The following is a 72089-nucleotide window of genomic DNA, read 5'->3' as shown; positions in this document are numbered from 1 at the left end:
ACTTGGCAAGTTCCCCTGCCATCACAGGTCAGTGTCACTATGACTGATAGGTAATATTTTTCCTCCGGATCCTCTGACAGTGATCCAACCTATGGAAACATCACATGGAGCAGAAACATGGTGTGTTTGATACATCCCTGACATGTATACACTAATATAAGTCCCCAACGTGTACACACTGACACAAAGCACTTACATGTACATAAGAGCATAAGTCTCTGAGCTGTACACGCTGACATAAGTCCCTGACATGTGCACACTAGCATAAGTCCCTGATGTGTACATGCTGAAACTGCCAAGGCCATGGAAGACAGGGGAAGAGGGTGGATTGCCACAGTGAGAGGAGACTGAGGGGACACTGCAGCTTGATACAGTGAGATTCTGAATCTGATCTTTACAGAATGCTGGAGACTGGGAAGACTCCAGAAAGTATGCATGAGTAAGTGTACACAAGTGAGTGTGCCTGAGTGAGTGTGTCTGAGTGAGTGTGCATGAGTGAGTGTGCCTGAGTAAGTATGCATGAATGTGCGTGAGTAGGTGTGCCAGAGTAAGTGTGCATGCAAATATGTGAGTGTGTGTGTGTGTGCATGAGTAAGTGTGCTTTAGTGAGTGTGCATGAGCAAGTGCATGAATGAGTGTGCATGAGTAAGTGTGCATGAGTGAGTGTGCCCGAGTAAGTATGCATGAATGTGCATGAGTAGGTGTGCCAGAGTAAATGTGCATGCAAATATATGAGTGTGCATGTGTGTGCGTGAGTAAGTGTGCTTTAGTGAGTGTGCATGAGCAAGTGCATGAATGAGTGTGCATGAGTGAATGCACAAATGAGTGTGCATGAGTAACTGTATATGAGTGATTGTGCATAAGTGTGCATGAGTGAGTGCACCAGAATAAGTGTGCATACATATATGACTGTGTGTGTGCATGAGTGTGTGTTAGTGAGTGTGCATGAGTGAGTGCACAAATGAGTGTGCATGACGATTCATGAATGAGTGTGCATGAGTGAGTGTGTATGTATGCATGAGTCCACATGAGTAGGAGTGCCTAGTAAGTGTGCATGAGTGTGCATAAGTAAGTGGACATACAGTCACCAAAACATCCACCCAGGATAGAGAGCGACAGCTCAGGGGAGAACACGAAATGCGATGTGGGCCTCTCCATGCTCCACCCCACCTGCTCTGTAGACACGTTGTAAACACACATGGGCTTGATCTGATTCTCAATTCTCACACACAACTGTCCCAGGGAGAAGTTAGAGCATGACTGTCTATGGCTAGCTCTGAAACACTTGCAAGTAGCTGTCTCCATCAGGGTGAGGTTCAAAAATAACACAGTTGTTCTTCCAACAGGAAGTGCGTGATTCAGGTCATCTGACAGTGAGAGGGTAACTGAGAACCTGAGGAGCCACTAGCTGCCTTCTCCCCAGTCCACCTTCCACCTCCCTGAACCTTCCATTTCCCTAAAGGGGGAGCGCCCCCTCAAAGTCCTCACATGCTCCCCGTTCTGTGTGAAAAACACTGCCCCGGCACCCACTCTCTGCTTTTCACATTGTTCCCATGAAGTGTGCTGTTAGGAGCTCAGAATAGTAAAGATTGCTGTCATAATTAAGCTCTGGGACGTATTTCAAAGACTCTCAGACATTAGAGATGAGAAGCCCAGCAGGTCATCCAAGCTTGTCTCTCTGCCAGTGCAGGAGGCTGTGCGCAATTTGGTGGATCTGTTATCAGACTATAAAAATTCTAAACTATTCAAAAAATTACCACATTGTATAAATTATAATAAAAAGTTTACCTTATTCCTGGGCCACTCTTGGGGAGGGCGGGTCACTGAATGGCTTTCTAAAAACAATTACTGCTCTATTTAGAATAGATTTTCCAAGGTGAAAACGTGGTTATTTTCCTTTCAATGTGACAGCCAGTGCTTATTGTTATGCAAGAGCTGCCTCTCTGCATCTGATGGTTTAAAGTTTAGCACTGACCCCAGCTGTCCCTCAGATGATATCATAAACACGGCTCATAGTGCCTCCAGCTTCCTCTGCCTTTTCTAAAGGGCTGGGCTTGGACACACTTGATATTTTACTGCCTTTGGGTGGGGCATCCTAGATGCAGAACCATCATTTCCTCCTCCTCCTCCTCCTCCTCCTCCTCCTCCCCCCTCCCTCCTCCTCCCCCCTCCCTCCTCCTCCCCCCTCCCTCCTTCTCTTCCTCCTCCTCCTTCTCCTCCTCCTCTTCCTTTCTACCTCCTCCTCTTCCTTCTCCTTTTCTTCTTCCTCCTCCTTTGCCTTCTCCACTTCCTTCTTTTCACCCTCCTCCTCCTTTTCCTTTCCTTCATCCTCCTTTTCTTCCCCCTCCCTTTCCTCCTCCTTTTCCTGCTCCTTTCCTTCCCTCCCTCCTCTTTTTCCTCCTTTTCTTCTTTCTCCTCTTCCTTTTCCTTCTCCACCTCCTTCTCCCCTCCCTTTCCTTTTCCTGCCCTTCCTCATGCTTTTCTTCCTCCTCCTCTTCTTCCTTTTTGCTTCTTCTTCCTCCTGCTCTTTCCTTTTCCTCTTCTTCCTCCTCCTTTTCCTTCTCCACCTCCTTCTCCTCTCTCTTCTTCCTTTCACTCCCCCTCCTCTTCCTCCTTCTCCTTTTCTTTTTCCTCCTCCTCTTCCTTTTCCCAACAAGTGATTTCAGCACAATAAGCCAAAGACACTAAAGTTAGATGTCTTTGGGGGCATAGAGTTTGGGAGAATACCATGAGAGTCTTTCAGATGAAAGTTATTTATGGTCTTAGCCCCCTACATGTTTGGCATAAGTTTGGTTTGTGGGCAAAGTGCAAACAGAGCTAAGGGCACAGAGAAAGTGCACTGAAACGTGCGGTCACTTCATCAGACTGGAAGCTCATCTGTCACTGTCACACTGGGCACAGGGCACAGGACAGTGGTGACAGGAGATAGGTCAAACCATTCAGTTATGTTCATTATTGTGGTTTGTGTTTCTGTGTTTGCTTTTAGAGCAATGAGATCTGAATCCCAGACAGTGCACTCTACCCATGAGCTTCTCCTCACCCTAGTATGTCTTAGTTTTTTTTGTAGAGGATCCTCTATTTAACACATACAATTAATCTTTGTATAATACTTCAGAAAACATATGTCCTGTTTTATGAGAAAGCAGCATTGTGGCAAGAGCTAACTCCAGCCTTTCTTAGCAGAACATATTATGCTTACAAAAGGTCACGTTGGGAACCCCCACAGAGCAGCAGGTCCTGAGAAATCGGTTTTACACTGGGTTTCATTGCTCTTTACACAACTACATGCAAAATGTGCATGGCCTGAACCCTGCTTTTAAATGGAAATTTCATCTTCCAGCTGGAAAAGCTCAGCATATGCTTTCCCAAAGCCTCCGTGTTGTTAGCAAAGCTTACCTGCGTGTTAGCTCTCAAATCCAGGATTGGCTCCGATGCCACGGTTTGACCACAGCTATATATGAATGCTTAATACCCATATACTAAAATAATACCCCTGTGATTGCACACACTTTTGAATACGGAGGTATGACTTCCATTGAGCAAAAATGGCCCATTGAATGAAATGTTTGTCCAAGATTGATTGGTCATTAAGTCTGAGGATTACGGTATTGAGAGTAATAGGTAAGGTTTACGAGAAACGAGCAGCCGGGTTAAGGCATCTCGAGGGCCATGATGAGGAACAAGAAAAGATTAGAAGGCAAATCTACCTCAAGACACATAAGCCTTTAGATAGAACACAGCGAATCCCGAGTTTCTGGGTTACCTCAGAGGAGTGCTGCACTGTGATCATCTATGCTCACGGCTATTCAGCCTTCACTGTAGCCCCCTGACCCTAACTCCTGCTGTACCTCATCCCTCTCTGTTTGAATTGCCAAGTACAGGGGCAGGGTCCATGCGGTTGGATGGGGACCCATAGTCCATCAGACACAATTTACGAATTGAAGTTGGAGTCATGCAAAAAGACAAGAGTGAGAAAAGTAACTGTGTAGGGTGCCTGGAACCTGGAGGTTGGAACCGTAGAACTCACAGGGAAAGACACCCATGGACTGAGGGCCATACTGGTGTTCACAGGACTCCTCTGTGCTCTTGATGGGTCTCTCTCTCTCTCTCTCTCTCTCTCTCTCTCTCTCTCTCTCACACACACACACACACTCCACACACACATACTACACACACACACACACCACACATACACATACCACATACCACACACACACACCACACACACCACACATCACACATACACACAACACACACACAACACACAACACACACATACACATACCACACCACACACACCACACCACACACACACACATACCACACACACACACCACATACACACATACCACATACACACAAACACACCATTACACACACACACATACCACACACGACACCACACACACACCACATACATAACACACACACACCACATACACACACACCACATACACACACAAACACACCATTACACACACACACACATACCACACACGACACCACACACACACCACATACACACACAAACACACCATTACACACACACACACATACCACACACGACACCACACACACACCACATACATAATACACACACCACATACACACACAAACACACCATTACACATACACATACACACACACACACACACACACACACACAGCAAGGCTTCTGGTATTTTCTAAGCTCTGCCTGTGCAAGCATGCACTGTATCCCTTCTGTGGCTGCTGTGTGCACATCTTTCTGGCTTTTGTCACTACTTCTAACACCTTTGGATGTGTCTCCAGTTGATAGTGGTGCCAAGGAAGAAGATGAAGAAGAAAAACAGCCAAGAGAGGAAAAGAACCTGTGTGACACTTCTTTGTTCTCATTGTCCTTGGATGGGGAAGCCTGGTGCAATTAGTGCTTTGGCTCTGTAGCATCAGGATAGGAGGGAGTAGAGGGCAAGGTGGTAACAGCTAAAGGCAGGCAGTGTTCCCTAGAAAATGTTTCTGTCCAGCTCGGAGACATTATTAGTACAATCTCCTAGGAAGCACATTTCAAAAGAAGCTCCAACTAAATAAGGGGTACATCTTGATCCAGTAGTAGGCCCTACACACTGAGTAGTAAGTACCACAGGGTCGCAGCCCCAGTTCCTCCTCTGTTCAGCTTTCTGCCTGAGGCTCCTCATGCTGGAGCTGGGGGTCCAGAAGTGATTTATTTACCAGCATCTCTTAAAAGGACAGGAGCAACCTCTGTGGCCTCTGTGTGTGACTGGGGACTCTTAGGGAGGTACCACATACCTATCACTAAGATTTTCATTTGCTAAACCACATCTTCTGGGAGCCAAATGTTCACCAATGTAGGGTACTTCTGTTCAAACTACTTTTTAAAAGATTGTATTTTAAATCAATTTACAAATGAGTGTAGATTTATACAGCTTCTCTAAGTTCTTCATTTTGGTGAACCCCTTTCTACCTCTTCCTCCCCACCCCCACATCTTCCTTCCCATTCTAGTGAAGACCATTAGCTCTGAGTATTCTCTCCCTACTCTTCGTTCTGTCCCTCTTGTATTATCTACTTGGAACTCCAGAGATCATAGGCTCTCGAGTAGCATCTTCCTGCCCAAGGTCAAGCCAATTAATAAGAGCAGCATGGGGGTGGGTGGGGGCTTCCTAGGTTCTCTCCCAACTAAGGAGCGACTTAGGCTGCAGAGGGAGGGAGAGTCACTTTTCTTTAGGAATGTGGCCAATGGAAGACTGTTCGGGTGGATGACACACACACACTCCTCGCCTGCGTTCCACCTTTAATTGGATTCAGTGAATTAAATAAATAAATAATAAATGACCTGAAGTTGGGAGAAATCTGTGATTGGGGATAGAAGAGAGTAACAATGAGGGATGATATTTTTAAAGAATAAAAAATGTAAAGACTATGTTAAAAACAACCAAAATTTGATTAAAAAATTATTAAAGTAAAATTGGGGAGGGGGATAATCAGGTGTGTCCGAGGCAATGGGAGAGTGGATACTAAGAAAGCTCATGAAGATTACTCTGTGAAAGAAGCCAGTTTGCAGAGGGAAACCGGAAGCCCTTCCTTCCCATGGCATCATCTGATGAACAGGGCATGCTCAGTGTAATGAATATTCTGAGTGTCAACTTGAGAATATCTGTAATTAACTGAAGTCTGGGTACCCTGTAAGGTGTGTTTCTCAATCGTCTGAAGAAGGAAGATCCACCTTTAGTCTGGGCCACAGCTGCTAGTGATGCTCTTCGCTTACTTGTCCTCACTCTGGCTGGCAAATCCATCCCTTCACTGGCATTGGTCTAGTTCTGGGTTCCAGTGTACATATCTTTACAGTTTTGTCACTACTTCTGACACCTTTGGATTTGTCCCCAGTTTAGAGTGGTGCCAAGGAAAAAGATGAAGAAGGGAAGAAGCCATTGAACTAAACAACTACTGGATTCTTGGAATTTCCATTCATAGGCAGCCATTGCTGGACTAGCTGAACCATAACTGGTAAGCCACTCTAATAACCCCCTTCTGTGTGTAGTATGTGTGTGTGTATATGTGCATGTGCATGTGAGTGTGTACACATGTGTGAGTGTGTGCAGGCAAGTGTGCATGTGCGAGCATATACATGTGTGTATGTGTCCACACGTGTGTGAATGTGTGTGCACGTGTGCATGTGTGTACACGTATGTACCTGTGTATATATGCTTATGTGTGCATGCATGCACATGCCTGTGTGTGCATGTGTATGTCTGAGTATGTGTGCATGTGTGAGTGTATACATGTGTGTGCATGTGTGTACATGTGTGTGAATGTGTCTGCGTGTGTGTGTGTATGTGCCTGTGTATGTGTATGTGCATGTGTGTGCGCCTGTGTGTATACATGTGCGTGTGAGTGTGTATGCATGCCTGTGAGTATGTGTGCATGCAAGTGTGCATGTGTGAGTGTATACATGTGCGTGTATATGTGTATGTGTGTATGTATGTATGTGCCTGTGTGTGTGCACGCACGCGTGCACATGTGCCTGTGTCCATTCTATCAATTCTGTTCCTCTAGAGAATCCTGACTAGTATAGTGAGAAACAAAACAAAGTTCTGGAACTAGGAATGGAGTGTAGATAAGAAAGCCCATTCCCCACATAGCCTATACCTCTGGCTCTTTGCTCTGCTGAGCAGACCACTTCCATTCTGGAAAGTGCAATCCCTTTCCTAGTTAGTTTCCTGTTTCTAGTCCAAACCTAACTTGAAAGCTCTCACTTTTTCTCCATTCCTCCTGGCTACAGATGGTAGTTTCACTTAAACAGATCCGGTTTTCTCTTACACTCTAATAAACTGTCATCAAGATTCCTTTGGAGTCCACTCTTAAATGCCTCTATTAATGAGACTTAGAGGGCCAAAGGGAAGCTCAGTTATGCTGGTAGCACAGGCATAGTGGTGCACGCATTTAATAGTGGCACCTGGGAGGCAGCAGGTTAGAGTTTAGGAACAGCCAGAGCTACACAAGATCCTGTCTCACGGAGTGAGGGTAAATTCACACTGAAGAACATCTGATCTGCTTTGAACTTGTCAAAGACAGGTGTTCCTTCTCTACCCTGTTCTATGCTGTTTGTAGAGGGCTTTGCTCTGTATCAGACATTCACAGCAGCACAGTCTAATGTCCTCACAATGACATTCATTCCATCAGTGTTTATTGAGTACCCGCTCTGACACACAGCCAGAGGAAGTTTATAGAGAAGCCAGGTGGATGATCGATGCCCTAGAATGCCAGCAGCATTCCCATGGCCCTGATGATCACCACGGAGCATGGCCTACCACATTGTGACTGTCACCTGAATATCCACAACCTGACCATAACATGGAAGTAATAACTAAGCCTGGACCAGGTCCAGTGAGGATGGAAAATCATAAAGTATTTTCCTGGTGACTCTTGTAAAGAGAAGACCTGACCACCTGGGACATGAGCTGCTTACCATGTAGAATTAGAAACTCTGCAAACAACTCTTTCAACATCACCCAGAGAAGAATCAGACTGTCTTCTCCATGGCTAAGATCCACATTACCCTTGAGTGACAGCCAGGCCTATGGCCACATTTTTCAGTACAGAAAATCCTTGTGATATTTTTTCCAATGTGGGGTGGGAGTCTCTTGTTACATGTGGCCTGAGGGAAATTTGATTTATCTCCCTTAGTTAAGAACTAAATCACATGCTAAGCTAAAATTGTGTGTGTGGTGTTTCTTTTTATGTGTGTTGTATGTCTCTGGTGTGTGTGTGTGTGTGTGTGTGTGTGTGTGTGTGTGTGTATGTGTGTGTGTTTGTATATGGTGTGTCTATGTGTGTGTGATGTGTATTTATATGGTGTGTCTGTATATTTGTGTTGTGTGTATGTGTTTTGATGTGAAAGTGTGTGTGTGTGTGTGTTATGTCTCTGTGGTTTGTGTGTGTAGTGTATATGTGTCTGTATGGTGTGTGTGTATCTGTGTGTGTGCACATATGTATGTAATGTATGTTACATGTGGTTTATGTGTATCTGAATGTGTTATGTATGTTGCATGATGTTTGTGTCTGTGTGTGTTGTATATTATATGTATGTTGTATGTGGATTGTGTGGTGGGTGTGTGTTATATGTGGTTTGTGTGTGTGTCTATGTTGTTTGTGGTTTCTGTGTGTGTGTGGTGGTATGTCTGTTTGTATATGTTGTAAGTTTGTGTGTGTGATGTGTATTTATATGGTGTGTCTGTTTATGTGTGGTGTGTATGTGCTTTGATGTGAATGTGTATAGGCGTGGTGGTATATGTCTATGTGGTTTGTGTGTGTGATGTATATGTGGCTATATGGTGTGCGTGTGTGTATCTGTGTGCATATGCATATGTATGTGATGTGTGTTACATGTGGTTTGTGTGTGTCTGCGTGTGTGTTATATGTATGTTGTATGTGGATTGTGTGTGGTGAATGTGTTGTATGTGGTTTGTATGTGTCTATGTTGTATGTGGTTTGTGTGTGTGTTACATGTTGGGTGTGTGGTATATGTATGTTGTATGTGGATTGTGTGTGGTGTCTGTGTTGTATGTGGTTTGTATATGTGTCTATGTTGTATGTGGTTTGTGTGTATATTACATGTTGGGTGTGTGGTATATGTATGTTGTATGTGGATTGTGTGTGGTGTCTGTGTTGTATGTGGTTTGTATATGTGTCTATGTTGTATGTGGTTTGTGCGTGTGTTACATGTTGTATGTGTGTGTGGTGTATGTATGTTGTATGTGGATTGTGTGTGGTGTCTGTGTGTGTGTGTGTGTGTGTGTGTGTGTGTGTGTGTGTGTGGTATGCGCACAAGAGCACAGTACCCTTGGCATCCAGAAGAAGGAATCAGACCCTCTAGAACTGGCCATTGTGAGCTGTCCAGCACTAGTGCTGTGTACAGAACTTGGGTCCTCTAGGAAGGCTGTATTACTGAGCAGTGTCTCTGCCATGCTAGTACATCTTCATCTCTAACCTTCACAGCACTGTCCTATTTAGCATAGGACTTACCCGAATTTTGTGGAAGATCACTTCTTTCTTTTGAGTTGTTACTGATTTTGTTTGGTTGGGATTTTCTTCGGTTGTTTTTGAAACAAATTTTCTGTAGCCCAGTCTGGCCTGGAACTCAACTATATACCTAAAGATGACCTTGAACTCCTGAGTCTCCTACATGCTGGGGATACAGGTGTATGTCATGCCGTCTTTACTGGGCATTCTGAGGCATTCATTCCACCATAATGTGTGATAATGAAGGTGGCATTCAAATCCATTCTTTCTTTGCTCACCACTTGCTCCTACTTTCAAAGCTCTCATCTTCTGCTTCTTAAGCAGGGCCGATTGTGGTTTCTTTTTAAGAAATAATCTTCCAACATCAATGACATCCAAAGGCCTCTGGAAAGAAAGGGGGGACAGGGGAGGAATGCAGAGCTCAGCTTTGAGGCAGCACAGAAACTCAGCCTGAAGGGCCGTGAGGGTGAGGAAGCGTTTGAAGTCATTTGAGAGCACCCTGGCTCCCCTTGGCAGGTCACTCCATTCTTTCCATTCGATTTAGTACTTTGTGTTCACTACAATTTATAAGTTCTTAAGCAAATGTAGAGGGAGGAAAAGCTAATGTTCCTGATCATACAGTCCATCAGAATGACAGCCCAGCTACACTTACCCTGTGGTGAGAGCAAGAAAGAGTTGCTCCCAAAAGAAGTTCTGCATGAAGAAAGGAAATCACAGAGACCAGGACCCGGTGCTTTTTCTACAGAGATCAGTCACGAACCGGTTTGCAACATGGGTGCCTGGCACAGCCACAGTAACATGATCTGTGACTGAAATGGCTGCCAAATAGCCCTTGTAGGGGCTGTTGGCCTGCTAGAGAGGACAAGCTTCAGAGCGAAGCCACATAACGGGGCTGCAAGCATTGCCAATAGAAAGCAGAGCTGGTTTTCATTATCTCTCTGTTTCCCCATCAAACGGATTCACCCGTTTTTTAACGGTCATAATTCCATTTGGAATTGTGTTTGGCAAGCCTATCCAAACCATGCCTTGGTGATTTCTCATCTTTGGCGGTCTTCTTTTCAGGTTTAGGCACATCCCATGTGTATAGTCATCTAGTCTTGAGATCTAGAGGGTTCTCCTCTCTGTCCCAGGCAAAAGGAGTCAGCAGAGGCCATGGGGTATTTAGGCTCCATGTTTTCACAATGATGGGATCGAGACAGAGGATAGCCTGGGGGAAGGATGTAGGTGCTGTCCTCTGAAGGGTAAGAACAAGACCTGCTATCACAGAAACATCATCATTTTAAGCAACAACTGTAATAGTTGATACCCTTTCTGAAAGACGTACTTGGTAGCGGGCACTGTGCCAGGTACCTGGAGAGAGTCGTTCACTGTCCAATTGCACGCACGGAGAGACAGGAGCACAGAGTCATCTGTTCAGCCCCACATTGGTAAACATGGAATTGTCGTTCCCCGGTGGGACCTCCCTTTCCTCAGAGGTTGCCTGTCTCTAGGGCCCACACACAGCTGTCCTAATCACCAGCAAGTAAGACTTGGTTAAAAATCACACAGGAAATGCCCCTTGGGGCTCTAAGGTAGCACTGCTCAAGATTGAGAGGCAGCTCAGTGCCTTGCTTGAAGGAGCGTGGGCCATCGAGGCTGAAAAGCCACACCCCCGAAAAGCCACGCCCCTATACACAACACTGTTTTCAGCTGATTTTGCTACAGAGTAACAGATGTTATTCAAGTGGCTTAGGACTCAAATCAGCCTCTCATTAATGACTTGGCAATTGGGGAAGCCACAGACAGACCAAGATGTCTCATTGTCCCTGTGTCATCCAGTGTTTCCTACACCAATGCTATCTCACCATGAATCAAGAATTTAAACAGGACTTGCTTTGTGCAGCTTCACTTTCCTTCATACAGCTAATGTAATGTGACCCGGAGGAGCATTTGTTTCACTTAGACATGCTCAAAGCAGCTTTTCTTTTGCAACTACAGAAAACACATAGCAACAGCATGGAGCCTCACACACCTAGAAGCTTACTTTCTATCCTTCCTCTGTGTGTGGCTCTGAGGAAGTTACATGGGTCTCTGTTCCTGTTTCTTCTCTCCAAGGAAAATGACCGTAGCAGACAGGTAAGCAATCTCACAGCCACTGAGACACTGCTCAAAATCTGATTGACAGTCAGTTTCAGCCATATTTTGGCTTCCATTCCATGGACACTTAGAAAGCACATTTTATGTTTCCTATAGGAACTCCCTGGTCCATGCCTATCTAACTTGCAGTCACCATAGGCAATGTCCTTTGTATTCGGTAGCACACAGGGGTCATAGTACTGAAACATGAGCTCTCTAGGGAACAAGGCTCAAACCCAGAGCAGGCCAGCATGCACTCAGGAGTATAGTTTGGTTGTGTATGGAAAACATAGACAAACTTTGAAATATATTTAATGGCACAAAAGTGGTAATACTAAGTTAAAAATAAGACTTAGGCCAGGGAGTTGGCTCAGAACTGTCAACTCTTCCAAGGGACCTGGGTTTTATCCCCAGCACTTAAAATATGACTCAAAACCATCTCTATCTCCAGTCCTAGAGGCTGTGGTGCCTTCTTTGGCCTCCGTGAATGCCAAGCACACAGGCATACATGCAGGCAAAACACCCATACATACACACATAATAATAGATTAACACCCACAATACACATGCCCATTAAACACATACATAACATAAAAACATACACATACACAACACATGCACATACACAAAATACATGTAAAATGCACCCATAACACACAAAGTGCATATACATAACACACAAGCATGCACACACACACATACACATCACACATGCACACCGAAAACACATAAAATACACACATAACACACATAATACACATGCACACATAACACAAAAACATACACATTCACATACACAATACATGCACACGCAAAACACACATAAAATACACACATAGCACACATAAAGCACACATGCGCACACATACAAACATGGCTAAGTCTACAAAACTTCACTCTGCAAAGCCTCCCAGTTGCCTATTTGAGCAGCTCCTGGCTTCTTGCGGTGGAGGGCAGCATCACTGGTGCTGTCTTGCCATTCCTTTCCACTGAATACCTATGAATATGTATTACTTTTGTAAAGCAAAACAGCTCAGAGGGTTAAAATATTTCATTAACATTTTTTCTCTCTATTGCATTAGGTGGAACAGGCAGTCACCTTGGAAACTGTGTGTGTGGGAAAGCTTGGTAAGCAGTGAAATCTGGGCTCTAAAATTGAATATTCCACGATGAGAACAACACTGGAATAAAGCGATCAGGCAATAACATTCACCCAGGATGTCTAGCTAGCTACCTGAGGCCTGGGAAGTGTTCGGGGACCGTAACTGCTGGACATGAGCCACAAGCTACAGCACAGCAGAGTGCAGCCCTCCACTGGCCATTAAGGACAGTCACACAGAGAGCAGAAGAACAGATCTCTCCTGCACTGCCTCTGAGGGGTAGACGTGGTTGGAGGCTAGAGTTGGGGGGTGTGGTAGAATGTGTCTGTCCCACTTGTGTAAGACACTGTCCCACCCCAGGATTGCTCAAAATGAGTAAGCTACAGATGAAGAGAATGAGAAGTCTTGTGAATCCAAAAAAAGTCTGTATTTAAGATCCTCAATGTTCTTTTTTTTCTTATTTATTATTTTACTTATATTCACTTTACATCCCGATCTCTCCCCCCTCCCACAATTCTTCCCCCTCCCCTCCGCCTCCCCTTCTCCTTTGAGAGGGTAGAGCCTCTCCATACCCCCCCACACCCTGGCACATCAAGTCTCTGCTGGGCTATATGCAACCTCTCCCACTGAGGCCAGACAAGACAGCCCAGCTATAACATATCCTACAGACAGCCAACAGCTTTGGGAATAGCCCCCACTCCAGTTGTTTGTGATCCACCTGAAGACCAAACTGCTACACATGTGCAGAGCGGAGGGCGGGAGGTGGGCTAGATCCAGCCCAAGTCTGCTCTTTGCTTGGTGGCTCAGTCTCGGAGAGCTCTAAGGGTCCAGGTTAGTTGACTCTGTTAACACGGGACCTTCAACCCTTCCCCCAGTTCTTCCATAAAAGTCCCCTACTATTTGGCTGTGGGGCTCTGCATCCATGAGTCAGCAGCTGCATGGAGCCTCTCAGAGGACAGCCATGCAAGACTCATGTCTGTAAGCATAACAGTATCATTAATAGGGCCAGGGATTGGTGCTTGCCCATGGGATGGGTCTCTAGTTGGGCTGGTTATTGGTTGGCCATTCTCTCAGTCTCTATTCCAATCCCTGTCCCCGCATATCTTGTAGGCAGGATAAGTTTTGGGTTGAAGGTTTTGTAGATGGGCTGGTGTCTCTATCACTTCACTGAGGTTCCTCCCTGGCTACAGGAGGTGGCCTCTTCAAGTTCTATATTCCCAATGCTGTGAGGCACAGCTAAGGTCACCCCATCGATTCTTGGGTGCCCCCTATTCCAGATCTCTGGCAGGTCCTCGAGATGATCCCCACCTCCCCACCCTGTCAGTTGCAGATTTCCATCCATTCTCATGACCGTCTAGCCTAACCCTCCCCACACTTGATCCTAAACCTCCCCTCATTCCCTTCCCCATCCCCTCTCCCACCCAGACCCCTCCCTCCATCAGCCTCTTATTTTATTTCTCCTTCTAAACGAGATGCAAGCATCCTTGCTTGGGCCTTTCTTTTTGTTTAGCTTCTATGGGTCTGTGGAGTGTAGCATGGGTATTCTGTATTTTATGGCTAATATCCACTTATAAGTGAGAGCATACCACGCATGTCCTTTTGGGTCTGGGTTACCTCACTTAGGCTGATATTCTCAAGTTCCATCCATTTGCCTTCAAAATTCATGATATCTTTGTTTTTAATAGCTGAACAGTATTCCATTGTATAGATGTACCATATTTTCTTTATCCACTCTTCAGTTAAGGACGTCTAGGTTGTTTCCAGCTGCTATGAGCATAGTTGAGCATGTGTCCTTGTGGATGGTGGAGCATCTTTTGGGTATATGCCCAGGAGTGGTATAGCTGGGTCTTGAGATAGAACTATTTCCAGTTTTCTGAGAAATGGACTTGTAGTGCATTTTCTTAATTGATGATCAATGGGGGAGGACCCAGCCCATTGGGAGTGGGGCCACACCTGGGATGGTGGTCCTGGATTCTATAAGAAAGCTGACTGAGCAAACCATGAAGAACAAGTCAGTAAGCAGCAGCCCTCCATGGGTGAACTGCTTTTGAGGTCAGCTGTTACATGGAACTGTAGGTGAATAAACCCTTTGCTGCCAGGTTGTTTCTGGTCGTGGTGCTTCACTGCAGTAGTAGCGCTGACTAAGGCATGATATTCAAGTCATCACCTAGTCTTCTAGTTAACACACCATTTTCTTATCCATTTGCTTTTGATCATATTGTCCTGCCACGGCTTCTCTCTCTCTCTCTCTCTCTCTCTCTCTCTCTCTCTCTCTCTCTCTCTCTCTCTCTCTCCCTCCTGTCTCCTCCTCAATGTTCTTTTACTTTATGACCCCCTTTTTAATAATTTATTTCCCTTATGTGTCAAGCATTTTTACAGATCAAAACTGGGCAACTTGCATATTACGGAATCTCAGGCTCAGGATCTAGTGCAATACTGAAGCAAGTCTTGGAATTTTCTTGCTTTTGCTTTCATTCTTCCTTTCCTTTTTTGAGGCAGGTGACCCAGGCTGACCTGGAATTTGAGATGCTCCCAGCCCAGCCCCTTGAGATTTACCTTCAGATTGTTCTCAATAGGAAACTGAGATCTCCCAGCACCAGTAGGAGACACCGATTTGTCTAGACAGACGTGAAACTTCAAACTTCCAAAGTAAACCACAATTTTCTTCTAAAACACTTCCAGAGAAAGCAAGTCAGGGAGCATCTACTGCCTAAGGAAGATGGAATATTCTGGTCACAGCAGCGTTCCCACGTTGGGAAAAGAGATATCATGCAGGCAGACAATGGTGCTGGAGGAGCCAAGAGTTCTACATCTTGATCTGAAGGCAGGAGGAGACTGTCTTCCACAGAGAGCCAGGAGAAGGTTCTGTTCTGCCTTTGGTTCTGCCTTGAGCAGAGCTTAAACAAAGGATCTCAAAGTTCACCACTACTTCCTCCAACAAGGCCACACCTCCTAATAGTGCCACTTCCCATGGGCCAAGCATATTCAAACCACCATATTCTACTCCCTGGCCCCCATAGGCTTGTTCAAATGCAGGAGTCTATGGGGGCCATACCTAAACATAACATAATGCAAAATACATTTAGTCCAACATCAGAAGTCCCCAAAATCTATAACAATTTCAGTAATGTTAAAAGTCTAAAGATCAATGTCTCTTCTGAGATTCATGCAATCTTAACTATAATCCCCTATAAAATCAAAATTAAAATAAACAATCACATACTTCCAATATCACAGGATACACATTGCCATTCCAAAACATCATAATGAGGAAATACTGGACCAAAGCAAGACCCCAAACCAGCTGGGTAAAAGCCAAACACCAAGTCTCCATGTCTGATCTGCAATTCCTTTTAGCTTTGATGACCACCACACAGTTCTTTCTCTTGGGCTGGTTTCACTCCCTGATAACTGCTTTCCTAAGCAGCCAGGAAGAGGGTCTTTTCTGCCCTGGGTGGAGCTTAAGCAAAGTAGCTTAAAACCCACTTTAGATGGGGCAAGCATATTTTTAAATATTTGCATTTGCAACTCAGCTTCATTTTTCTTAGTACCCCTAAACTTACTCATAAAGGCAGAAATGTAGCAAAGAAAAGGTGGCATTCACTCACCATACCTAAACTGAGAAGGGGAGTTTGAATCTTCTAAATTAATCAGCATGTTTTGTCTTGAATTATTATGAGGAAAACAACAAAAAAAAAAAGGTTTTGATTTGTCTTAGTTGGGGTTTTACTACTGTGAACAGACATCATGACCAAGGCACCTCTTAAAAGATCAACATTTAATTGAGGCTGACTCACAGGTTCAGAGGTTCAGTCCATTATCAAGGTGGGAACATGGCAGCATCCAGGCAGGCATGGTGCAGGAGGAGCAGAGACTTCTACATCTTTTTCAAAGGCAAACAGAAGACTGGCTTCCAGGCAGCTAGGAAGAGGGTCTTAAAGCTCATACCTACAGTCCTCCAACAAGGCCATACCTCCTAATAGTGCCACTTTCCATGGGCCAAGCATATTTAAATCACCACACCTAGTATTCACCACCCACACATGCTCCACACTGAACTTAATGCTGAAGAACAAACCAGAGCTCTGGCTTTTGTTGACCAGCGTGAAAACTCTGAACTCCATACGCCAGTTGAATAGGACTTTGGAACACACTAGGTAACAGCTCTACCTCTAAGATATATCCCAGCACCCCCTTTCCTTTTTTTACTTTAAAATGAGATATTGCTGTAATGCCCAGGCTAGATGTGAACTCACTGTGTGACGTAATGAGGCCATGAACACTGAGATGCAGTTGCCTCTGCTCTGAGAAGCTGGGGTGACTGCAGGTAACAGTGCTCTTATCTGTAGCTAGCCTTGACTACGTATTTCCTCTCTGTCTCACCCCCACCCCCGCCATCTGGTTTAAAGAATCTTTTTCCTTAGTTTGTGTGTGTGTGTGTGTGTGTGTGTGTGTGTGTGTGTGTCAGTTGTAATATGAAAGATGTAAATCTTCCTCTGCCCTCCATGATTTTGAATATATAAGATAATGTCTTCCCAAGTTCTTTCTGGAATTTTTCCCCTTACATTTAACCATTGCTGAAAAGTCTCCATATACTTAATTCCTCCAGACAATCATTGAGAATTCCTTTTTCTACTCATCTCTGTTTATGAACCTCCCATCCCCCTGGAGACACACCAAAAGCAAGTCTTGTTTTGACTTTCCTCATTACCATGTTTCCCAGCACTACTAGTATTTCCTGATGATCCCCACCCCCTGCCCCACATCAAGAGCCTTGGGCCCAGCTATAGACCAGTCCTCTGTGTTTTCTCTCACATTCTAAGTTCCTTTATAAAACTAGCTTGGTCACTGTCATGAAAAGACAGATCAAATTATGTCCACGTTGAAAAAAAATCATCATATATTGAGTGACACTATTCAGATGTCATCCTGACATGATGATGTCACCGTTCTCCACAGTAAACAACACTGTAAAGCTTGCTGAGCTCTAGTACAGCACTCTGTCTGTCTCTCTGTCTCTTTCTGTCTCTCTCTCTGTCTCTCTGTCTCTCTCTGTCTCTCTGTCTCTGTCTCTCTCTCTCTCACACACACACACACACACACACAACTTTAATGATAATTACCAAATGGAGTTATTTGCTCTACTCTACTCCCTCACAAATGAATTTAACCTTCAACTTCAATACTGTATTTCACAGATTCCTGGTAAAGAGGACCACAGAGAGCATACCACATAGTCTGTTATTTCAGACACCCCTTCCATCAAACCTCAGCCTAACCCTATCATTAAGTTGCTCTCTGTAGTCTCTCCAGCTGGCTTTAATTTGTGCGTCATCTGCCACTCTCTGACCTAAGCCCAGTGAGAAAGCCCAATACACAGGGACACCGCAGCTTTCAAAATGGCAAGCCATTCGTTGCTGCCTTTCTTCCTCACTCCTTTTAACTGTATCACTGAAGAGCTGTCCTATTTGTTAAAAGGAAAAGTTAGAGTCCAAAATCAATACTCAAAGAAATATTAACCTTCCCCTTGACTGCTTCCAAGATAAGCCTGTGTACCCCAAACAGAAATAAACACAGCCTGGACAACTGGAAGCCAGTACCCCTCAGACATGAAGCTCTGGCACTCACTTTCAAGCAACAGCTTTTTTATCAGTCCAGCAAACACAACTCGCCCTCGTTCATCCGCTTCATAGCAGTTGAGAACAGTACTTAGCATCAGTGTGAGTGTCATGTGACAGCTCAGAGAGACTTCGACCATGTGGCTCTGTATAAATTGTCACGCTTGTCAGCTATCTGGCCAATTGCCTTAGAGTAAACACACAGTAGCCATGTAAGGGAATGAAAAATACGGGCAACCATCTGAAATTTAAAAATATTCAAACTTTTACTAGAAACAGCTTGCATGAGAAATTTAAACAGCATAGAGTCCTGAAAGGGGTTCCAACCCAAAGTTCTACCAAAAAAAAAAAAAAAAAAGAAAGAAAGAAAAAAAAGAATCATATGTTCAGGTGACACAAACTAACCAAATACAGCTAAGGGACCTCTGGAAAATTTAATGGCATGCTGTAGCTTAATATCACAGGCTATATGCATAACAGAACCAAGACAAAGAAAGCCAAGAAGCAAATGAGCGGATATCAAAAGGAAACAAGATAACATCGTGAAAGTAACACAAACATGTATCGATGTCCTTGAAATGGCTTGCAGGGTGAGCTAAACCCTGGAGTGTTACAAATAGCTGTTACTATTTCAGGCAAGTCTGGTCACTAAAACACCCTCAAGGGTTAGTAGATAGCTTAGGCTCCTGCTAGCCTTCCAAGTCTCCCTCTGTGTATAAAGCAGGCTGTAGGGAAGGCTGAGACAGCAGCACTACTACACCCACAACAAATAAGACCTAACCTGACCTTTCCAGAGCACCTTTCAGGTGGTCATCCCCCTGCCTCAGTGTTGTTGCTACAGCTGCAGAACATATCATAGGGTCCCCAACAAAGCCTGAGTGCTGTGTGTTTCTCAGTGCCTCACCGACACCAAACACCTCCTTGATAGAAACTTCCAGAATACAAGTACCAGTAGAGGGAAGACTCTTGGGTATGGGCTTGATTTCAATCAACGATCCTGGCAAATGAACCTCTCTGATATTTCAAAATGCCTGTGCTAGTGAATAATAGAGAATTATATTTCCTTTCCTTGCAGGAGGTTAGGGGAGATTGTGGGTCTGGGAGAGTTCTGGCGTGTACACCAAAGAGGATGAAATTGAGGGATAATATGCGATCAAATGACCAGAAGAACTGGATCCTGTAAAACATGGAGGAAAGTTAATATGCCGTGGTCTTCATAAAGCAAGGCTATTATAATCCTCACATGCAAGTACCTGGAAACTTTATAGCTGGACACTGTTAAAAGCACGTTCTCTCAATAAATTTAAATGTGCTGAACATCTTGGCAATTTAAGTTTTAAATGGGAAATTTAAAGTATTAGACGGAATTATGGGCTAAGCTGAGGCTCTTGGCTTTTACCAATTTTAAACCTTATTACAATCTGGGGTTCTCTCCCCTCCCCTTAACTTCACACAGTTCTAATCTGCATTGTATGCACTTTGCTGTGTGAGTTTGCTGCTTTCCAACAGTGTAAGGTTTCTGTAAGCATACACAATCAAGAAAAATCTCAGATGATGCAGTTGGTAATAAATTAGACTAGCCACGTTTGGTATTATTGTCGTGGCCCTTTTGAACTAGGGAGTTCAGAGCTCTGATAACAAGAACAACTGCTATCTATTTTTAAATAATGAATCATTGGCTCACAGAAGTCAGTGGGTAAGTATCAGGGCATGAAGGTGGAGAAGGAACGAAACAAGTTGTGAGGCATTTGTTTCCCATTAATTATTCTCCCTGTTTTAAAAAGTAGTAGAAACGAATGTCAAGGAGACATTCAACCTAGTTTGGTTTGCTGTGGGTGATCACATTACGCACCCTATGTTTACACCAAACCGTAGGATGGACCCACTACCTGCTCCCTGGAGAACTAGCTCCTTGCCAGCACAGACAACTTTGGGTTCTAGAGAAGTCAAAGGCTTTCCTCATGAGGAGAAATCACAAGTAAAATGACTCATTGAGGAATAACAACTCCAAATGTATATCCACTAATTTTCTGCAGCTACCATTGCTAACACAAAATGCACAGGGGGAGTGTGGTACTGTGAAATGTCTCCTGAAAACCGCAGTGGCAAAGGTTTAGTGATGCGTCTGGATATGCCACCCAACAACAAGAAAGAGTAGCCCAGCGAGCAGAGAGAAAAATACTCCAGCCGGGGCCAGAAAAAACGACCAGCCGTACAGAACAGAAGGCGTGAACTCCCAGCAGTCTTTCATTTTCGAGGCTCTGTAGCTTTCCATGTCAGACACTGCCTGGACCCAGATGACATACAGTATCACCACCAGGGAAAACAGGACACCTGAGGAGAGGAGAAGACCGTTAGCCTTTCTGGGGGTATCGTCCCTCCAAACCACTCTAAAGCATTCATTTGTTCAAGGGTAAACGCCTCATTTCTGACCTAAATCAAACACTGTCTGTGTCCTTCTCTGTCAGCTAAATCGGTGATTCTTAACCTGTGGGTCAAATGACCTTTTTGCAGGGTTCACCTAAGACCATAGGGGAAACAGGTATTTACATCACAATTCACAACCATGGCAAAATTACAGTTGTGAATTACAGTGATGAAATAATTTTATGGCAGAGGTCTGCCACAACTTGGGGGACTGTGTTAAAGGGTTGCAGCATTAGAAAGGGTGAGAACAAGGTAGACACGATGTTGGCTTTCATATTTTAAAGCATTCTGTGGACAGCTGAATCAGCATGAGGTACAACAACCATAGGTGATATGCACTTATTGAGTACTTACTGTTTGCCAGGTACTGTGACGACTCTATGAATATTTATATTGACATGTATACACCTTAACTGATGCTAGGTTTGAAGCAAGCAGTATAGCCCATTATTGCTTCTTTCAAAAAAATGCAATGGATCCATGGAAATAGCTCTCTCAGCCCCATGGCATTAAGTGTGTACAGTCACAACTAGTGGTTTTCAGCCCAGGCTCTTCAAACTCTTGCTACACCATGGAAATCCACCTAACTCTATGGAGCTGCAACCAAACATGGCTGTGAAAACAAATCTATGTGAGCACCATACAAGAACAGGCATGACCACTTGCATGTACAAACTGGGCAATGGGGCAAACAAATGTTGTGTGTTTTAATCTCCATTTTTATTTTATTTGTGTAAGTGTTCGGCCTGTGTGTATATCTATGCACCATACGCATACATTCTGTGCTAGAAGAGGTCAGAAGAGGGTGTTCAATCCCCTAGGACTGGGGTTACAGACAGGACAGGTGTGAGCCACCATGTGGGTGGGTTCTGAGACTCAGAGAAGCAACCAGTGCTCTGAAGCCCTGAGACATCTCTCCATCAACCCCTCACCTGTCCACTCATGATGATGTACATTAAATGATAAATATTAGATGTATGTTGAATAATGTGCATCTACATGCATTAAAGACACACATTAGATAGAATCCTTGTCTTGGAAGAACAAAGAAAGAATATTGATGACAGAAAAGTCTGAGAAACATAAACCAATAGATTTGAGATCACAGGCTTTGTTTAAATGAAAGAAAGGGAGAAGAAGGGAAGCAAAAGGAAAAGGGAAAGAAGGAAAGAGGGAGGAAAGAAATACAAGGAAAAAGAGGACAGGCAAGTAATAAGAAAAGAAAATATGAAATAGGAGGGGGGGAAGAAGCAAGACAGAGAAGGAGGATAGAAGGAAAGAAGACAGGAAAGAAATGCAAGGAAAGGGTGGAAATAAAGAGAATGGAAGAAGAGAGGGGTTAAGAAAGAAGAAAGAAGGAACAGGCAGGAAAAGAAGACATGATGGGGTGAGAAGAAAAAAGTGGGAAAGGGAGGTAGAGGAAGAAGAGGGAGAAGGGTTAGAGGTGGAGAAGGAGAAGGAGAGAAAGGAGTTGAGTGAGAGAGGGACAGTGGACACAAAGATGTCGAAGGAAGAGGCAACATTACACAGTGTGTCAACACCTCCGCATAACCCATCAGTTCACAACTTCTTAGTATTCTGAGAATGGAGAACACATCGCCCTGATAAGGCCTTGACTGTAGCCATTGGGACAACAGAAACCTATGAACATTTATTTGAGCAACTCTGGGCACATACTCTTCAGATGTGGCTGCTACTGTAACTACCAGGTTCATTGTTGGCTCCTGATGCCATGATATCATTGGTTTTTGATGTGACAGTGAGTGACTGGCTCAGCCCGAAGGATTTGGATCAGTACTAGAACTTGTGGGCATTTGCTGTTGTGCAAATGGTCAAATCCAGAATGAAGGCTAGAGTTATGCTCATTGAACTATGGAGTAGAATACACAATTAACGTCGTATAAAGTCCACTGATATGCCAATCACTCTGAGGTAATCAATTTCTAATGAGAAAGTGCTTGTTTTCACTCACGGTTTCAGAGCCTTGTCCTGGTGGCATCTTGTACCTATTGCTCTAGGGCCCATTACAAGTTAAAACATCCCAGTGGACGCACTGGGCTGATGACTGTTTAAGAACAAGAAAGAGGAGGAGGCACTTTGCACAGCATCCTTTGGCTCCTGCACACTCCACAGCTCTTCATGTTCTTTGTTGCTATGGTTTTGATCTCCCTTCCATTACAAAACACCATCTTTTCAGATCTTCTTATTAAAAAATTAAATTGCTTTTGTGAAGAGTCAGTCACCTATATGCATCTTTTCAAAAGCCATGATTGTATTTAGAATTTAAAAAGTACATTCTGGGCTATAATGTAGGTGATTACTAATAAGAAATAACTTGTACTTAAGCTATGCTGTTATTGTGAGGAGAATTGCATTAGGAAAGCATTAAATACTTATTTATTTAATTTTTAATCTGTTCTTTAATTGACACAAATTAACACAGTCTCTTCAATATATATGAATCAGTTTGTGATTCTATCTTACCCATGGGGCAAAACAGTATCTCCCTAGCAATTAAATTATGAATGATGATCAGGGGTGGGAGATGGGGGTGAACTGCTTTAACTGCAAATGCTGTGAGATTTAATCAGGAGAACCTGTACAAGGTCTCTGATCAAGAGGGGAGGCAGGTAGCTAGCTGTTCCTTGCAGCTAGACTAATCAAACAAACCATCAATTCTAATTGGAGCTACACATCTTGAAAAGTAAAAAAAATAAAAATTAAAAAAAAAAAAAACCACCAAGGATGGTCTCCCTCATGTTAGAGAAAATTCACGGTAGCAGATAGTAGGTGATAGAAGTGAGAAACCTAGATGACGAGACAATGTAACAATGAGTACAGCGAAACAATGTACCAGTGAGTTGGAGGCAACAATGTAATTAGTGCAGAGAAACAGTATGGCAATGAATACAGAAAAACAATGTAACAACTGGCACAGTGAAACAATGCAACAATGAGTACAGCAAAACAATGTGGCAATGAGTGTGGTGAAACAATGTGGTGATGAGTACAGTGAAACAATGTAACAATGAGTGTAGTGAAACAATGTAAGTACCCCCCACAGGTTCAGCTCTTCCACAAACCTAACTATAAAGGAGCAGAGGATAACCTTTGCTGAAGAAACCTGTCAAATGGCAGGACTTTCAAAGTGATCACAGTTAACATCACTAGTGTTATCTTTGTTTGTGTGTGTGTGTGTGTTTTTGTTTTGTCTTGTTTTGTTTTGTTTCAGAGCTGAGGCCTTGAACTTGTTAGGCAAGCACTCTACCACCAAGCTAAATCCCCAACCCTCTAGTGTTATCTTTGTCAAAGTGATGGGGGAGGGGGTGTGATGTCACTGAATGGACTGGGTGCTACATCAAGAGGCAGAACCTCTGGTGTGCCACACATAAACAAAATCCATAGTCCAGGATTCATTCTCTCTCTCTCCCTCTCTCTCTCCCCCTCCCTCGCTCCCTCCCTCCCTCCCTCTCTCTTTCTGTCCTATGTGCATTTGAAGATATGGTCTCTCAGCTCCTGGCACCATATCTGTCACTTGCCCCTATGCCCCTCAAAACATGATAGACTTATATCCCTCTGGGCATGTAAGCAAAAAAATAACTATTTCTTCCATAAATTGAATTTGTCATGATGTTTTATTGTAGTAGCAGAAAGGTAACTGTTACAGTGCACATGACTTTTTAAAAAGAAATTTGGAGAGTGACTTGAAATGATCAACTTTATACTCATCTGTTTTTGTGAAACTCCATTTCTTGTGTCTTTGTTTAAACGAAAGGTAGTGGTGGCCTGCTTCAGAAGAATTAAGAATCCAAGGTAGTTCTTTGGTTACTGATAGACAAGTTTATGGGCAAATTGCATCAGTTTTTAATGGACTTAGGAAAGACTGGGCAATGTCATAATTTTAAAAGTCCCTTTCCAAGGAAGTTACGGTAAAAAGAAAATTAGAACCTTGGCAATTTTTTTCTCTACTTGGAGATTCATGGCAAAATCTAGCCGGGACCTCTAGAGATAACCAGGAGGTCAGCATAACAAAGCCTGGGGATGATTGGCCCAGGTTAGCTTTGACTCCTTTCAGAGGGTGGAAAGAGGTCTAAGAATGCAGGATGGCCCGTGCCTGACACCAGCACTAGATGCTGAGGCAGGAGGTTTGCTGCAAATTCAAGTTTAGTTATGCAGTGAGTCCTCAGACCAATCAGAGATATACAGCAATACCTACAACTCCCAAAAGAAAGAAAGAAGAGGCAGGACAGAAGGGAGAATGGAAGGGGAAAGGAGGGAAAGAGAATGGGAGGAAGAGAGAAGAAGAAAGGGAAAGAGAGAGGGAGGAAGGGAGGAATAGGGAGATCTACAGTAGCCAGACATCCGTCAAGCCCAAACTGGATCACTTGAGTCTGGAAAACATTCCCAGAAGCTCCAGAGAGTAGACTGACTCCGGAAGCAGAGCTATTTGGAAGGCTGGCAGAGAGTTCCGCTACAAAGGAACCAAACAAAAACCTGGCTCATGGCCTGTTAGAGAGATCAGCAATGGAGAAGCTTTCCTTAGCCAGGACCCCCAGAGAAACAGATGAAAGGTGAGTCACCTGCTGTCATTTTGTAGCAGAAACAGTGACTCATCATGAGATGAATTCACCATGAGGCTGTGTCACAAGTGCCTTCCTTAGGTCTGTAAAGGGACACTGGCTGAGTTGGTGCTTGGCAGGAGCTGAATGACCTTCTTTCCAACCCCAACACCGCAGCTGCTCTGTTCAGACCAACTGAGGACACAGTTCTTGAAAAGGAACAGAATACAACCTAAGTTCTACATTAACCCCGACCTCTAAGCAGAGCTCTTGATGCTCCTTCACAGGTGGTATTGAACGGTTATGTCATCTAAAGTCTGTAGAGTGGGGGGTGGGTTAATTTTGTGATCATTTGTTTGGGAATTCAACATTTCTGACTTTGAGAACATAAAATATTAAACACAACAAGACAATTGTAAAACTCCTGTGAACTAGCCTCCAACCTAGAAATCAGAACATTACTCATGCTTATACCCATTTAGCTGTGATTCCTTTGGAAGGAGGCTATGCTTCTCTAATATTTAGGGACTTTTGCTAGCCTTTTGTTGAAAATATTAATATTTACAGTTAAGAGAAAGAGCTAGGTGGCACAGGGCTGGCTGCCTGAGAACAGGCAAGAGTTCAGAAGGAATCTCAAAGTCCCCTATGATAGCAGGTTAAAATTTAAATTATCATACTAAATATTATCGTCTTAAAATGCTGCAACATTTACAAGCCTGATGTTATGTGATTTAATGACCTCTCGAGTACCTAAAACATGTCAGTGTTTGAGGTCTCTGTGCACTTCCACAAGATGTGTATGCCCTGCCAATGGGGACTCATGCAAGCTGACTGCCTCTTATGGTTAGTCCTACAGCCAAACCCAACACGTCTATTTTATCTTCTATATGTTATAGAAAGAGATGGGAAATCTGCCAATTGCACATTTGCTGGATGATAATACTTCTCATTATATTCTAATGAACTTTCCAAGTAATTTCATAAAAATTGCATTCATTAAAACTAAGACTGCTTTTCTGGGCAAAGAAGCTAAATGTTCTTTAAAATATGTTAAATTGTGTTTTATAATAATTTGTTCTTTCTTCTTTACACTAATAGGTTATTGTTTCCTCTTAGAATCAGATGATGCTCTGTTTAATGTATCCTATTTTAGAAGTTTAAAACAACTGATACATTGTGTCCAATACTCTTCGATCTTCTCCATTCCTTTTCTGAGACTTCTCCTCTGATGTTTCTACAGCCTTTTGAGTTAGTCCTAACTGTTCTTACAGTTCACCTACCTGACATCCACCACTGCACACAGCACCCTCCCACCTCCTCAAATCCACTGGCTGCTTTTTTTTCTTTCATTCTCTGGAGTAGTGATTTTATATGGTCAGTTGACCCTATATACTACATACAGGGCTTCCCAAACACATATGATAATTTTCATCATTAAACATTTGTGTGCTCAGCGTGATGAATGGCATTGGGAAATGAGAATAAACAGAGAGTCCCCTACAAGCATTTCAGTTGCAGGGATGATTTTTACTCACAACCACTGAGTTTCAGGATGTATTTGAAAGGCACAAGTCTGGATTCTGACCACCCTGGCTTTCATCACACTCTCCTGGCTGGAAAGGTTTCCTCTTTGAAGTAACTCTGTGCGTGTTCCTCATTTCTCCATCTGTTACCTCATTGGTAAGTGGTGGTCACTTACTTATGAGAGCTCACATAAGAAAGAGGTCATGGGGAATGAGATGGGACACAGAAGTGGGCACTGTGCTGGAACACATCATCCTTAGGAAGCATCAGCTAACAACATCATCACCATCGCTATCATCACCAGGGGTTGGCATGAGTTAGTGTCAATGAGCAGCAAATGTCATCTGCAGTGTTCTACAGCCTAAGAGCATCTCATGTCACCCTGCTGTGTCACAAAGGATCTGGAAGCAAAAAAATAAAAAACCAGTTCCTCCTGGTTCCTTCCTGCTCTGAGACCTTAGGATAGTGATTCTCAGTCTTCCTAATGCTGCAACCCTTTAATGCAGTTCCTCGTGTCCTGGTGACCCCCAAACCATAAGAGTATTTTCCTTGTTACTTCGTCATGGTAATTTTGCTACCGTTATGAGCTGTAGTGTAAATATCTGTTTTCTGACTGTCTTAGGTGACTTCTGTGAAAGGGTTGTTCCACTGCCAGATTGAGAACCACTGCCTTGGAAGCTAGACAATTTGCCTCCCACGTTTTACCAAAAGTGTCCACCAGATGGCACCAATCTCCCCACAGTCTAATCATGGATTTTTTTTTTTTTTTTTTTTTTTTTTTTAAGATTACAAACCAATCCAGACTTGGACACATCCATCTGGAGGGTGTTTTCTGCTTCACCTTTCCAGTTAATCAAACCCCCTGCCCCTCCCCACCAGCCCTTTCATTACAGGAAGTAAAAATTATTTGTAGAGCAACCTCTTAGCGTAGATCAATATGACTGTCCCAATGAATCCATACTGAAATGTGCTACTGACCAAACAGAATTCAACAAGTTGGGAGATTGTAAGAAGTTGTAAAAGTTAGTAAAAAATAAATGTAAAAAAACACATTCAATATTCCTCAGCGACTTACTACTCGTTGTTTCTCAGCAGAGTTACTGTTCAGGGGAAATCTGGGATGATAAAGAGTATTTGCAGAGACATGAGATCCCTTCCCATCTGAGGAAGGATATATAAGAAATATGCAGCCTCTGAAAAGAATAAGGTATATGGGAGGAAGCCCAACTCTAGACAAGACACAGTGCCTAAGGACCAGCAAATCCTTGCTGTTTTGCACATCTAAAGCCCCCTGCAGTAAATGATTGGTGATACAACAGGATGACACTGCAGTCGTGGGGAAGCATTAGTTCTCAGAACAGGGACAGATTTCAGAGGCACGCTGAAGCTATGGGAGGTATCCTTCCACCCCGAAGTTCATGGTTTTCCATAAAGGATGCCCCACATTCATATTGTGCCAGCCTCTTGACTGTTAGATGTGCCTGGACAGAAACCAAGCCATGACCCAGACTGCCCCCAACCAGGACAAACACTCTGTACTCTGTAGTGGGTGGGAGTGCAGGTCTCTGGAACACTTGCTGGGTCTCATCTCCATGCCTATTCCTGTTCCTGGGAGGATTCTGCTTCATGAACAGTTTGAAAGGCTCCTCTCAGGAATCCTTCTGTGGGGCTTTGGCTCCCTCTTTCTGGAGTGCCATCACTTATGCCATATGGTACCACATCAGAAAGGGTGCTCTCTCTCGCTCTCTCTCTCTCTCTCTCTCTCTCTCTCTCTCTTTCTCTCTCTCTCTCTTTCTCTCTCTCTCTCTTTCTCTCTCTCTCTCTTTCTCTCTCTCTCTCTTTCTCTCTCTCTCTCTCTCTCAGAAGCACCTGGGGGAAGGTCATAACTTAAATATTTTTAAAATAAAAGTCTTTGCAGATGGCACTGTCAAAAGAACAAAACCACAGCCTACAGAATGGGATAAGATCTCCACCAACTCTACATCTGACAGAGGGCTGATATATAAAGAACGCAAGGAATTAGACATCAACAAACCAAATGACCCAATTTAAAAATGGTGTATAGATCTAATCAGAGATTCTCCACAGAGGAATCTCTAATGGTTGAGAAGCACCTAAAGAAATGTTCAACATCCCTACTCATCAGGGAACTTGAAATCAAAACAACTCTTAGAGTCTACCTTATATCCATCAGAATGGCTAAGATCAAAAAACTCAAGTGACAGCACATGCTGGTAAGGATGTGGAGCAAGAGGACCCACTCCTTCATTGCTGGTGGGATTGCAGACCTGTACAGCCACTACGGAAATTAATTTGGCAGTTTTTCAGAAAATTGGGATTAACTCTACTCAAGAACCAGCTATACCACTCCTGGGCATATACCCAAAAGATGCTCCATCATACCACAACTATGCTCAACTATGCTCATAGCAGCTTTATTCATAATAGCCAGAAACTGAAAACAGCCTAGATATCCCTCAACTGAAGAACAGATAAAGAAAATGTCATTTAACAATGGAAAGCCATTCAACTATTAACATAGGGATACCATGAAATTATCAGGTGAATGGATGGAACTAGGGAGGGTTATCCTGAGTGAGGTAACTCAGACCCAGAAAGACAAACATGGTGTGTACTCCCAAGTGGACATTAGCCAAAGAATACAGGATAGTCATGCTACAATCCACAGACCCAAAGAAGCTAAACAACAAGGAAGGCCAAGGGAGGATTCTTGAATCTCACTGAGAAGAGGAAATAAACTAGACATTGGGTGGATGGAGGAAGAAAACCGGGTGGGAGAAGAGGTGGAAAGAAGGGAGATCAGGTGTGGGGAGGAAAGAGGGAGAGAGAACTGGGATCAGGTGGGGAGGCTCATCTCTGGGATAGGCTAGAAAGCTAGGACAATGGAAACTCTCAGGAATCTATGACTAAGACTCCTAGCAATGAGGGATATGGAACCAGAAATGGTTTGTAGGATGATGTCATTATGCAGGTGAAGGCAGATACAGGATAGAACAAGGCCTGTCATTGGACAAGAAGGAAGGATGGGTAGGAGAAAAGTTGTAGAGGGAAAGAGGAGACTGGGAGAGAGAACAGCAGAGAGAACATGGCAGTGAATGTTAAGATTCCTCTCTGTACATCTACAGGTTGTTATGATTATTCTTAAGGGAGGGATGTGTACAAGGCTTTGTATGTCTAGATGAGCAAACTATATCAATTGGATCAGAGGTTATTGTGTTGTGTGTTCTTTCATGTGGCTATTTTTTTTTTCTTTTCTTTTTTTTGGAGCTGGGGACCGAACCCAGGGCCTTGCGCTTGCTAGGCAAGCACTCTACCACTGAGCTAAATCCCCAACCCCTCATGTGGCTATTTAATTGAGTTCAAGAGAGTGTGTGGTGGCGGGACACCCTGGGCTACCACGGAATTGGGATGTGTATGTCTGGCATGGTGGCAACCTGCCTTGGGAACTAGATGTGTAGAGAGATTGTTGCCAGGCTCAGAGAGTAGCCATCGGCAGTGTGATATGGGATGGAGCAGAGCAGGTGAGAGGCTCTGCTGACTGAGATGAAAATATCCCACAGATGCCATCTAACACTTTGGTGTTGGCTCTAGTGCGAAGTAAAAGAAACCCCATTTTACCTTTACCACAACAATGGTTATCTCTTATAACCAGGCAAGACTTCCATTGGAGGAATGGGAGCACCAACCCAGCTATAAAACCTTCAACCCACAATTTTTCTTGCCTGCAAGATATGCAGGGACAGGAGCCTGGTACAACTGTGATCAGAGAGGCTTCACCCAGCAACTGATGGAAACAGATGCAGAGACCCACAGCCAAACATTAGGTGGAGCTTAGGGTAGTTTTTGGAAAAGGAGAAGGAAGGATTGTAGGAGCCAGAGAGATCGAGGACACCACGGGAAAACCCACAGAATCAACTAACTTGGGCCCATAGGAGCCCACAGAGACTGAACCGCCAACTAGAGAGCATGAATGGGACTGACCTAGGGGCTCATATATAATACATGCAGCTTTGTCTTCATGTGGGACTCCTGACAGCAGAAGCAGAGGCCGTCTCTGACTCTCTTGCCTGCCTTTGGATCCCTTTCCCTAAACTGAGCTGCCTTTATAAGCCATAAGAGGGGATGCTCCTAGTTCTACTGCAACTTGATATGCCCAGGAGGATTGATATTCATGGGAGGCCTCTTCTGAGGAGAAAGGGAAGGGGGCTTGGGGAGGGAGAGGGTGGGAAGAGAGGAGGGAGGGGAAGCTATCATTGGGATGTAAAGTAAAGTAATTAACTAATTAATGAAAGATATAAAAATCTTCTCAGATCTTTCCTGTATAGGGATGGGTGAGGCTGACTTCCTTTAGCTACTATGTGGCATTTGTGCAAAAATGTCAGACCCAGGATAGTAGGAAGGGCAAGCTTTCCTGTGTAACAGCATCAGCGCGCAGAATGTACATGTAGGAAAGGTCACACATAAAGCAACGGAAGGCATCATGAAGGCACCACTTGAAGGCGCAAAAGGGTGGCAGGGTCATCATGTTCCCTTAAAAAGGCTGCTCTGGGGATGCTGTCTAGACTCCGGTTCTGCAGATGATCAGTCATGAGGCAGGCACACGTCTTCATACAGCTTTTATCAAGCATTCTATCCTCAACCTCATCCCAAAGAGTAGTACTCAGAATAAAAACAGACCCTTGGCTTTGGGAAATAGTCTACTTCCTGTTAGGAAGTTCAGCTTCTGGCCTGTTCTGGAAGGCTACCCGTTTCTTGCCCAGTAGGAAAGTCATGTCTGAAAGTGGCTTCAGCAAAGCCACCATAGTCATGTATATATCTATTTCCGGCTGGTCTCCTCATACAGAGTGCTCTGTGCTTGATAGGCATAGGTGCTGTTCACAGACTTTCATAGTGCAGGCACTTGGGCAGCTGGTGCAGCTAGAGATCTGTGAGACTCTCCTGTCAGCAGGTTCCTTCCTAATCCCTTCCTGTCCTGGTCTCAGGTCACCTTCTGCTCCAACCAGGGCCTCCCCACATACTTTCTCCTGTTCCTTATATGGAAGAGTGTGGCTGGAACAAGGTTTGCAGAGTACCCTCCTGTGAACCTTATGTTCAGGCTCAGCCAGAGGGGAAAGAGCCTCTGAGCCTAACCCACCCACCGGCTTCTGTTTTTCATGATTCTCTCTGCACATACGGGCATCTCTGATATGAGGCTGCTGTGGGTGTTCCTATCACATGCAGAAATAAATGTAATTTCTTAGGAAGAAAGGAAGAAAGCACAGGGAACTTTTGCTGACTCCTTGAGCTTCCAATAGAAAAGAAGCTGTAGACACTACGGTCTTCCAAACCAGTCTTTTCTGCCCAAGGAGGCCAAATACAGGGTGAGGCCACACTGCTCTCCAGGCCCCGCCCTGAGTTGGCACAGCATAGAGACCAACCCTTTGCCTACCCGACAGCTGCAACTTCATTGTCCCTCTGCCAAGCATGGAATGCCCTGCACAGGCTTCTGCTGATGACAACAAGCCTCTGTATTTGTCCACGCCCGGTATGGCCATTTGGAATTCGGTTGTGCCCTTCCCTAAGACTCATCTGCCCAAATAAATACTCAGCCCTGTTTGTGGCATTGGTGAATTGCCACACTACCCTGAGACCGAACTGCACCTGTTTCTAAGTGCCTGACAGAGCACAGGAGAGGAGCAAGGCGATCTGAGAGAGACGAGAGAGCAATGGTCTGACAAGCCCGAGGAAGAGTGGGAATTAGGAACCCTTGGCCCATAGACTGAAATTTCCTCATTTTGAAATTTATGAGACCTAACTAAGTGAAGTATTCGAAGCTCAATTCAGTGCAATTCTGAATGGCAGAAGGAAATTATTCCTGGATGATGAATCCAGGGCAAGAAAAGCAGCCTGTGTTTCTCTTGTTTCTCCATAATGCATCAGGTAACTTTGAAAAGATAAAATTGTCACATTACTGGTAATAGACAGACATAAGATTGTAAAGTTCTTCTGTTGATAGTGTCCAATTTTAACACAAGATGTTGGCATCACTGTTGCTTAAAGTCTGCATTTCATGGTAGAGATTTCTAGCAGAATGTTACCTTTGGTCATCTCTGAACACATGACGTTTTCCTGCCCCAAACAATACAGTGAACTTCCATGTTTTGTTCCAGATAATGTTAGTTTCCTTTATGTGCTTGCAAAATCATGCACACATGTTTTGTAACTGTGCCATTGAGAATATTAATTAATCTATTCTCATAATCACCTACTTTACTAACTTTTAGCATAGGCATCATACCAGCTTAGAGGAAAATGGCATTTAAAAAAAAACTCTTCCAAAAATCATGAACTATCCTTTGAATAAAACATCCCAAATAAGCAAATGTATAGAAACAGGTAGATTAGTAGTTTCATGTAGAGGGAAGATGGGTTTCCTTTGCAATGTGATTCAAATATTCTGAAATTATATAGTGGTGATGTTCGTACGAGTCTATGAATGTACTAAAAAATTCCACCGAATTACATACTTAAAAATGGTGGATTGAATGGTATGTGGGTTCTTAGTAAATATGGGAAAAGATTCAGCAGCCATGAGCTCCAAACAAAGAAAGGCATCAGAAGACAGGGTAAGAAAGGGACAGAAGCCGTTAAAGAGGCTGCTACCCAGAATGACGCTGTGTCAGCCGAGCAGCCACATGTGATGGTTATCTTTACTGCGAAGAGCTAAGCACTGTGTCACGTTAACAGAGTATTGATAACAGATCATTGATTATGTTGTGAAGGACAGCATCATGGGCCGTCACACAATGATTCTAAAGACAGCAGAGCTGTCCATCAGTTCTGTCCCTGTATCCTTCATGGTGGCTTCACATAGAAACACTACGTTCTCATCTCAGAATATAGCACTATCATGGTGAGTTTGGTCATGCATGGCAAGTCCATATGTCCTATTGGTTTGCTGTTGCTGCTGCTGCTGCTGCTGCTGCTGCTGCTGCTGCTGCTGCTGCTGCTGCTGTTGTTGTTGTCATTGATGTGTTTTTGCTCTTTGTCTCCTTGACACAAGCCAGAGTTACCCAACAAGAAGAAACCACAATTGGAAAGATGCCTCCATAGGATCATCCTACACGCAAATTTGTGGGGCATTTTTTTTTAATTAGTATTTGATATGGAAGGCTTAACCCATTCTGGTGATAGTACCCCATGGACCAGTAGTCCTGGGTTATATAAGAAAGGAGACTGAGTAAGCCATGTGGAGCAAGTCAGTAAACAGAGCCCACCATGTTATCTCCTTCAGTTCCTGCCCCGACTTCCTACAGTGATGGACTTTGGTGTGAAAGTGTAAGTGAAATAATCTTATTTCCTTCTCAAGTTGACTTTGGTCACAGTTGGTTCATCACAGCCATAGGAACCCTAAGTAATACAATCTACCACTCTAGAAATATTGTCACTGTCAATATCAGCCTCCCACTTAATATATTATGATATGGTATAGAAAGCACATCACGGATGTAAAATTGTAGCCTCTTATCCCTTACAGACACCAGAGTGAATAACTAGTCTCAGTGTTTTCATTTGTCTGCATGTCTATTTTTGGCTACACAGTGTTTACATTCACTAGGCAATGGCTTCACATGGAAAATGTGGTGTTTGGAGAAAGTACGATGTAGTGAGCAAGCCAGAACTCCAGCATCTGAGCAGCATGGCATTACTATTAGTAAAAGTCCAAACTCTAGACCCATGTCTAAAACAAAGCTCGAGGGAACATGGCTAGATAGTATGCCTTGGATGCTATACCTACCTGAGGCAATGTATGAGCCTCCTCCAGCTTTATAAAGTAAGTGACTGGAAAAGGGGGCTGCGCAGATGATCAGAAAGCTTGCAGTCAAGGCAGCCACGACCCCCAGGAGCAGCAGGACCGCCCAGAAGCCACGGTAAACTAAAAACCCAAGAACAAAGAAAGAAACACGTTAGCCCTGGTTGTAGCAGGCTGTCGCACAGAGAGTTTGTTCCTTATCATTTATTTCATTCAGGGACAGCACTGGGCAGAATCTCACACAGTGGACCAAGGTCGATCTTGAACAGGGATTCTTAGCAGACAACCAGGCTCAGCCACGCCCATCCTGTGCTTCCAGCTCAGCACTGGCAACACGCTCATTCCGAATATGCCACAGGGAATCCATTTCTCTGACCTCATTTTTTCTCTTTGGAAGGGGAATACCTAAAGATCTGCCCGGTCTGACCACAGATGAGCTGTCCAACAGCCACACAAAGGCAACCCTGTAGTTTATAGACACTGACTCATCATGCTAAGATGCTAACTGTTCAATGGTGGCTCCCTCATAACCCTAACCATGACTTCTATATAGACCCTGGCCCTCAGGGAAACTATTCTTAAGATAATAAAACCTACAGCATTAAGAAAGGTTTGTATCAGAAAAAGAATATAAAGAATAATATATATAGATATATATAAAAAAAGACCTGTGTGGGATGTGGCTTTTGTTAAATATTTGCATAACAGGAAGGAAGTGTCAACATGGCGTTGTTTGGAAGTCTATTACTCAAGGACAGACAGGGCAGAGGTACTCCATGCAGCTGGTGATTAATGGATTGTGGGTCCAGTGATTTATAGTAATCAAACGGAAAGGCATACTAATGATCACTTTTGAGCTGGGTAATTACCAATCTATTAAACAAATTCATCATTTTCCCTAAGGCAAAAACGCTAAAATGAGTTCTCATGTGTGTAAGGGGTGAGCTCAGTGAGAACTATTAGTCAAACTATAATTTTCTTATGGAGCATATAGAATTTTTATTAGGAAATAAAATGTATTTTTTCCTCAATTCTACCTTCAAGGAATAAACATGTCAATTGCCTATAATCTTAAGGAAAGAAGGACAGGATTATAGAAAGCTGAGAAGACCAACTATGACAGTTGAGGGGAAGAAAGGCCGCTATAGGTTGGAGGTGATGAAACCTTGATTGCAGGGGTGACAAGATTAGCTTTCATCTTACTTTTCAATGCTGACACTTGGCCATAGCTTTCAGGCTGGCTGCAATATATACCTTGCAACTATAGTCAGGCTGACAAAATAGTCAGTAGTCAAGAAACACAATTTATTCCCAAACTGTGTCTTTGAATAACCCCAGTGAGGCACCCAAGATCTGGGAAATGATCCATGCTTTGCATGGAGGAACCCGGGAAGGGGATCTTTGTTGTCCAAACAGTGGGGAAATTTCTGTTAAATATTTTCTTTGGTTTCTTGATGTTTTTCCACGTGGCACAATCACAGAGATCTATCCCACTGTACTGGAAGCCTAAAGGGTACTAGAATTCAGTCCACAAGTGAGAAAAGGAGGAGGAAATTTTGCAGGGGTGAAAACTGGAAGATTGCAGGTCTATGCTGGAGCCTACCCTAGCATCAAGCTCACCCTCACATTCCAGACGCATAGACACCCAAGGGAGCATGATGGTCTTCAAGGACAAAATTAAGTTGTGAAGTCTCCTGCACCCTAGTATCAGCCCCAGGCAGGATACACCAAATGCAGGGCCCAGGGCATCTGACAGTTCAGTTAACATTGAAAATGCTACCACAAATATAAAGGACAGGATAAAAAGACTGATTTCCTGTTGAAAGGATAGGTTAATGTTTTCTGGATATTTTAAAATATAAAATCAGAAAATATAATATCCAAACCGGTCTAGGCTACAACTTAAAGCTCTTTTATATAGCAGGACCATGAAACTCTGACCAATGCTTTAGGTAACAGTCAAAGAGTCAGCAAACACAAAGGCACTAATTCTGGGACAGATTCCAAGCTGGCATTAGGGGAGCTCTGTGAACTGCAGTCACTGCTCTTGAAATGGATAGGACCTGAGACAAACAAACTAAGCTGGACCTCTGGATTTGCAGTAACAATTTGTGAAAATATAAAACCCTGCCAGGGGCTCAGCATCACAAAGGAGACGAGGAAGGGAGAGTGAGAGGCTTTTGTGAGTAGCAAATTAAATTGTTTGATATGAATGAAAAACAGGGATAGACACTGAGAAAACAAATGGAGTTCTAGACACTTGTGTGATGGAATCAAAGGTTCCCCTATTTGTATCAGAACAGCAAGAGCAGAGGCAAGAGACTTTAGTGTAGAAACAAAGTTACTCAGAAGGCAAAGCTGATCAACACCCCAGGAGCAGAGGGGAAAGATACATTTATAGCTTCCTTTGGTATCTGTGCACCAAAGCATATATACAGACAGACAGACAGACAGGCGGGCAGGCAGATACACACACACACACACACACACACACACACACACACACACCAAAACAAACTTTAAACTTCTGTCAACATAATGTTGTAGAAAATTATAGGTGTTAGAATTGGTGTCCTGTGTTTTTATCTCTGCCTCAATGGGTCTTCCTGAGCCTCTACTTTCCAATCATTGTACCCCTCCTGGTCCTTCCCCAATCCCTATCCCTAATCCTCCTCCTCTTCTCCTCTGTGAGATTAGAGGCCCCTCTGGATAACCCCCACCAGAGACATCAAGTGTCAGTAGGGCTGGTAAATCCTTTCCCTCTGAGGCCAGACAAGGCAGCCCAGCTAGAAGAACATAGCCCACACACAGGCAACAACTTTTTAGGGTAGCCTCTGCTCCAGTTGTTTTAAACCCACATGAAGACCAAACTGCACATCTGCATCATAAGTGTGGGGAGGCCTAGGTCCAGCCCATGTATGTCCTTTGGTTGGCAGTTCAGACTCTGAGAGCCCCAAGGGGACAGGTCAGTTGACTCTGTTGGTCTTCTTGTGATGTTCCTATTCCCTTCAGGGCCTTCTATTCTTCCTCCTGTTCTTCCATAAGAGTCACTAAACTCCATCTACTATTTGGCTTTGGGTCTCTACATCTGTCTCAGTCAGCTTCTGGGTAGAGCCTCTCAGAGAACAGATTGCAAGGCCTCTTAATGGGACCCCTGTTGGAGGAATTAGAGAAAGGATTGAAAGAGCTGAAGGGGCTTGCAACCCCATAAGAACAACAATGCCAACCAACCAGAGCTCCCAGACACTAAACCACTACCCAAAGACTATATATGAATTAGTCCATGACTCCAATCGCATATATAGCAGAGGATGGCCTTGTTGGACACCAATAGAAGGGGAAGTCCTTGGTCCTGCCAAGGTTGGACCCCCAGTGTAGGGAAATGTCAGGGGTGGGGGTGGGGGTGAGGGGGGTGAGGGAAACACCCTTATAGAAGAAGGGGAGGGGGATGAGATAGGGAGCTTATGTCCTGGAAACTGGGAAAGGGAATAGCATTTGAAATGTAAATGAAAATATATCCAATTAAAAAAAAGTTCCCACACTGACTCCTTTTTTCCAGAGAAACTTTTATGCAACCATGGTATATACTTATATAAAATAAATATACAAACAGGTATTTCCTGATGATAGATTACTTTCTTTAGGATAATACAACTTAGTTGGTAAAGTGCCTACCTACCATGCAACAAGTACTGGATTTGAACCCCAATGTAACATAATCTGGGCGTGGTGGCTTCTTTTTCTAGTCCTAGCACTTAGGAGGTAGAAGCAGGAAAATTGTGAGTTCAGGATCAAACAACGCTATATAGCAAGTTTAAGCACACAGCCTGGGCTGCAGGAAACCTGTCTCAAAAACTGGGTGAAGGAAATAGGGAAAAATTTTTGGTATACTCACTATTTTGACCACTTATTAAAGATGAAAAGAAGTTCCCATGCTAGTGAGATAGGTGTACCTGTTTACTTTCTGAATACAAAGTTAAATCTTGACTGAATATTTGATGTCCCAGTACTAAAGAGTCTCCAGTGCTTTTCAGAGTTGATCAACATTTTGATTTTATTGTTGTCAAAGCCAAGGATGCCACATATGCAAAAAAATAAGTAATAAAATTAAAAAGAGGTGTGTTTATGGCCGGTTCAAAAATTGTTTGGAATTTTGTTCTAATCACAGCCCAAAAATTCATTTAACACCCTTTTAAATGAAATTCGGGTGTCCACTCAGATTGGTATTTGAGTTAAATCAAGTTTTCTGACAGAAAACATTGGAAAGACATGCTAACTTTATGGGAAGAAAACACTAAACCATTATGCTATCATGAGGACAGAAAACTTCATGTGTATAATCAGACAAACAGCAGCAAAAGCAACAAAACAGAAATTGTTACCGGGATTCATGACGTCTGAGAGCCTCAACCATGAGCTGAGCTTCTTCAGGCTGTGCTGGCTGCCGTTTCCTGGCGTGGCAGTACGCACAGGAAATACGCATGTATGTGCTGTGGAGTCCTGTGATGCTACCATGGCTAACACGGCCAGAAACACCATGGGCCTGTCATGTACTGATTGAGAATTTGGTTGTGGTTGGTACACATTCAGAATAAATTAGGGGCACTGCATGCTTGGGATTGTAACCAAGCAGGAAAAAGTAAAGTCTCCAGGAAGGTTCCTGAGTGACCTTGTCATGTACTTAATGTTCTGCCTGTGCTTCTAAAATTCTGAAGTGCGTGCCTTCAAGCATCTGATAGAATTCTCTGGAGCTTCCAATCTCCTTGACACTTCCCTGTTTCTTTGACATGTTATATTATATTGTTTTACATGTGTATACTTTAATCCTAAATTGAGATGACCCTTCATAATGATAACTTGCTATGTGGGAATGGGAAAAGTGATCGTGATTGCTATGTAAATTAAATCTTAGATAATAAACGATCATCAACAGAATGGGAACTGAGTACCTGGGCTCTATGAATCCATATACAGTATTGTCTACATATGCTCAAAGGGAAGATGCATTGTTGAAGTCCAGGGATTGTCTCACAAACCACACGAACACCAATCTCACCCAGACAACAATAGCTTATGGAGCCCCAGGACGGATCAACCAGGGCCACCATCCATATTTGAAAACTAAAACATGACCCTGCGGTCCTACAAGGATTTTTAAGCCTGAGATCTACAAACATCTGCACCAAGTTTTTCCACCAATCAGGATTTAGGGATAAGGGATTTCGTTAAGAACGTGCCTTTGCTGTACTGGTTGCAGTATTCAACTATGGCCAAGGACTTGTCTTGTCTAACATTCATGTCTAAAGTTGCCAACCAGGATGTCAGTTACCCACATACATGTAGTCTCTTTCTGCCAAGTACAATGCCAGTTTCCAGTGAGCTCTTGGGAACTTAAACGTTATTTGATTACTATTCAAATTGGAAGTCTTATTCCAAACACTTTTTTATATTGGTGCAGGTTTCTCTCTTATGTTGGGGGTCCTACCCAGGGGCATCTTATAAAGGCAAATACCCTAAATGCCTATATATAGGTGCAGGATGTACTGCTGGGTGGTTGGTCCGGGTCCAAGCTTCTTGTGGGTAACTATACTATACAAAGCAATTCTACTGACTTCTATCATGATTTGTTTCCAAGGGCACAGAACATAACAGACTATGTCATCAACTAGGGCATCAGAGAGCTTCCTAGCAACAGCAGAAACATATGAGAAAGTTCCCTACTAATGGCAAATTAACCAGGTAACAGTTACCTGGGCCTTAACATTTTACCTAGGCCTTAACATGCACTAGGAACATTTGGGAGGAGTGACTATATGAACTTAAATCTGTAAATATTATTCTGTGGTTATATCTGTTATGCCTTGTAGTAAAATGCTCTTGCCAATAACACAGTGGACACTAACACATTTGTCATGGACAATGATGGAGCCAGTTTATCAGTCCTAACTGACCTGTTACGATGCCTCCACATGCTTGGTGTGTATATCTGTGGTCACATCTACATCTGTATCTGTCTGTCACCTTAGTCACCTTAGAGGCATGCATACAACTGAAGAGGCGGTTCAGCATCCCTCTGTCCTTTGGACAGGCCTTGTGATGCAGGAGGGTCAGGGGTCGGTCTAAAGACTTGTTAGAGAGTGGCGCATCTGGAGCTGATTTTCCGGAGCGAAGTAAAATTTTAGCATTGCAGTTGCTTTCACTACATATTTACTTGGTAGTTTTATTCTAGAAGCTCTGGATTAAAAAATCATCAACCCTGAACGCACCCGAAGCTCTTGGTAGCGTCTCATACTTGCTTCCATGTGCTCCCCTCTCTGCACCAACTTTGTCTTTAGCTTTCATTTGGGGAGCACTCTGCTGTTCCTCAGAGAGTCGTCCCTTATTAGAGGCTGTCTAGCTCATTAACAACAGAGGAGGTGAGATGGAAGGCTGTGCCGTGCCTTGAGTAGAACCAAAGAGACACATTCCAAACTGGAATAAGAAGGAAGCTGAGGAAACACTGATTAAATTCTGAGGAAGAAACAGGGAAGATCATTAAACAACTTGGACAATTAACTCTGCACAGTGGTATCATGCATATAGGAGTCTACACAGAAGTGCCTGTGTGTGTGTCAATATATACCCACATGCCTCTGTGTGTGTGTGTGTAAATATATACATATATGCCTCTGTGTGTGTGTATGTGTATGTGTATGTATGTGGAAGTCTATACACACATGCCTCTGTGTGAGTGTGTGTGAGTGTGTGTGTGTGTGTGTAATTATGGTATGTGTGTGTGTGTGTGTGTGTGTAATTATGGTATATGTGTGTGTGTGTGTAATTATGGTATATGTGTGTGTGTATGTGGAAGTCTATACACACATGCCTCTGTGTGAGTGTGTGTGTGTGTAATTATGGTATATGTGTGTGTGTGTGTGTGTGTGTGTGTGTGTGCACATCAATAAGATACCACAGACAGGAACATAATAGCACAGTGATCATAAATTCTGAATTCCTATATAAAGAGAAAACCAAAGAAATACTCATTTTCCACTATGAATACACTAAAACCTCATCAACATGAATGGTGATGGGCAAAATCAACCCAAGCTTTCATTGTAAGTTTCTTAGAAAATTCCATCCCAAGGCATTCATATCCACCAGGAACCCCCAAGAATGTCCCAGAGGTTGCTAGTAACCAAAAACCACTGGGTTTAACAGATGCATGATGAAGGCTGCCTATATGCAGGGCTCAAAATTGATAAAGCACAACTCCTTCACTCACAAGCTCATTACAGTTGGGGAACGGAGACTCATTTAACACTGTGATAAACCATGGTGGTTTCATTTCAAAGGCGAGCAACAATGAGAAAGCACACTGTGGTTGGCCTTAATGTCTGCCTTTACTGTTCAAGAAGCAGCTCATGGAGACCAGGTTCATTTCAGCTGCGTGGGGAGGGGGGTGGATTCCACATGGCTGTAGGAGGAGACATCTCCCACAACTACTGTTTTGATAGAATTGGTGATGAGAGACTGAGAGACCAGGAGGGACAGTGAAGTCCGTGTGACTTTCCATGTGGGAAAGCTTACGGGCCGAGTCTTCCCCATGCTAGAGTCGGTCCCTGGTGATCTTTATCCAATCCTCAGGGAAACTGGTACTGAAATACATGCATCTTTGAGCTGATGGGGGAATGACAGAACAAGACCTCGTAGTGCTAAGTGGGGGCTCACGAGGGGCTGCCCCAGAGCAGAGCCACTGGGGCAGGGATGGTGTGAGCTGTGGTGTCACTCAGTTATCAGGGTGATGAGAAACCACCAAGGAAAATGAACGCCCTTGTCAGCTTTTACCTGCATACCCACATGGGTCAGGATCTTTAACCTTTTCTGACATTATAATTTAGACGGCAAAACTTCCTTCACAGAGAGGATGAATGAGAAAAGCCAATCACGGTCACACCTCTGTTGTGTTTACACACACCTGCCCAGCTATCTGTAGCTCAGAAATACCTGTTATTCACTCTCCAAACCTTGCTCTATGTGTCTAGGGGCATGTATGTGCGCATATGTAAGATATGTAAGGCCTCGTGCATATATGGGTATATCTAAAGTAAGTCTAAGATAATAATCACCAAAAGAACGGGAGCTGAGCACATGAGCTCTCTGTAGCTAATACCATGCAGAGTCTCCTCTGCTTAATAATTGTATGATTCTCATGACTGCTTCAGTAGCACATGAAGTAGAATTGTCTACATATGTTCAAAGTGAGGATTCACTAGGAACATTTGTGCAGAGTGACTGCATAAACTCTAACAAATACTATGCTGTGGTCATATATTTTGCATAATAGACATACATACACAACATACGTGTGTGCATGTGTTTGTTTATATATGTGTATATGTGTATGCATGTGGGTGTGTACACACATGTGCATGTGTGTGTCTATGTGTGTGTGTGTGTGTGTGTGTGTGTGTGTGTGTGTGTACCCCTCAGATGGACCCAAAGCTAGTTCTTCCAATCAAACATGTCCTGCACAACTTTAGGAGCTTCATATGCTGTCAAGGAGACCCAAGCAAAGCCCTGGTTCTCCCTCCACAGCTCCTCCAGCACAAATACCTCCAGTGTATGTTGTCACAGCCTGAGTCAGGATGCTTGTCATGTGGGGTAGTAATATCACCCCTCATGTCCTTGAACTGCTTGTCTTGGCAGTGACAAACAGGACTAAAAATACAGGAGCATCTGCCCCAAGGCAGAAGAACTGTCTGTACAATGTGTCCACATCTGTGGCCTGACCCTGCTCAAGCAGTCACTTACCACCATCAACAGACTATTTCAGATACAAAGGCACAGGGAGAAACCCAGTGACTATTAATCTCTCTGCTGTAAAACTAGCCAAGGTGTCAAGGAGGAAGTATGCTGGGCAGGAGGGAGAGGGCTCCCCCTTCACTTTGGCTTGGGGAAGCGTGTGTTTCTTCCAGAAGAGAAGAGAGAATCCGTGTGTAAGTGCATTCATGCCTCCTATCCCATAATGCTTCTTAAGGAGACTGACGTCAGAAATGGAATCTTCCACAACTCTGGGACAAAGGGTTTTGCAGTACTGGAGGTGGTCATGACGGTAGCTGCTGTTATAGGAATACATCTGGTCCCTAACCTACAATGGTCCTACTTGAAATTTCTCGACTTGAACCAGGTCTGCAGTCATTAGACATGGTAATCTGAACTGATCTCTCCCTAGGCTAGCAGCATGGAACCTCTCTACCAATAGTTTGTCTGCAGCATGAGCCAGCTACAGTTCCACAGAGGGAACTCAACTAGGACCTAGAGCTGGCCATGTTTCTGAGCTAGAATGGTGAGCATTCAACACAGGATGGCTTCATCAGGACACATCTCCTGGTAGGTCAAGGAGCATCTGTCATAGTACAGTAAAGCTTGGTAGCAGCAGCATCCAGAATGTTGTTATTTGGGGCAGGGAAGGAAGAGACAGTGTGTACAAAGTCCTGTGACGTTTGATCCAAGACAGCGCATGAGTATCCTGGGCTTACCCTTCAGCTCAAAGGAGAGGCAGTATTTGTATCAGACTTCAAGGACTTTGCAAAGCTCTTCCTAACCTGCCTTCCTCCTTATGAGGTTTCTATCCTTCCTGCTCCACATCTAAATACCAAAGGTCCAACCTTAGACCCAGTGAGAGATCACTGGCAAGTTGGAGGCTTTGGGGAAGGAAACGAGTTTGGATGTGGTCACAAGGTTGGAGTGCTATAATGGAATTGGTGACTTAATAAGATGAGGAAAACAGAGCTGGTGCCTCTCTGCCAAGCAAGGGAGGTATCAGAAGACAGGCAACAGAGGTCCTCTCTGGAACCCAGCCACAACCTACCCTGACTCCCTCCCTCCTCAACAGTAGCAAACAAACCCCGGTTTTTAAGTGTTTATGGTAGCAGTCTGACAGAAGGCATTGCTTTCTGTCTAGGACCTAATCACCCGCCTTCTTTCTTTGAAGGGTTAGAGCAAGTTACTCCCTTGCATGTACATAAAGCTGATGGATAGGCCAAGAAAGAAAGGAGACAGACTAGAGAGATGGAATGCCTATCTAATGATAGATAGATGATGAGATAGATGCCTGTCATCAGTCATATGACCTTAGGCCTGTTTCTTGGCTTCTCCAAGCCCTAGTTTCCTTCCTTAATGTGTGACAATAATGTTAGCTATTTCCCGGTGCTGTAATCTTGAAGCACAACACCTGATCCAAGGACTCATTTGGGACACAGGCCAGACCCCAGAGTGAATACTTTGCACTACAGTCTCTCCATGTGTAACCCACTCCCACCCCGGAACATAAACTCCCTCTGGGGCAGATAAGACTCACTAGTATTTCTAACTCAAGTGGAAACTTGCTTGACATGAAATAGATGCTCAATAAAATATGAATGCGTGTATGATCATTAACTCTCCCGTTAATCTTCATTGGAGTCTCAAGATTAATGGGCTATGCCGTGCTCATGGGAACAAAGTGAAGCTAATTAGTTCAAAAGGAAATAAATCTACTGTCTAGACCTCTTGGCCTCAGTGGCTGACTCTGCACTTGGAAGAAACATTCTCGTTGAAGAGAAAGCTGAGTGACCAATGAAACAGATGCTAACACCTGGGCCTCGGAGCTGAGCTGTGTCTTCCGTCCCTGAGTTTCCTTGTCTCCTCACCCAGGAATGCATAACTGTGAAGCAAGAGTACAGGGATTTCTAGGACCCCCTGCCTTGACTCTGGCCCCACTCTGAACACCTAAGGCAGGCCAAGTTCCCCACCCACTGATTTCCTTTTCATTAAACAGAAAAATCTTATTGACATCTAAAACTTCCTTTGGCATTAACAGCAAGTCACAAAATGCAATGCTTATGAAAATATTCACACATTTTAAAATATGAAATTGTAATCGCCTTGCCCCCAAATCATTGAGCAGATACCAGGAAAGCACTAGCAAAAGCTCAGGAGAAAGGAGTCTATTCTGAGTGTGCTGGGATCTTGCAAAGATTCTCTTCTAAGTGTCCTGGGACCTTGTAAGAAATCTATTCTAAGTGTCCTGGGATCTTGTAAAAATTCTATTCTAAGTGGCTGGGGTCTTGGAAAAATTCTATTCTAAGTGTTCTGGGATCTTGCAAGGATTCTACTCTGAGTGCCTTGGGATCTTGTAAGGATTATACTCTGGGTGCCCTCGGATCTTGGCATCTCTATTTTTCTCTTTCAGATGAGTTGATTCTGTGAATCTTTAACACTCTGGAAATCAGATCTTTTCAGGAAAGTTTGAGACCTTTCATTAAGGAGCATGAATGTAAATACAGAGCCTTCTTCTTCAAATGTAACTCAAGATAGTTTTTCTACCATCCCACCAAAGAGGAAATTGTTTAAGAATTACAGTGTTGATTTGCTTTGCTATTTCCCTCTGTGTGTATCATAAGATAAACCACCCCCACAGCAGAAGGCGACCAGCGAGTGAAGTGAATCCCATTCTCGCAGACACCAAATTGAAACTCTTGTCTTTCGCCAGGTACTGCACAGGTCATCAACGACGGGTGCTGCACCGTAAAATCAAAACCACATAAAATGTAGAGGAATGCTCAAGAGCATGGCAGTCAGTGCTGGGCTATGCCTATGCTGAGCACAACAGGTTGATGCTACTTTACACAGGATATTGGAAGGATCCCAAGCCCCATTTTAACACATTGCTCAAAGCTTATTGTGGAAAGTGATTTTGAGAGGAGGAACAGACAAGAAGGAAGGAGGAGAGGCAGTCAGTCCTGAGACAGCACAAACAAGGGGAAATGGAGGTGGGGGTACAGCAGGATCTGCCAGTGGCTTGTTATAAAGATACAGGACAATGGTAGGTGTGATGCTAGAGAAGGGACCTGGGAAGAAACAAGATGTGCTTCTTCTGAGATAGTCGTTTTTCTAAGTAACAGTTCTGACTCACGTTTTATGGCTTTCCTCCAGAAATCATTTCTTAAAAAAAAAAATCACTAGTAAAACACCACTAATTAACCCTTTAAATCTTGGCTATATATCCCCACCACATATGGGTGTCAAGACAGTGAAGGAAACAATTTGGTTTTGCACGAGAGATACTAATAAGAAAATGGCAAAAGTCACACACCTCCATTGTAATTCATGGGACTTGATATTCTCCTGGAGGTTAAATATTTTTGAGATAAAGCACTGAAAACCTGAGAGTACCTCACGGAAATCAAATTGTCTGGTGGGGAAAGTAAATGAGGTGGGGGCTGTTCCCAAGGAACTGAAGCTCAAAAGACAACACACAGAGTTTCAGAAAGAAAGTAAAACCACGAGCAGACAAGGGCTGCGCCTGCTGGGATGGCGATCTGCCAGGACCCCTCAGCTGACATCCCTGAAAGAGGCTCAGCCAGTAGAGAAGCAGGAGCTGGAGGGGTTCAGACATGAGTCACATGTGCCAGGAGGAAATCTTAGGAAAGGGCGTATAAGGTAAGTGACAAGACAACTGGAACTTCTGTGACACTCTCATTTACCTTATGACAAACTTTCATATATTGTGTATACACAGCAAGCAAGTCTGGGGTCTGCCGTCCTAGTATGCGCTGTTTGGCTAAGTTAATAATTTTAAATTAAAGGGACTAAGGGAGCAGCACATGCCACTGCAGGGAACTCAGGTCACACCTGCTTGTCTGTCAAATGTGTTGAGCCTCCAAGGACCAAAACTATTTCTTCTGGTTCCTTCCCGGAATTTTTGGTCCTCTAAGCTCTTAGCAAAGAAGAAACCACAAATCGTCCAGTGCACTTGGATGGAGTTGCCCACGTGAAGTTGGCCTGTATTTGGGACATCCTGAAGACAGTCACCTGTAATCTGTTGTCTATTGTGCAGCTCAGCCAACTTCTGCCCCTAGCTGGGTGGTGTTTCTACAAACCCACAGAATTTGTCTAAAAACCATTTACTCAGTTTCCTTCCCCCACAGTTCACCCAAAAGTTCCACTCTTACTCATCGTTCTCACAAAAAGCATATGGAAGTCCCCGAATCACTCTTGGCTGGCGGGTAATTGCAGATCTCATTCCTCCTTTATCCATGAACTCAATCTGTAAGTCTTTTCTTCTGCTACCTCGTTTGTCCATCCATGTCAGCAAATCTCCACAGGGGCCAAAGGGAACGCTTTCCTGTGATCCCCTCAGTGGACTCACAGCATCACGCTCTCAAAACTAAGCAAGAGGCATGGGCCTGGACCTTCAAAGTCAGCTTTCAGAAACTACAGTCAGAAGCACCTGGCGGGGATCTGCCCTCTTCCCGGGTCTTAGCCTAAGGAATGCAGTGGAATACACAGCAGCACAGCTTTGCCTCAGTCTCCTCTTCCCCGCTGGCTGTCCTGGTACTAATTACCATGCACACTTCAGAACCACCCTCCCTGACTCTCTGCTTCCTCTCCTGAGCCTCAAAGGTCACCTCTGCTCTTCTCTACTGAGTCCAGTGCAAATGCACCGTCAGTATGTCTGTGATGATCTGTGTTTCCTGACCTTCCGAGTCCCCACAGGAAAGAAGCACCTCTTTCAAACCACTCATTCTTTTTTTTTTCTTAATTTTTTATTATATATTTCTTTACTGACACTTCAAAGGTTATTCCCCTTCCCGGTTTCCTGTCCATAAGCTCCCATCCCCTCCCCTCCCCCTCCCCATAAGGGTATTTCCCCCTATACATCCCCCTTATTGCCCTCCCCCATATTCCCCTGCACTGGGGGTCCAACCTTGGCAAGACCAAGGGCTTCCCCTTCCACTGGTGCCCCAACAAGTCTGTTCTCTGCTACATATGCAATTGGAGCCCTGGGTCAGTCCATGTGTAGTCTTTAGGTAGTAGTTTAGTCCCTGGAATCTCTGGTTGGTTGGCATTGTTGTTTTTATGGGGTTGCAAGCTCCTCCAACTCTTTCAATCCTTCCTCTAATTCCCCCCAAGGGGGTCCTGTTCTCAGTTCAGTGGTTTGCTGCTAACATTGACCTCTGCATTGGACATGCTCTGGATGTGTCTCTCAGGAGAGATCTATATCCAGTCCCTTTCAGCATGCATTTTTTAGCTTCATCAGTCTTATCTACTTTTTGGTGGCTGTATATATATTGGCCACATGTGTGTCAGGCTCTAAATGGCCATTCCTTTAGTCACTGCTCTAAACTTTGCTTCCATATCCCCTCCTATGAATATTTTCCCCCTTTTAAGAAGGAGTGGGAGCATCTGCATTTTGGTGATCTTTCTTCTTGAGCTTCCTGCGGTCTGTGGATTCCATCTTGGGTAACTCGAGCTTTTTGGCTAATATTCACTTATCAAATAGTGCATACCAAGTGTGTTTTTCTGTGATTGAGTAACCTCACTCAGGATGATATTTTCTAGTTCATTCCATTTGTCTATGAATTTCATAAAGTCATTGTTTTTGGTAGCTGAGTAGTACTCCATTGTATAGATATACCAGATTTTCTGTATCCATTCCTCTGTTGAAGGGCATCTGCGTTCTTTCCAATTTCTGGCTATTATAAATAAGGCTGCTATATGAACATAGTGGAGCGTGTGTCTTTGTTATAAGTTGGAGCATCTTTTGGATATATGCCCAAGAGAGGTATAGCTGGGTCCTCAGGTAGTTCAATGCCCAATTTTCTGAGGAACCTCCAGACTGATTTCCAGAGTGGTTGTACCAGTTTACAATCCCACCAACAATGGACGAGTGTTCCTCTTTCTCCACATCCTCGCCAGCAATTGCTGTCTCCTGAGTCTTTTATCTTAGCCATTCTGATTGGTGTGAGGTGGAATCTCAAGGTTGTTTTGATTTGCATTTCCCTGATGACTAAGGATGTTGAACATTTCTTTGGTGCTTCTCAGCCATTTGATATTCCTCAGCTGAGAATGTCTTGTTTAGCTCTGTACCCCATTTTAATAGGGTGATTTGGCTCTCTGGAGTCTAACTTCTTGAGTTCTTTGTATATTTTGGATATAAGCCCTCTATCAGATGTAGGATTGGTAAAGATCTTTTCCGAATCTGTTGGTTGCCCTTTTGTCCTAATGATAGTGTCTTTTGCTTTACAAAAGCTTTGCAGTTTTACAAGGTCCCATTTGTCGATTCTTGAGCTTAGAGCATGAGACATTGGTGTTTTGTTCAGAAAATTTTCCCCAGTGCCCATATGTTCGAGTTGCTTCCGCACTTTTTCTTCTATTAGTTTGAGTGTATCTGGTTTGATTTGGAGGTCCTTGATCCACTTAGACTTAAGCTTTGTACATGGTGATAAGAATGGATCAATTTGCATTCTTCTACATGCTGACCTCCAGTTGAACCAGCACCATTTTTTGAAAATGCTATCTTTCTTTCATTGGATGGTTTGAGCTCTTTTGTCAATGATCAAGTGGCTATAGTGTGTGGGTTCATTTCTGGGTCTTCAATTCTTTTCCACTGATCTACCTGCCTGTCTCTGTACAAACACCATACAGTTTTTATGACTATTGCTCTGTAATATTGCTTGAAGTCAGGGATGGTGATTCCCCCAGGAGTTCTTCTATTGTTGAGTATAGTTTTCACTATCCTTGGTTTTTTGTTATTCCAAATGAATTTGCAAATTGCTCTTTCTTTCTCTATAAAGAATTGAGTAGGAATTGTGATGGGGATTGCATTGAATCTGTAGATTGCTTTTGGCAAAATGGCCATCTTTACTATATTAATCCTGACAATCCATGAACATAGAAGATCTTTCCATCTTCTGAGATCTTCTTCAATTTCTTTCTTCAGAGATTTGAAATTCTTGTCACACAGATCTTTCACTTGGTTGGTTAAAGTCACACCAAGATATGTTATGTTATTTGGGACTATTGTGAAGGGTGTCTTTCCTTAATTTCTTTCTCAGACTGTTTATCCTTTGAGTAGAGGAAGGCTACTGATTTGTTTGAGTTAATTTTATACCCCGACACTTTGCTGAAGTTGTTTTTCAGGTTAAGTAGTTCTCAGGTGGAACTTTTGAGGTTGCTTAAGTACACTATCATATCATCTGCAAATAGTGATATTTTTATTTCTTCCCTTCCAATTTGCATCCCTTGGACCTCCTTTCACTGTCTAATTGCTCTGGCTAGGACTTTGAGTACTATATTGAATAAGTAGGGAGAGAGTGGGCAGCCTTGTCCAGTCCCTGGTTTTAGTGAAATTGCTTCAAGTTTCTCTCAAAAAGAGCCCAGCTCCAGATGGGTTCAGTGCAGAATTCTATCAGAACTTCATAGAAGACCTCATACCAATACTGTCCAAACTATTCCACAAAATTGAAACAGACGGAGCACTACCAAATTCCTTCTGTGAAGCCACAATTACTCTTATACCAAAACCACACAAAGAAAGAACTTCATACCAATTTCCCTTATGAATATTGATGCAAAAATACTCCATAAAATTCTTGCAAACCGAATCCAAGAACACATCAAAACGATCATCTATCATGATCAAGTTGGCTTAATCCCAGGAATGCAGGGATGATTTAATATATGAAAATCCATCAATGCAATCCACTATATAAACAAATTCAAAGATAATAACCACATGGTCATTTTGTTAGATGCTGAGAAAGCATTTGGGAAAACTCAACACCCCTTCATGATAAAAGTCCTGGAAAGATCAGGAATTCAAGGCCATATGTAAACATAGTAAAAGCCATATACAACAAACCAGTAGCTAACAAACTGCTCATTCTTAAGGGGAAAACCACTGCGAAGATCCAGGGCACAGCTCCCGGAGCTACTCCCTGTGTTCGTAGGGGAGCTTGTTTACACCTCTCTGTGAGCCAACACATTTTTGGAAGACTTCCCTCCCTAGCTACCGGACACAGGTTGCTGTTAGAGCAAACATCCACAGATGGTGGGACAACTGCTGTTGCTCTGGAAACAAATTATGACGTTGACTTTCATAAATGTTCCACAGGACATTAACTGCACTAAAGCAAAAGGCCATGGATGTAAGCATAGCTTTGGCCATGGTCTGACAGGAGGTTTAAGAATACGAGAAACCCCTCGTTAAATGGGGAAAGTGCATTTTTAAATACCTGTACTTACAGCTCACCTTCATTTTATCTCAATAACCCTAAGCTAACTCACAAAGAGCAGAATGACAGCAAAGAAAAGGTGGCATTCATTCACTATACCTAAACTAAGAAGGAAAGTTTGAATCGTCTAAATTAATCAACATGTATTGTCTTAAATTATTATGAGGAAAACAACAAACAGAAAGGTTTCCATCTGTCTTAGGGTCTCACTGCTGTGAACAGACACCATGACCAAGGCACCTCTTACAAAGGATGGCATTTAATTGGGGATGGCTCACTGGTTCAGAGGTTCAGTCTGTTATCATCAAGGTGGGAGCATGGCAGCATCCAGGCAAGCATGGGGCAGGAGGAGCTGAGAGTTCCATCTCTTGTTCTGAAGGCAAACAGGAAAAGACTGGCTTCTTGGAAGCTAGTTTGGAGGGTCTTACAGCCTACGCCCAAAGTGACACAGTTCCTCCAACGAGGCCACACCCACTCCAACAAGACCAGACCTTCAAAGAGTGCCACTTCCTGGACCAAGCATATTCAAACCACCACACCATTACAATGTCATACAGAACTAAAGCCTCCTAAGTTTTTTTTGAATCCTCACTGAAAATCCTACAGATACTTCAGACTGTGGAAAGTTAAGAGTATTAAAGATGGGTAACCAAATCCTTCATGGATTATCCTTAAGAGCTATATTGGAGACAAATATATCCTATATATCACCTGTCTCTGTATCTACCACACTTTCTACAATGTAAAATCATTTTTGATATATTCCCTTGGCAGACCATTAGCTTTCACAAGTCCAAAAGCAAAGAATGTCAATATTCACATGTGAAACCTGATCTCTGCTGTAACTTCATTACCCAGCGTCCCACCAATGGATTTGTAAGTACCTTGATTTATTACTTTCTTAGCTCTATGACTACAAAGGATCATGTAATCCCCTTCTAAGGTAAAAGACAGTGCCCAGCAAGTTGAATCCATGTTTTTAGACCACTTTCACTGATTTTTGGAGCAGAATTAGGTAGCACTTATTCCTTTTGGAAGGAGATCTTGTTGATGTTGATATTACCAAAAGATTAATTATGACGCAAGAAATAGGCAGGGAAGCAGCTGATAGTTTAGCAGCACCATTGAGTGGAAAAACCTAAACCTCATTCCTTTGGCTTCCAAGTGGCTGCTTCAAACACTGAATTGGACCAATGAAGATTCTCATGTAACACGCGAAAGCACAGCACATCAACTGTCATGAGCATCGCATATAATCTTAGCTTCATACATGTTTCCTTAGCTCTTTAAACTTGTAATATGAAAGGGAATTAAATCACTTCATAGTGCTACTAGTAAGTTTTATAAATTTAAAAAAAAACATAAAAACCTGTCTTAAACATTTTATATGTTATTAGTGGTAGTAGGCTTCTACAAACACATGAAATGAAATAAGAATGGAAATAATCACTAAGAAGGTCAGATGACATCACTTTGACATTTTTGTCTCCAATTATTGCAAATTTCAAAAAGGTCACATTCCTAAGGTTGGCCTTCAAATTCCAACAGTGCTCCTGTTCATTACAATTTATGAAACCACACCTTGGAGGAGTGGATCTCAGCCTGCGGGTGTTGACCCCATTTGTGGGTCGTATATTGGCTATCCTTCATATCAGCTATAATTTATATTACAATTCATAACAGCAGCAAAATTATAATTATGACATAGCAACAAAATAATTTTATGGTTGGGGGGTCACCACAACATGAAGAGCTGTATTAAAGGGTCTCAACATTAGGAAGGTTGTGAATCACTGGACAATAGGTTGCTCTTTGTTGAAAAGAACTTACTCTTCAATCTAGCATTAAAGATGATAAGCCTCTATCTTCAAGGCCACAGACATCAAGATAAGAATAAGTTATTTTCCAGATTTGAAAGAACTTCATAATCAACAGAATTTCAAATGCTTTATGATATTGTGTTCCAGACCATGGACAACAAGCAGATGCCTCCACTGATCACCCCAAACCTGATAGTCAGTCATCTCCTCCCTGCTGATCAATGGTCATCCTCACCCTGATGTTCAGCTGTCTCCTCCCTGCTGATCAATGGTCACCCTAAGGGTCTCCACTCTGTCTTCCTCATTTGTTCTTTGCTCTGTCATTCTGTTTTATGGTCACTTAAAATCAACAACATAACTGATGGACAAACATCCTAGGACAAATCAAAACTCCTCACTAGGTAGCAGCAACTTTCTTACTTAAGAAAAGCCACTCCCTGACCCACTCTGGCACCATAATCAGTCAAACTATCACCTGACCAAGACAACCACTTCTGCTTGCCCCTGACCTTTATGATAACACCTGTGATGGTTTGTATATGCTTGGCCCACTGAGTGGCACAATTAGAAGGTGTAACCCTGTTGGAGTAGGTGTAGCCCACTGAGGGTGTGGGCTTTAAGGCCCTCGTCCTAGCTGACTGGAAGCCAGTATTCTGCTAGCAGCCTTCAGACAAAGATGTAGAACTCTTAGCATCTCCTGCACCATACCTGCCTGGATGCTGCCATGTTCCTGCCTTGATGATAATGGACTAAACTCTGAACCTGTAAGCCAGCCCCAATTAAATATTGTTTTTTATAAGATTTTCTTTGGTCATAATGTCTGTTTACAGCAGTAAAACCCTGACTAATATATCACCCTAGAATTTACTTAGTCTCCCAGAGGAATGGACTTCCAGTCATGATTCTCCTGCTTTTCTCCTATGCTGAGAGAAAAAATTTTTTCTGTCTTCTTAATCTTCTCAACTGGCCATTTGGGAACTAGGTAGCTCTTCCTGACTCATTAGAACCCCCAGAATTGGGCCTGTGGTCTAAGAGTCCAGTTGGTCTAGTGCACTAAAGAAGTAAAATAGGCAAAACATTTCACTAAATAGTATTTTGTGTTGCCTTGGTGCTAAGCTGCAAGGCTCCTACTGAACGTTCTCTGGGCTGGTCCCTGCTCTTCTCTGTGATTGTGTCAGCAGAACATCCCAGAGCTGTTCTTGCACTGACCAGTCCATCTGTCTGAATTCTGCAAAGAGTTCCCTCTTGTATTGAAGCTTTAACACTATCCCCATACAATGATGGATAACTGTGCATTTCCTGCCTTCAACCTGAGGTTCTAATCCCAGGGCTAATGTGATACTCCCTTAGAATGCTCAAATGCTTGCAAAACCTGCCCAGCCTTCCTCATCTCCAGTATTTATAGCTCCATCTTTCTAGTTGCTAAGGACGAAAAAGGGTTATCAACTCAGTATTCCTTATGTCACCTCCTACATCTAATCCATCAGTAAACCCTACCAGCTGTCCCTACATGGCACAACCAGGTAAGGAGATTGGTGCTTCCAGGAAGATGAGGTAAACACACTTGATTCTATTCTCTCTTCCCAGCACAACTAAACACCCTGGATATCACATAAAATGAATGGTAAAAATAACCCATAAAAGTAAATAGCAGGAGGCAGGCAAGCTAGGACCTTGAGGTTTAAGGAACAGCACAGTGGTGGAAGCCAGAGCATTCTTGTTGCCCCATATGTCCCAGAATTGGAATGAAGAAGATACACAGATAGCTTAAAAATAAAACAAAAGTCCCCTGCTCAGAAGACTACACGAGCAACCATTCAGCTAGTCAAAACTTGGCCCTCTTACTTTGGCCAAATGCTAGAGGAGAAGCAAAGGCACCCAAGAGACCCTTCCCCCAAACACCATTTCAGAGATGCTATCTCAACTCATGCACTCTTTATCCAAGACATCTGAGCATTTATCCCCTCCAAGTGGCAGCAAGACCACCTTCCATGGTAACAGTGGAGAGCATGTGGTGTCCCAGGACTGCCAATCATCAAGGACAGAAATGAAGCTGAGTTTTCTGACCACCATGGAGCTATGGAAGTCCTACTGGAGAGGTGGACCATTTGCCGTCTTAATGCCCTCTTCTCCCCAGTCCTAACCTTGTGAGTGAAGACTATGGGTGGAGTTCTAATGGGACCTCAGCTAGCCAGGCCAGAGTCAGAGGAAGCACATGTAAGACAAGGTCCTGAAGTGGAAACTTCTGCTTTATTTGATAAGTTAGTTATGTCAAATAATGTTTTGCTGGGGCATACAGGTGAAATGATGTCTTAATAAAAACAGACACATGAAAAAAATGTTTTCCTAAAGCAGACACAGGTGAAGAGATGTTTTTGCTAAAGTGGACACAGCAAAGAACTTATGATGAAGGAGTATAAATATGACCACACAAACAGCTGGAGCAGGAGCATTGGTTTGCTTTGCTCTGCCTCACCGTCCTTCACTAATGACATGCCAGTATTGCTTCGTCTTATATGGTGTTGTTGAGATCCACTTGTGGTAACACCGCCATTGAGAAAAACTTGCCAAAGAACTGATCCTGAGGTTCCTGGGACATTTTTCAGATTCTGTGGTCTCAGGCTGGTTGAGACCCTTGCAGTTTCTTCAGGATTGAACTACAGCTGCTGGTTCATGCATGCTGTCTGTCTGCCAAGAGGACTGGACGGACGCTGCTGGCTTGTGTGTGGTGTCTGTTTGCCTAGAGGACAGGTCTGCAGCTGCTGAGTCATTTTTGGTGTTTGCTCTTAACAAGGAAAATTAGGCTTGTCCTCAAAGAACTATTGATGAACGGGTCCACCTCCCTCATATCCTAATAACTATTTTCCCCACTACCTCTGCTGGGCTGGTGAGCAAGATGAGAGGTTGAACTCTTATTAAAGTAGGTTGGAAAAAAATGTATGCCTACAAGACTCTCACTATCTGTCATCAGAACAAGGAGCGTTCACACACAGGTGTCACAGGTTATAGAGGGAGAAGCTTAGAAACCACCTCCAGTGAGTATAAATGAAGCCACCCTTTCCCTCTCCAGAGTAGTGTCAAGATAAGTTGACTTAAATCACAGTTTTAAACAAGGTTCATGATCATATAGAAGCCTATTCACTAATTCAATTATGGGTAATGCCAAGATCAGGGAAATTGTGACATCAATGAAGACCAGAATCCTCAGATGCCAAGGCCAAGGCTCAGAGACTTCCCATCTGATGAGTCCTTTGAAGCAGTTCCTATGAAAATGCTTTAGGAACAAATTTAAAAATCCTAGAACCAAACAAAAACTTGGAGGGACAGTAAGCATTTTAAAATAAAAATCGAGTTATCTGAAATAAGGGTAGTGAAGACAAGCAATAAATGTGTTATATTCCCAGATGAAGAACGTCAAGGAGAGAGTCAGTGGGGTTTGAAGGAAGTAACTGAAATTCCTTTATCTGAACAAGATACAGACAGACAAAAGTGAATAGGCTACAGATGTGTGAAATTATAACATGGTAGGATGATGTCATTATGCAGGTAAAGGCAGGTACAGGACAGAATGAGGTCTCTCATTGGACAAGAAGGAAGGATAGGTGGGAGAAAAGTTTTAGAGGAGGAGGAGACTGGAAGAGAGAGCTAGCAGCCGAGAGAACATGGAGGTGGCTGTTAAGATTTCTCTCTGCACATTTACAGGTTGTTATGAATACTCTTATGGGATGGGTGTATACCAGATTTTGTGTGTCTAGATGAACAACATATATCTTGTCTAGGTGGGCAATTATATCTTGTCAATTGAATCAGAGGTTATTGTGTTGTGTGTTCTTTCATGTGGCGATTTAGTTGAGTTCAAGAGAGTGTGTGGTGGCTGGACACACTGAGCCGCCACAGAATTGGGATGTGTATGTCTGGCATGGTGGCAACCTGCCTAGGGAACTAGATGGGTAGAGAGATTGTTGCCAGGCTCAGAGAGTAGACATCAGCAGTATGATATGGGATGGAGCTTAACAGGTAAGACACTTTGTTGCCTGAGATGAAAATATCCCACAGATGTCTTATGGCCCTATAGTGCCAGTTTTAGTGCAGATTAAAAGAAACCATTTATTTAATATTTCAGCAACAGGTGGTGCCCAATGTGGGGTGGGCTAAAAGAAACATTTTTTTTTCTTAATTTTACTGCAACATAACACAATATGGGTGGTGTGTGTCTTCTGTGTCTCATAGGTAGAAGAAATAGGAGGATGAGGCTGAAAAACAAAACATTAAAGAAAACACTTGCTGAAAGTTTTCAAAGTCACCAAAAGCTATACACATGCAGACCACAGTAAAGCCCAAACAATAAAAAGCCAAAGAAACTCACAGTAAAACTGTAACAACAGTGACAACTGCATCATATTTCTGGCTCTTGCAGAAGACAAAAAAAATATTCTCAAAACAGTGATGAAGGATGACTTTTCCCATAGACAGAAAAAAGATAACAGTGAATATTTATCACCACTGAGGGGGTCAGGGCACTGGGCACATCTTCAAGCTTCGGACACAATAAATACCTCGACTGAGGACAGCATCCAGCAATGACAGAGATACAAGGCTACAAGGCCACAATGGGAAACCAGCCACCATCACAACTGTTCAAAAACACAAAGGGAATCAAGAACAGGCCACCCATGCTCCAGCTAACCGTGACCACCAGAACCTTCACAAAAATGTCTGGCATTCAATAACATGTAATCATCAAACTTTGTTGAATGAATTTTAACCAATATCAAGATAAAGAATGCCAAATTTTGGTCAAGTCACATGACATGCTATTAAACGATGATGTTCTTAACAGAGTAGTAATTATAATGACAACAATAAAAATTTAATCTGTGTGAAAACTGTCCCAAAGTCTGATGTGGACATGGACATTCAAGCATGTAGACTGATGTCTATATGCAGGTGAGGGCAGGCACAAGATATGGCAAGGCCTATGATTGGGCAGTGAAAAAGAAAGGTAGGGACAAAGTTTTTGAAAGGCAAGAGAGAAGGAGAGAAAGAGAAAGAAGAGGAGATGGAGGAGATGAAGGATGACCCAACCCTATGTGGTTTTGGTCAGGTGGCTATGAATATCATATAAGTGATGGATTATTACAGGACAATCTGTCTTATCTAGCTGGGCAGTTAATATCAATTTTAATTGGTTCTGAGTTTACTGTGCAGACATTTTGTGGAGTGAGAATTTACTGGTATAAATCTGACTGATAAATTACAAGCTTCTACAGTTTTGATCTTACTGGTATACTGGGAATTGTGACAATAACCACAGGGGACAGATGCTGGGAATGTAAGCAGAGTCCATAGCAGAGAGCCATGAGATAGATGGCTGCTGATGGGGCTAGTCATGGAGGAGGAGAGACTGCCAGGGACAGAGAGTATAGCAGGAGGTAGCGTGGCATACTACATTTATTATTTACTGCTATACACACATGCATGCACACACATGCACACTCACACGCATGCAGGCCAGGAAACAGTCCAGGAGGGAGGAGCCATGATGAATGCTTATGGGCTGATGGTGTCCTATTCTGGGAATTCTGAATGGAGGGAGCATCATAGGAGTAGCTGGTTTTCACTGGATACCAAAATGGCAACTGTTCCACTAAGTACTTATGCTGTTATCCCTACCCATTTTACTCACAGCTGTATGACGTGGCTTTTATTTTTATGTCCCTTTTACAAACCAGTTTGCAAAAGAAGCTGTTGTGAGGGCTTTAAGCTCAAGTGCCCAGGGCCAGAGGCTGCTCTGAAGACAAGAAGCTTGGTTTGTAACTCCTCACAGAAGCTGACCAAGTGCCAGTCCCTATGTGACACCTTCTCTGTGTCCCCAGAGGAGTTACTTGGTGCCATGGAGACATTTCAGCTCCCCATAAGAATCCCACTCAACCTTCCTTTTACTATTGATAGAACTTATACGATCCTAACCCCCTCTACAATCTTTTACTTCCCTCAACGTGCTGTGCTGAATATGTGTGTGTGTGTGTGTGTGCGTGTGTGTGTGTGTGTGTGCGTGCGTGTGTGTGTGTGTGTGTGTGTGTTTGTGCACACATGCATGTGTGTATGCTGTTGTTGTTGTGTTTTGCCTTAACTATACCATGATAGTTCTATGAGGGCAAGAATTTGAGGCTTATCCTAAAACATTCAGAATAGTGTAAGGTCAGGTATACTGTAGGCACTTAGTAATCTTTTAAAAAATTATTCCAGTTGACGCTTTGATGCTGCCTTCAGTGGAAAGGCAAAGCAATAATGTTTACAGACAAGAAGCCTAGGTGGACGCCCTGCTCCCTTTAGGGTTGCGTACTCTGATAAAAGAAGACAGAAGGGGATAACTGTTACCACATGGCTGTGGGCTGAGGACTGCAACCAGGCAGCACGCAGGCAGGGAGAGCGTGTGGGGTTCAACTTTGGGTCAAAGTATTCTGAGAACATGACATAACTTTGAGGAAATATGATTAAGAACAAAGTTACAAATGCCCAGTGCAGACACAAAACACTTCTAGTCATACTCCTCCAATGACACGACATAGTTACTACTAATAAACCTGTCACATCACACTGGAATTATAAGTCACTAAGGAGGGCTGGAGAGATGGCTCAGTGGTTAAGAGCACTGGCTGCTCTTCCAGAGGTCCTGAGTTCAATTCCCAGCAACCACGTGGTGGCTCACAAACATCTGTAATAAGATCTGATGCCCTCTTCCGGTGTGTTTGAAAACAGTGACAGTGTACCCACACACATAAAATAAGTAAATATTTTTTTTAAAGTCACTAAGAAGTCATCTAAAGGATATGGAATGATGTGCATAGTTTCTCTGCAAAATAAAAATAAGACACAATTTTTGTAAAGGACTTGAGTCGCCATGATATTGGTGTCCATTGGGTAAGTCCTGGAACCAATAGTCCCAGTCCCACAATATTGGGGAACAAATATGATTATAAAAGTGTATGCTTTGGGAGGAAAATGTTGGAAATGGATGTCTAAAAGTCCCCTGTGGTCTTGTTAGAGGACATTTGTGTGTGTGTGTGTGTGTGTGTGTGTGTGTGTGTGTGTGTGTGTGTGTGCCAATGCCACTTCTGCTGCCCAGGATACCTGTTGACATCTAGAGACCATTTTTAATAGTCACAGGGAAGGGTCACTACTGGGACCCTGGGTGGAAGCTAGGCATCTTGTAGACCATCTAGCAATGCACCAGATATTTACTCCACAGCAAGAGATTGGCCAGCCCATCAAGCTAAGATTCCAAGGTTGAGAAGCCTTGCTCTGCTGCTCCTCTGGAGAAGGGAATTCCACTTTTGAGCAGCCAGTGTTTTTGCAGACACACATAGAGAAAAGAACCAGTCCTCTCAAAAGAAAGCCAAGCCACACTGCTGAGAACAACTGCATGGGCTTCTTTTCAGAAAGCAATCACTCCCCAACCCGAGGAATTCATGGATAAATTTCAGATGATACAAAATAGCTTCCTCCCAAAGAGTAATTTCTTAACTGCAACTTTGATACTGGGTCCTGGATACCAGAACCAACTCTTTACTCAGGGGCTCAGTGTGGGGTGGTGGGACGCTACTCACACCAAAGCCACGTGGGGGTTCCTAATGGAACATCAGTTGTTAACTAGGGACAGCAGACACCGTGTAATGCATGATGAGTCTGAAGTCATGGCTGTGCGCGACTAAATGTTTGAAAGAATAGCAGGAAATCAAGTTGATGTTAAGATAGTTCCAAGTTCTAGGTACTTGGCATTATGGGGGAAAATGGCTAGATATATTTTTCTATTCAATTTTGAGGTGTATTTTTTGTCTAATTAGGTAAACTCAGAGTGTTTAAAGTACTTGTTTAAATTTACAACCATGTCTAGAATCAACATCCATGAATACGGAAAAATTAATAAATAAGCCAGAGACACACCAGAAAGTTGATCTACCAGGGGAGAACGGGAGCGATATCTGGTGAGATTATTAGACACCAAGGATTTGCCACTGTGTCTCCTACATACTTGAAGCATTTGTTTTAACACCTCAGATTGGATTTCATTCCTGTGCTAGATCCAAGAGTCAAATGCCAGGACGTGCATTTCAAAAACGTCATCTTGCTTCACGCAGCACAGTAGGATGAGTTTGCGTGCGTGGTTGTTTTCGTAAGACCCCTCGGTCATGCTGTGTCCTTACAGTGGCTATTCCAAGCCTCGTGTTGGCTAACTGAGCAGCTCTCACTGCACACTCCCTGCCATCCCAGAGAGGTTTCTAATTCCCAGCATTCTGTGGCCCCACCCCTTTATGAGGGGCAAGGCTTCTTAATCTGTCCCTTGGGAGAAGGAAATAAGAAAGGTGAGCCTAGAGCAGGACTTGGCTCTCAGGCCAACTAGGAGGCCATAAAATGTGCAGGAACTGGAAATGAGTTCCCCAGGGGATGAGAAAGGGCATTCCCAGAAAAAGGACCCTCAAATTCATTTAAGAGTAAGCAGTGAGTTAGAATCTGCTGTACAGCAGAGTTCTGAAAAGCCAGGGTGGAACCAGCAGGGTAGGCGGGTTTAGGGGGAGAGGAAGGAATCAGAAAGCAATCTTGATGGCCATCTACAGCAGAGCCCTTGGTGAGGAGAGGCCATTAGGGTCATTTGAGCAACTGCATCCGAATCCTTAACTTGGAACCCCGTTCCTTCCCATGCTTCCTGATTCTGCTTCTGTCCTTAGAGACCTTATCTTTTTGCTCTCCCCTCTGATGGCTCTTCAGACAAGGCCTTATACTGCTGGTAATTGTGTCCCCAACTACGGCTGTCCCCGATTTTGAGTTACTTGTCCTTCTTGCTTCTTGGCCTACACACACTGTATGTATTACTGCCTTTGTTCCTGTGATGATTTCCCAAAAGATTGCGCACGATATCAAAACTCACCCCTGCCCTTTCCCACTGCTGACTGCTGTGCCTGCTGACGCCTCTTAGAAGCAGATTTTGTGCTTCAAGCTATTTATGTTCAAACCGGTTTCAGGATTAAGCTCAAGCTTAGTAAATACATCAGATCCCAAACCCTTGCCACATCGTCCACTTCTAACCACACTCTTCGCTTCATCCACACACTTCCACCCTTATTAGATTCTCTTACTTGAGAGTTGTTTTGTGCTTGGATCTAGTGAGTAGGCACCTGGTCTCAAACATCCCAGCCACGACAAAGAAAGTTCTTTCTGTATTTTGATTCAACCCACCCACATACCTGGAACTGCAACCTAAAGAATTAATCAAATTATGAAAAACAGCATATAAATATCAGATTAATTAATATTATAATAACTATAACTACATTACATTATAATAGTATAATACATTACAATCATACATATAATAAATATATATTTTATATACTTTACATAATGTGTAATATATAATGTATAATATATAATGTTTATATAATGTATAATATATAATATGCAATATATATTATATTATTATACACAATATTATATAATAATTATATTATATGAATTATAACATTTATAGTATGTTATAAATTATATTTATAACAAAATATATGTATCATTATATTTAAAATATATTATTACATATGATTTATATTATATAATATAATATTATGCATGTAATATATTATAATATATTAAATAATTAACAATTAATTAAGTTATAAAAACATATATATAAGGATTTTATCCACAGACAATGGAAAATATTAAAAATTTTGAGAAATCAGGAAAATCTGGAGGAATATAAACTCTCATAAAACAGAATAATTTTATATCTTAGTATCTGCAATGCATAAAACTATGTAGCATATTAGGCATGTAAAAAGGACTAGAAAGAAAAAATAATGATCGAACGGTATACGGCAGGAGGTAAGCACACAATGCGTTTCTGAGTGTGTTGTTTAAACTGGATCCCACCTTCTGCTCCTGTCACCCTAGACTCCTCCAGTTTTCCTTCATTTGATGACTGAGGTCTACAACTCAGTCATGTTTGTTTCTCCTTTGCAGGGATCTCTTACATGGTTACTCTACCTTAATGACGTTTCAGCAGGATGCCAAGGCTCTGGGGTGGTTCCTTCACTTGTCTCTCTCAAGCCCTCATTTCCTGCCTTCCTCTCTTCTACTCATCTGTTAGAGTGGCTAGAAAAACCCAAAGTTCTATGTCCCCAATTTTGGAACATGCAAAAGTTTCATGAGTAAGGATTGACAGAAACCCACCGTTATCTGATGTTAATAAAACATAAATTGACAAGTGAATACCCACTTGTGAAGGAAAAGGGAAGCCAGGCTCCCACACAGCGTCACATCTTCCACACAGCATCATCAGGGTTACCACACAGCGTCATCATGGCTCCCACACAGCGTCATCAGGGCTCCCACACAGCATCACCACAGCTCCCATGGCTTCCACACAGCATCATCACAGCTCCCACTCAGCGTCATCACGGATCCCACACAGCATCATCATTGAAGCAACTTCAAACTTCTTGTTGCATGAGGACAGTAGCCCTTGCTTTGATAAGGTACATTCTGGCATTTAGGTTCTATAGGTTCTACAGCCTAGCTTTAGTGTGTATCTCTCGTGTCTTTCTGCTGCTGATTTCCCAGCAACCACTTAGGTTTACACTTTACAAGAGGGCAGAGGAGACAAAGAACATTGAATATATAAACACTGAAGATGAGGCAGAGGATGGCTGAATGCTGAAAACTGTGCTGGAGAATGAAGAGCATATAGAAGAAGAAGAAAATGCAAGGGACAACTGGGTCTGTTTAGTAACGAGGCAAAGCCCACAGGATCCAAAGATTGTTAGGCCCCATCATTCATACGCTCAAAGGGATAATAGTACGTGAATACTCTACGGTCCTGAGCCAAGCAGACAAGACCCTCATTCCACAGAGCTTAGGGTAGAGTTACATAGAAATCTGCAAAAGAAGTAAGTACACAGGTAAACAGGAAATTTTGTGGTTTTCAAGGATAGAGTTAAGGCTGTTGTAAAAAGGGGAAACTGGCTTAGTCCATGTACAGATAGAGAGAGAAGGCTAGGAAGTGATGGACAGTTATGCCCAGGGCAGAGAGAAGAAGTGACTGCAGAACCCAAAGTTGAGTGGCCACCCATGTGCATATTCCATTTAACTCACCAAGGTGGGAAGGGAGAGAAGGGGAGGGAGAGGGAGGGACAGAGAGAGGATGGAGAGGGGAAGGGGAAGGAGGCAGAGAAGAAGAGAGGGATGGAGGGAGGAAAGCCAGTGTGTATCCTGTGGTAGTGCATGAGCTTAACATATGAATCCCAACCCCATCACTCACCAACCAAGAAAGAAGGAAACCAAACCTGTAACTCGGTTTAATTTTTTTTCACCTAAAATAAATTAAAGAGATTTATCACTGAAGTATTTGATCCATTGGTGTTGCACACGCTAGGAAAATGTTCTACTGCTGAGCCATCCCTGGCATTTAACGAGAAATTTGATACAAAGCCATGCTCCATAAAACGGTATGTCCTCGTTGTGAAGCACCACACCAATTTCTAGATCCACCAATATGAATAACAATAAAAGTCAAAGTAGGCTAGTCTGTGTGTGCTACTGAGGAGCTTGAAGCTGAAGGAAGGGTTAACAGTAAGCATAAGAACACCTAGGGGTGAGACCGTGGGGACAAAGGGGAAATGTTAACTCAATCAGAGTAGAGTCACCTTGAGAATTAACCTAAGTCCTATCGTCATCCCCAATGCACACGAGTGAACTACGATAACTGTAAGCATGAAACATGGAGAAAAGTCTCAACCTTGTGGACTTCCAATGGGTTTGCTTCAGAAACTGGAATTCAGGCCACCTTTTGCCAGGCATGGACAATCATTTGAGAGCGATGCTTTTAAGACAGTGTTAGAGAGTTAAACATATTTAAAGGAAACACTGACTCAGAATCAGATGTATGCACAGGTTCCACTGGGATGAAGATGTAGAAAACACATGATCTTAGTGCCGCTCTCTTGACTTTCTTGTGTCTCTGAGAAGGGGAATGTCTACACAGTCTAGACTAGCCTTGAGTTTCCCCATCTGCCTCCTGAACACAGTCATGTATGACCAAACTCAGCCTCACAGCTCTACGTTGCACTCAGCATGTGCTTTTGGTGTCGTTTATGAATTACGGCTAAACAGAAGCCAGACACTTGATGTGAGTTCTGCCCATAACCAGCTGTGTGAACGTGTGCTGCTGTTATCTCACACAGGAGTCTGTTCTGACCCACGGTTGTTCTACAACTCAGGCAAGTAGATCTCGTATTAACACTTTTGTAGGCTATGATATTTCACATTTTACAAACAATACTTCCAATCTAGTGAGAATGGCTGTGAAACCTGGTAATTCTGAAGCTACATAGAGCTGCTTCCAAAATATCTTTGGGGCCTGGGAACTAAGAGTCTCATCAACTAGGAAACTCAAGCACAGAAGTCAGGTGGGCTGCTGTTCAGGAAACAGAGGATGACCCTCTTCATCATTAGGAGACAACATGAAACGCATGTCTTAGATCTGTTCTAGAATATACCTTTGTTCAACTTTGTCCTTTTCACTGTGCTCACTAAAACTGTTGGTGCTTTATTTTTAATTGGATACAATTTTGTCACTGGATCCAAATTACTGGCAACATCATTACCCTCGGTGCTGCATAACAATTGTAAGCATAATTGCAGCAGGATTTCCACAGCATGCATTTGCTCTCCGTCTCCGACATAATCATTATGCACAGAGGACGACACTTCATTTTCAGAATTCTCCACTATCCCCTTAAGGGATGCAAGTTTTTTAAAATATGGCATCTAGGATACCTCTATCGAGGAAGGGTCGCCCATATAAATGATAACAGTCAGTGATCTCAGTAGTAAGGTAAGGACCCTAAGTTCTGGAAGTCCAACCTCCTCCCATATTACCTCTTAATTCACTATATAAAACTAAGAATCACTGTAAAGGGTTAGCTTTGTAACTTTCCTGTGACAAAAATAATGTTCTACACTCTTGCCTGCTTCACCCATGCCTTCTGCTCTCAGTGAGACTGTCTAGTCCCCGCTCTCGGTGAGACTGTCTAGTCCCCGCTCTCGGTGAGACTGTCTAGTCCCCGCTCTCAGTGAGACTGTCTAGTCCCCGCCCTCGGTGAGACTGTCTAGTCCCCACCCTCGGTGAGACTGTCTAGTCCCCGCTCTCGGTGAGACTGTCTAGTCCCCGTTCTCAGTGAGACTGTCTAGTCCCTGCATGACACAGGGACATGGAGCACAGAGGAGATGCCTTTGCCAGTTTTCAGTGGGAAGGAACACGCACTGCGGCCACTGTCCAAGGCCACATCATCTTTTGGGCTGTGTGGACAAGCACAGTTCCAGGTCATCGTATCTTCAGCTTCCTTCCCATCAGACTAGGTACTTATTCCACAGACTGTCAAGGGACTGTCACAAAAACAGATGTCATTGCCATTTATAAGCACAAGACCATAATGTACATATTTTTGACAGAAAGAAGAAAAATAGTTCAGCCATGAGTCAAGTGAAGAGCTCTTAAGTTTTGAGATGGTTAATGACTTTGCTGCCTGGGCCACGTGCAAGGTTGGATATTCCTGTGAGATTTTTTGTTTGTTTGTTTGTTTGTTTGTTTGTTTGTTTGTTCTTTTTTTGTTTTGCTTTTTTGAGATCTCATTGCCACCTGTTATTAGCAAGCTTTGGTTGAGTTGAACAGATCACTCCCCATAAATGGGCAGGCTCATTCAATAATGGGAAGGCCTTAAGAACAAAGACGAGTCTCCTGAGGAAAGAAAGACTTTTGCCCCACAACCTAAATGTTTGTTAGATGTGTCTACCCTGCTAGTTTCCTCAGCAGACTTCCCAGGTCCACAATTACCTGAGACAAATCCTTAAAGTCAATAGAGAAGCAGATGGCAGACAGACAGACGGATGATAGTCATGGATATGGATGATAGATAATTTCTATTTATTGCTCCTCTTTCAGTCCCAGCTTCCACACCTATGGTTTCACCCCGTTGTGAGCTGTAAATACTCAGAAAATCAATCAACCTCGCCCACACTTCCTGTTGTTCTTCTCCATAAACGATACAGCACAGCAATTATGCAAGTAATCTAGACATGGCCTAAAGGGTAGAGAGGACATGAGCAGCTTATATGCAGATCTATACCAGTCCGTACAAAAGAATTCAGTGTCTTGAGGATCAGGGTATCTCCAGGAATTTCTGGAACCAATCCACCAAGCACACAGGAAAAGATATACATTCAGTTGGTTCTGCTCTCTAGAACTTTGGGTAATACAATTTTAATCAAATCATTATACAAATTGGGAAATATTTTTTCAGAATAATACATTTGACTCTCTGTAAGGTACTGGTAGTTTGTACCAACCCTTCATTTAGTTATGGAAAGCAATGGGCTAATTGTGATTTCAATTCAGTTGATGGTGTGACACAGCAAACAGATTTAAGTCAGTTTTTATGGACAGAGTAATATAATTGCCTTTCATTTCTAACAATTACAGGCAAAAAAAATTAAGCAGGATGCATACTACTGCTAGCTATAGATAGTATACGTTTAACTAGCTACACGCAAACAGTGCTTCCTGATGAACACCACCATCTTCCAATTCAAAACTACACTTTAAATTATTTGCACGAGTAGCAGGTGAACCACAATAGCTCCGATTTCTGATCAAGATGTATTCTAATTAAGCTTATAAATGATGTGTTAAAATATTAATGCCTTACACTTAGCAAGTTAATGTCAGATGAAGCATTATAATTACAGGTTTTAAATTATCTTTAATTATAAAAACTTTTGAGCAAGCCCGTCCCAGCAGGCACTGGAGGTCAGGGATACTTACTAATTGCGGAGTCATAGGAGGTGGAGTTGTGCTCACCCCTCATGAAGGGGTACGGGGACAGGTAAGCGTGTGTGCAGTTCTTGGATGGCGGCTGGTTGGCTAGGAAGACAAGCAAAGTAGCGGTGTCCATTACTGAAGGCTCAGAGGTGACTCATGCTTAATGGAAGGGGACCCCGGGAACCAGGGACACACAGAAAAACAAAACTACTGGCATATGGACGGGCTCAGAGCCCTGCCTGAAGAGGAAGTCTCTGCTGAAAACACAGGGGACTTGGAATGAGGATTTTTCTCAAACAACTGGAGTTCCGTAGGAGAAACACACATCCCCACGGGGCTGGAGAGCAGGGACACAATGCTACACCCATCTTTCCATCATCTTCCTACCAACAGGACGCCCGACACAGGAGATATTCTAATGGAGTTGGGTTTGACCTTGACTAGCTCAGATGAGTAACAGAACATTACCACTACCTCCATCCCAAAGTCACATGAGAAGATTGAAATGATAGAGCACTAAAAGTTAAGAATTCACACAAAACCCCAGCATTTGAGGAAAGCACAGGAATAACTTTTATGGGAAAGTTAAAATCTGTTCCATGTGCACTTAGGTTTCAAACTCTAAGTCTGTATTCTGGCCATGGTTAATGACAGGATCTGTAAGAAGCACAAAAGGTCGCTGGAGATGTACGCAATCTGGTGACAAGTTACAAAGTAAGTAAAAGAGCAAGAGAAACAGGAAAATTTGAAAATAAGACTATCATCTCAACTAGTTACTAGGCTAATAGCTAGTTCATTTACTGTTGAGGATAATAAAAATGACCAAAAGCTCTTTTCAGTGAACTGTTTTTCAAAGATAAATGAAGGAGAAGAAATACAGTTCAAGGACTTCATCATAATCTTCACGCTCCTGAACCTCAAAGGGAGAACTTTGAATTTCCCTATATGAACACAAACATCAATTGGAAGAAGTTTCTTGACATTGCCTACAAATTTGGGTGAAGCCCAACTAAGGCAGCTTTCACCTGTTATCACTGGTAATTAAGCTTCATTACAAAAAATAAAAAAAGATTTAAAAAAAACTTTTAAGCTATGAATATAAAGTCATACCTCTATTTCTGGGCTTTTGTATTTGAAAATTCAGTTTATAGCCCAAAGAATTTCCAAAACACTTATTTGAAACGTAGCAGTAACAGACATTTGAAAAGAGACTACCGTAGACAAAAAATTAAAAATCTGCTTTTTAAATTAGAGGCAGTATATTTTAAATATGGGCAGAAAAACAGCAGGAACTCAAGTTTTATTATAAATATCCAGATGCCTACTTTTATGTGAGATTAGAAATTATCCCTAGACATTTCTCCTGTAAAGAAGGAATCTGTTCCTGACCCTTTTGATGCCATAGAAGAGACACAATTAGGAATCGGATCCACTTGAACCTTTTCATTCTTGTCTCAGACAAAGGGAGAGGAACAAGGCCAGCCGCACTTACTGTACCAGAACTTCCAGATGTTGGAGTTGTTCTCCTCCACAACGCCTTTGAACCAGCACCTCCAGAAGAAGCCTTCATGGTGAAAAGTGATGTTCTCTATCTGCACAGAAGACAAACGACCCACTGTCATCCCCAAGAGTATTATCAAGCCTGCTACCTCTTAATTCCTGTGATCCCCAATGATGACCACTAGCTCCCCGTAGAGCTCTCCTGGAGGGAATAGACACCCCCATGCCATTCATCAAGAGGGTGCATGAGGCTGCCCTCATTGCGACCAAATACATCGATCGATCGTATTTTGAAGGAGAAACGCACATTCTGTTCACCTGAACACCTGCCCACTTCGGTCGCAAGAAGCCAATAGTCCGATCCAAACGCTACCAAAAACAACAAAACCCCCAAAGCTCCGAAGAGAGCCCCAAAGAAAATAGCAACATTTAGTCTCATTTTTCCAACTGTCCGGTTGCCTTCCAAGTGAAGAAACAAACTGTAAAGAGTCAACTACTCAATAATAACAGCGAAGAAAGAGAGCCACTATCGAGTCGGCAAAGTCTGGGGAGCAGGTCCTCACTGGAGCTGTGGTGGCTTCTCATTTCCACCCTGTCCCTTTGCTCTCTCTGGAGGGGCTCCAACCCAGCAGCTGAGAATGGTTGGCTATTTTAAGATACTGATTGAGACGCTTGCTTTCTCCCCTGGGGATCAAAAAATAGCTGACCTTCCCCTGACTATAAAGAGACGAACCAGGCAGGAGCAGGCTCGGATTATTGGCGTTGCTTTTGGGTAATCCATACAAGTGGAGAGGAGAAGGAAGCGCAGAACACTGGGCTCTGTTCTGCCCTCCTGCTTGAGCGTCTGAACAGGCCCTGAACATGCTAAAATGAGCATGACAACCCAGAGAAACTGGCCAGGCCCTGCGACATGTAAATCACCACTACCCAGAGCCAAGAGGACTTTCGAAAACAATAGAATTTGTAATTAGCCTTTTAATTGCTTGTGGACATTCAGGGCAAGAGGAAACCCAGGCTGGGTCCAGGTTTATAACTTACACATTCAAATTATATCTAAAAAAAAAATCACTTGATATTTAAAATCAAATGCTATTTAAAGTCACTTACAGCCATGTCAATACAAAACAAAAATTGATGTTACTCAGCCTCCCTTGGGGACATAAAAAGCCTGTTTTCTGGTGGCTCACGAACCGTTTTGTTCTAAATAACTATCCCACAGCTGAACTTAAGTTCCAGATATATTGTTTTCTGGATTTCTTTCTCTTTTCTTCATCTTTAATATCTAATTTTCTTTAAATATATAAAGAACATGCGCTATCCATGTAGACCAGCAGAAACAATTGCATGTTTCCCCCTGCCCTTGTCTCTTTAAAGAACACTTGTTTGTTTACATATCTAAATATGGCAGTGTGTCGTAAAGATGCATTTGTGTGTTCCTCATCATTCATCCATTTGGCTGTCGTCTCCTTGTTTCTCGGTGAGAGCACAACAGTCCCTCCTCAGGAGGCTTCTGTGCACTGCCAGCTTCCTACCCCTTCTGATTATAAATCCTGATGATGAAATTTGTACACACACACACACACACACACACACACACACACACACACACTCCAAATGCAGCCTTAGTTTCTCTAAACTAATTCCTATTCCTTTAAACATGCTTAGATCTTCAGTGCTTCAAATGTTTGTTTCTTCCCAAACAGCCAGAGTGAGGCATAGTAAATTAAACATAACCACAGACACTACCGTTGTTGCCTCCTCTGTCAATGTGTCCCATTACCCAGACAGGACTGTTTGATCACTGGGATCCTCCCGTGGACAGGATCAGAATTGTCCCAACAACTGTTGTTCTCACAACGGTCGGGAGTTCTGTGTGCCCTAGCATGTCCAGAAAACATTGCTTCCTTGCAGTCACCCACCACTTCTGGCTCTCACGGTCTTTCTACTCGCCCTTCCTCAATGATCCCTGTGCTTTGGAGGAAGGGTTTGTGACATAGACATGCCTTTTAGGGCTGAGCACTCTGGTGTCCTTTCAACTGGCTGTGGGTCTCTGTGTTGCTTGCCTTTTACTGCATAAAGAAGTTTCTCTGATGAGGCTTGAGAGCCACGCTCATCTATCAGAACAGAGGCAGGAGTTAAGAGGGCAGTTTGATTGATGCATTTAGTATGTCCACCCTAGGGC

At 43.1% G+C, this 72089-nt stretch overlaps 1 protein-coding gene across 7 annotated transcripts; it reads right to left on the bottom strand.

Moving 5' to 3' along the window:
* Positions 1-18592: 18592 nt before the first annotated feature.
* Tmem182 (transmembrane protein 182) lies at positions 18593-70498 on the bottom strand. Of its 7 annotated transcripts, none has more exons than XM_087567264.1 (5): positions 70215-70471; positions 69905-69999; positions 68411-68509; positions 34659-34796; positions 18593-20684 (listed from the first exon to the last, which is right to left on the bottom strand). In XM_087567264.1, the coding sequence occupies exons 2-5, from the start codon at positions 69975-69977 to the stop codon at positions 20464-20466; spliced, it is 531 nt and encodes a 176-aa protein (XP_087423390.1). In that variant the 5' UTR covers positions 69978-69999; positions 70215-70471; the 3' UTR covers positions 18593-20463.
* Positions 70499-72089: the final 1591 nt, after the last annotated feature.

This window comes from Rattus norvegicus, chromosome 9 (assembly GCF_021556685.1).
Source record: "Rattus norvegicus strain SHRSP/BbbUtx chromosome 9, alternate assembly SHRSP_T2T, whole genome shotgun sequence".
NCBI lineage: Eukaryota > Metazoa > Chordata > Mammalia > Rodentia > Muridae > Rattus > Rattus norvegicus.
The sequence above is the reverse complement of the archived record's forward strand: the minus strand, read 5'-3'. Positions and strand labels throughout refer to the sequence as shown.

Excerpts from the sequence above, each read along its gene's own strand:
- Tmem182 (XM_087567263.1), bottom strand. The coding sequence starts at position 70,346 with ATGAGACTAAATGTTGCTATTTTCTTTGGGGCTCTCTTCGGAGCTTTG. Across the intron at positions 70,000-70,214 it reads GGTGTTCAGGTGAACAGAAT|ATAGAGAACATCACTTTTCA; the intron begins GTGCGTTTCTCC and ends TCTTCTGTGCAG. Across the intron at positions 20,685-68,410 it reads CTCCTATGACTCCGCAATTA|GTGTCCTGTTTTCCCTGGTG; the intron begins GTAAGTATCCCT and ends TCCTCTCCTCAG.